Source organism: Amblyomma mixtum, chromosome 3 (assembly GCF_055824585.1).
Source record: "Amblyomma mixtum isolate Tamu chromosome 3, ASM5582458v1, whole genome shotgun sequence".
NCBI lineage: Eukaryota > Metazoa > Arthropoda > Arachnida > Ixodida > Ixodidae > Amblyomma > Amblyomma mixtum.
In genome coordinates this window covers 382314436-382386524 of record NC_143014.1, presented here as the reverse complement: position 1 = coordinate 382386524, position 72089 = coordinate 382314436, and positions in this window count along the sequence as shown.

Genomic DNA, 72089 nt, shown 5'->3' with positions numbered 1-72089 from the left:
TTGCCTTACTGAGTCTTATCTTATCTTATCTTATCTTATCTTATCTTATCTTTATCTTTATCTTATCTTATCTTTCTTATCTTATCTTATCTTTCAAGCACATGCGCAGTGACGCAGCACTGAGCATGTGCTTGAAAGAAAAGACTTCAGTTCAACTGTTTTGTTTCGTATTTTTGTTCCTTTTGAAAAAATTAAACTTCTCTTTCCACGGTACGGTAGCGGTACAGGCTGCGTGAAATTGAGCCTTCCGATACAGAAGTCATCACATGGTACAAGGCCGGCCGACAGCGTGAAAACGAGGCGAGAAAGGCTAAGCGGGTGGCACAGACGCCCGAAGAACGAGAGGAACGTCTCGCGAAGAGACGCCACCAAGCGGCTGAACGACAACGACGACGTGTCACTACCGAAATGTCAGTAGACGAAACTGCTTTCGCTACGTGTATCCTGGCCTAGCTGAGCGAAGCCGCTGCCAGAGATTTAGATCTCATTCTTTGCAGGTTCAGGTGAACATCACCTGGGAACCACGGCGAACGTGATGGCGAACATGACGCCAAATTGAGGTCGAAATTCTTGTCGAGCATTCCGAAACTACCCGTCCTCATGGGTTATGGGTTTCGATTCTTGAAAATATCTTGAAAATTTCGGTGCCGGATCGAAGCGTGTATCCGTCAAAGCGCGTTTGCGTCAGAAAAATTGTTTTCTTGCGTTGGAATTATAACGCCCATTTGCGTAAAATCCGTCCCCCGTAGTCCATGTGAAGCCTCATAAGCTGGTAGTGGCATTGGAAAACTCACCATGCTTAGAGTTAGAGGCGGGAGTTTTAGGCACTAAAAAGCACGTTTTAGGCGCCATAAATAGGCGGCTAAAATTGCATATTAGGCACCTAACGCAGAAAAATAGGCACTGTAAACTTTATCAAAAGTGCAGATAGTTCCGAACTTCAGCGCGCAATATCTGCCGTAAAATAAAACAAAAACACAGTAGGAATGATTTGGGACCTTAAGCAAGATGCGAACGTTAGAAGCCGTTTTTTTTTTAAGGCTGTCGCGCAACTTTTCATACAATACACATGCTTCAGCAGAGCAAAAGGGACGGTTACCAACCCTTTTAAAACACTTTGGTATACCTCGAAATAAACAATTCGCTTGTCGTGTAGAAAAGTAGAAACAATGAACACCTTAACAAGAGGCCATGTATTTAGAAATTGATAGAAACGTTGTCAATTCAAAGCCTCTGACAAATGAGTTCAGTCTTCTCTCACACAGGAATTGAACTTATTATTGAAGGCATACACGATGTTTCAACATTAATAAATATGTTGTCATTTGTACGAACAGTGTTTTCTAGTTTGTGGCTTCACGTGTCTGGAGCCACGCGACTATCAAACGGTGCTTGCCATTAGAAGGGTCTGGAAACCATAAATACGAGATGCTAGAAAATGTTACACACAGTGCTGCTTGATGCGGAATATGCCGAAAAGAATCATAGTTCTGCACGGGCCTACGTACATCCACGAGGATCCATGGTAAAATAAACATCATCCATCTAGAAATCACTGTCAAAGCTATGGAAGCAGTAGCAGACAAGCACTATCTGGGGCACAAGGAACGAAAATAAGACAGATTACTCAGGTGGAAATTTTAATCAGTGAAACTGTTCAGCAGGTTTCTGGAACATTTGACAGTTGGTTTCAAATGGAACCAACTGCAATTATTCAGACGAACCTACAACTTACTCCGTATACTTTCCGAAATGTGGTGCTGTCTGGTCAACTACCACTTTAACAGCCAAAGTCATCAACAAGCTGCCAAGATAAAATGGCAGAAAATAGGAAAAACGTGGATTTGATATTTTCGGCGGACGTGGTTGGTATTGTGTACACAGCCGGCGTAGGTGCAGTGTTCACCACAGATAACTGAGGAGGTCATCTAATGTTGCCACGTGTGTGTTCTACTCAAAGCCGAAATGGATTGGAAAGCAAACAGAATCTGAAAGAAAAACCGCAGCGTATTTCAGGCCCCTTTTCTGTAAAAAAGGGCATTTTTAGGCACTGACGTAGGAAATAGGCATTTACAGGTACTGACACCCGAAATAGGCATTTATAGGCACTATAAAAAGAGTATTAAACATATTGTCAACACCTAATTCGTGCTCATATGTAAAAATGCTGCACCTACGAAGCGTTGAAAAAAATAGGCATTTGCCTAAAATCCGGTCTCTACTTAGAGTCTACAGCGGGATTCGAATCCGCACAGTGCGAACATATCAGCTTCATTTTCCACTGGTTAAACGAGTATAGACACCTAATTTTGGTGGCATGTTTTCTTCTCTACAGTCATACGGAAGACGCTACTATGCACGAATCCGCATGTGGTATATTCCCCTACGACCGCTGATTAATTTATAACCAAATTTTTCTGTCTTGCTGTTTCGGTTTCAACAGCCGAACGATGGCTGCGAGGTTGGAGAGTGGTTTTATGTCATGCAAGGCAAAGATAAACGTCGATATAATCATCGCTTCGTTATTTAATTCTTTACAGTGCTGAAACCAGGCTTCCTCAAGAGCCGTAATGAAAATGAGAGTAGAATCAGAGATTATATTGCAGTTTTTTTCATGCCTAACGTGATCAAAAATCGCTTTTTGACGTCACAAATCAATCGATCGTCTGTTGAAGCCGAAACAGCACGAGAAAGAAATTCGATTATAAATTATTTAGACGTCGTAGGAGAATACCGTGTGGTAATCCATGTATAATAATGACCTATGCATCATTAGAAAGAAGAAAACATGCACCCGAAAAAAGGTCATTCGGCCATCGTCGCAGCTTTTTACCCCGATATTCCGCGCTGTGCTTTGCATATCGTCGTCTTCGACAACTTCCATACGTCCGGCGAGTCAGTAGAAACCCAAGAGCACACGGACACTTGGAGCCAAAAAAATGCGCCCAAAAAGTCGCTCTGAAGCGCCATAGGAGGAGGATTTAGCCAGTCATCCGGAACGGAAGAAAGGAAGTGCCGCTTAACCAACATATGGAGAAAGTCTCAAAAAGCAGTGGGAGATTTATACCACTGCAGCAGAGTAGCAAAGAACATCAATTGTAGTTGCTGTGAACGAACTCAGATTTAACACGATAGCGTAAAAACTGAGTTCATCTCCTTAAAGGACAGCTTTAAGGAGCTCGTGTCTAAGAAAAACCTGCGCCGTCGTCGGCATCTGTTGTCGAAACAGAAGATAAGTGAATTCGGAGTTGCGGACATATGACCGACGTCGGCGTTTATATATTGCGAAGACCTTGCCACCATGTGGACCACTCCAGCTGCTGAGCACACTTCCAAACAACTCATTTAGAAGAATTTTTACAGTGCGTAATGATGTGGGACTCTGCAGGTAACTACGATTGGAAATATTGGCGAGTTTTTCCTTCTGAGCGATGAAAAAAAAAAGCGAGAAAGCAAATTTTTCCCTAATCTTCCAAGGTTTTTTTTTGGCACTTACATGCTTACTGTCGTGACCGTAGCTAATGAGCCGCGTCGCGGCAGCGCGTGAAGTGCCTTCGCCCTGACAAATTCCGCGAGATCCGGCAGCGCCATCTGACGGACGACCGACGATTCCGCGTGGTTAGCACAAATCCTGCTGGTCCCGGTTCTGCTGACTGCCGAGGGTGGAGAGCAAATCTCTGGGCAGCGCGCTCCTAGGCGATAGCGGGCGAATGCCTGCCCGCCGCGGAAGCTCTGTTTTTAAGGTGTTTCTGAGAGAAGGAAAAAAAAAACAGCGATATTCTTATCTACCTAAGTAGGGGCACTGAAGTCACTACTGTCGTCGGCTCACTGCCATCTGTGGCTCTGTTGAAGGCGCGAAACTTGTAGAGGTGCAGCACGAGTACGCTGTCTATGATGAGCCAGAGGAGATAGCGTTGATCTGGTTTCTAATAGCTATCGGTAATCCGCCTACATCAAGACCTGCATCGATGATAGCGAGGAGACACAAGTTCTTCAGTGTCGGTGCTAAGTGCAACACGTGCAGGTCAGTCAGCACCTTTTCCTCTTCAGAAGCGTTGCCTCTGTGCTATCCTCTGTGCTAAGCCTGTTTGATTACGTAACAACAAACCAGCAAGTAATATTTTTATCGGGTCATTTGAATGTTGATACGCGATGTCATTCAGCAGCACAACAAGAATTCATAAGCCTACTAGATGCATATGACTTTTTAAATCTTATCGAAGTACCTACACGCATCACGTGCTCCACATCTTCCTGTATCGATATTGTAATCACGAACACCGAAAAATGCGAAACAAAAGCTGGCACAGTACTATCCGACTTAAGTGACCATCTCCCTGTTTTTGCCTTCGTCCCAGCCGAACGCCCTTATCGAGTTCCCGCAGCACCCTCTCCACATTTTCGACGCGTTGATATCACCACACTTGACCGTTTTCGTTCGATGTTATATGAAACTAGTTGGGACGATGTGCTGTCTTTAAAAGACGTGAATGAGGCGTATGATTCATTTTTGTTCAAAGTTAAAACTGTCTATGATAAATGTTTTCCACTAGTCCGTCCGCGCAAACGCAATCCAAAGAAGCCGTGGGTTACGCAAGAACTGCTGCGCAAAATAAGGACCAAAGAAAAAATGTTTGCGCAATTCATGAAATCACGGGAGCCTTCCAAGCTTGAGAAATATAAGAAATACCGAAACCGGCTGAATAGAGAATTGCAAACTGCTAAGCTAAGCTATTTTAGTAATGCGTTTTCGGTGGGGTCCAACAGAAGTGTTCACAACCAGTGGGACCAACTGAACAAATTACTAAATCACACCTCAAAAACAACTATTACGACAATAATGAAATATGGTATACCAATAGGTGGGAAGGAACTGTGTAATGAATTTAATAATTACTTTGTTAACATAACCAAAAGGTTATGCTGTCCCTCCGACACACCTGTGGGTTACGCGTATAATACACCATGCATTCCGGAATCCCTGTTCATGTATCCCACTGATGAAGGTGAAGTAGTGACAGTGTTTAGGAATCTAAGAAATAGCAGAGCTGAAGATAAAGATGGCTTTCAGATCAAACCCTTCAAATTTGCAGTTGACTTAATAGCTCCAATACTAATGCATATCTATAATCTAGCCATAGAATCTGGCGTGTTTCCAAAAGAAATGCTGGTAGCAAAAGTGGCTGTCATTCACAAAGGTGGTGCTACCTCAGATATGGCTAACTACAGGCCTATTTCCATTCTTCCGATATTATCCAAAGGTCTGGAAAAGATTATTTATGTGAGAATAAATACTTTTCTAGTCAAACATTCAGTTTTATCAGAGAGTCAGTTTGGTTTCAGAAAACGAAGGTCCACGGAAACGGCACTAATTAAGCAAAAAAAAATAATAATAAATGCGTTTGAGGAAAAGCTCCTTGTACTAGGAATATTTGTTGATTTTTCCAAAGCATTTGACCTGCTTAATTTGACTGGTACATAAACTCAATAACTATGGAATTAGAGGTAACAGCTTATCTTTAATTGAATCATATCTGAAATATCGTAAACAAATGGTCTCCCTTAATAACACTATATCAACCTCGAAAGCTATCCTCTCTGGTGTACCACAAGGCAGCATTGGGCCCCCTATTATTTAATATTTACATTAATGATATATTTTCTGCTCCCCTTCCTGTCAACATAATAGCGTATGCAGACGACCTCACAATGCTTTCCTCAGGTAACACAGAAAGAGACCTGCTAGAACACGGCAATAAGTTCTTAGAATTCCTGCGTCAATGGTCCTTTAAGAACCACCTAAGGGTAAACATCAAGAAGACCAAAGCAATAATATTCCGAGCTAAAAACAGAATGGTGCGTGAAAATTTTGACCTTTGGTTAGGAAACAAAAAAATTGATGTCATGCCAGCTGTGAAATGTCTTGGTGTTGTTTGGACCGAATCACTTAATTGGGATAAACATACTGAGTATATCTGCGCTAAAATAAACAAGATTAACGGCATCCTATGCCGCCAGAGGCACACACTTCCGCCTAGAGTTAAATTATTAATTTACAATGCATTTATATTGCCACATATAACTTATTGTCTCATGGTCTGGGGGACAACAACCAAGCAAAACCAAATGAAAATTCTAATGGCGCAAAAACGAGCAATTAGATTTATAGCTAATGTGCCATGGTGTACTCATACGGGTTCCTACTTTGCAAGGTTCAGTATCATGAAAATCTCAGAGTTATTCCCATTCAAGTTAATCTCTATGTATAAAAATGCGGTTTCAACTAAGAATGATCTCCTCTTATCAAGTTTCAACCTCATTCGTTCGATTCCATCTTATAACACACGGAACAAAATGTCATGGTCCGTACCTTTCTGCCGCACTACATACCGGTAAGCAGTCAGTGACATATAGTCTACCACACTACCTCAGTATTCTGCACAAGAACAACATCATACTTGAAAAGACTTCACGACATAAATTAATAACACTTATTCCTTTGTTTGAATGTGTTTGAATGTGTTCCTTTGTTTGAATGTGCATCATTTTCACATCATGATTAGAACATATATATATATAGCTTTGTGTATCTTCTTTCTACTTGATTTGTAGCTCGTTTGATTATAAATGCGTTTCCTGTACATAAAAATTTTGAGCAGTTTCTTTTGTCCAATAATGTCGGGTGATAACAGAGGCATAACGTCATGCAAATGTTAATGTATATATTTTGTGGCTGTATTTTCTTTTGTGCTTGTGAGTGCGCTCTTCCACTGCTGTTGTGATTAGCTGCCAGGCGATACCGCCCGCCGAAGGCGCTGGGTGGCCCTCAAGCTGCACCAACGCAGCTTTTTGCCTTGCGCCCTCTCTCCTCTGTTACTGATGTAACCTTGTGAGAGTTAATAAAGATGTATGTATGATGGTGTGGTGCAGAGCCGAAGCCACCGAAATTTAACACCCTTTCTCCCATCACGCTGCAGCCGGCCGATCGCCTAGCAGATCGGTGTAGCCCAGGTGGTGTCACTTCGATCCAACACGACTTCTACATCATACTTATGCATGTCTGCAAAGCAGGCGCCCAGCTGTCTGTTGCAGCCACCAAAGATGCATAGCTCTTCGTCATACACGAAGGCACAGTGATGTTTGCGGCAGGTTAGGTGCACACCTTCCATTCTTGGGCGCACCCACATCAAGGTGATTGTTTCGAAATAATGCATGGAAGAATCGTACTCTTCGTTGCCTTCTCCGTCGAACACCTGGCTACCCCAAACATACATGCGGGTTCCGACTGCTGACACCGTGTGGTAGTAGCGCATAGCGGGGGGCTCTCCACTGGTAGGAACGCGAAGCCACGTTAGGCTCTCCAAGTCGATAAAATATACACGGTTCGAGTATTCACGGTCGAAGCCATCAAAGATGTACATCCCTTGACCCAGCAAGCAAGCAGAAAAAAAGATACGCAGTGTCGCCACTTGGCCGCACATTTCCGGGCGGCTCCATGTCATAGCGAGGGTATACAACCGGTATGTGCCGCCAATCCGTGACCTTATGTCCGAGGAGCTCCCCCACATGTAAACGCAGGGGCCGTAGGCGACAACGCTGGTCGATAAATTTAATGAGCCAGATTTCGGAGTGCAACTCCGTCAGCAGCACGCCCCATCTTCACGATACGGGGTGGAAAAAGTATACGCCTAAGCGGCTGCCTAAGATTTCATCGCTGTCATCGTGGTAGCTGGAGAGCAGGCCGAACGAGTAGACCTTCCCTTTGGTGGTGACAGCCGTTTTGGTGACGGCTTCTGGAACCCGGTTCAGCCGCACAGTCCCCATCGTGCAGTGATGACCAGCCTTCTCAGAGATGAAACCGGGCGTTAGTTTTTCCTTACTGGTATCGGGAAAGCACTGGGAAAGAACAGATCTGGTAGGCGTTGTTTTTTTTATTCTTCCGAGCTTCTCTTAGTTTTAGTGTGGCAGCTTCTAACTCCCCATCTGGTGTTATAACAATATAGCAACTGTTCCTGGGCTTACGCGGAGAAGAGAGAGGGAAAGCATGTAGAAGGGTTGCGCAGGGAAAGAGGGAGGCGAGGAGAGCAGGAGGGCGCTACGCACTGGGTGGTGCAGGCACGTGTGACACCGATATTTTTCTTCGCTACAGCCTAGTGTATCGTTCGATGTGGTGGTGTGAAGGGCTACGAATAATTAACCTAGTGACTGCAAACGCCTTGTGTGATTGCTTCATAAGCCACGGAACTGTAGGCCCTGCGCACACACAAGATTTGCGGTGCCCATAAGATTGCGAAGGCAAGCGCAGAGTCTGCGAAAACCTGCATAGAGGGGCAGCTGAGGTCAGAAGGAAATGCGAACATCACCATTAGACAGCCGTGGATGCAGCCAGGAGGCAGGTAAGCGCTTGGGACGCTTGACATCAGGAGGAGGCCAACCCGCGAACATGCGGCCGTTGGAAAAGGAGATCAACGCGCTAGGAAAGGTGACATCAAACGCGCTACGCGACAAGATCGTTCACATCCCGAGGTCCAAAATGCTTGTGACCCCAATATCTGGGCAGAATGAGGTAGACGCGAGTCCTCAGCTCTGCGGGAAAGCCATTTTGCCGCTGCAATTCCCGTTACTGGTGGTAACTGCTTCGTTAGTTTTAATGCAGGACGGCAATTTCGACGTGAATAAGGATTCTTACTTGACAAGAAAAAAACTGTGGCAAACTTAAGTCCATGTTAAGAGTATCTAACGATAGTGTTAAAGGGTCTCCACGGTTGCTAGGGGGACCCCTGGCGCACCGTCTCGCAGACACCGACACACTTGTTGCAATCAAAATTGTTTTATTACACATAATCGTTCATATTATTTAGTGACGCTAATTACTGAGCATAATTAATTAAGTGGTCCTGTAATGTAATCGCCTACTGTGCGGTGTGAGGTACTCATACAAGGACGCTGCATATCCCACTCAACGCACGTTCCTGAGTGGTGGTTTCGGTCCCGACTGACCACCTTCTTTTTCATATCAGCAGATTTGCTTTCCTACTCCAGTACCCTCTCGACCAATCAGGATTTTCCAGTCAATATGACGCTGACGCTGGGCTTCCGGCCGGACGGTACCTTTACACTGTCGCGTTAAAAAAAAAATAGAGGGGTGCACTTAAACTGCGCCTTAGGAGTACGACGAGATATCATGATACGTCAATTCCCATATATGCAGAAGACCATTCTCTACTTTACATTGACAGACCCTTGCGAGTCCTCGTACCCCTCCTGTCACAGTGTTGCAGCGGTTAAGCTATGGGCCCCTGCAATGGAAGGCAGGTGCTCCCAGCGGTGGGCCTTGTTGGACCCAGGTTACTCTTCCTGAGCGACCAATACTTTATTTACCTGCCACGGTGGGCAGTTTGCTCACTATCCACTGAGCAGGTTGTGATGGCGCAGCATGGTCACGGGTCCTAAGTGGCCCACCTTCCACCTAGGTTGCTCTCTGGGGACCACCTGCCAGAGCCATGCCCGTGATTTTTCGGTCACAACGCCGACACCGACAATGACAAATCCGAGTTAAAGCGAGACCAACCGGCAGCAACACGCGATATTGCCGATATTAGAAAGCATCTCGAGGCTGTAGAAAACGTAGCGACTGGTTCTGAAAACTTGCAACGGGAGCTTTGCGATACACGTAAAGCACTTGAACTTGCGCAAAAGGAAACACATGCTTTGCGTGCTCGTTTAGATGATAGCGAGGACCGCTCACGGCGTACCAACCTTATCTTTTATGGATTTGATGATAGCTCTACCGAGACTAACGAGCAAGGTGAAGAAAAAGTTCTTAGCCTTATCGCCGAAACATTAGAACTCTCTTTAACCAGTGACTGCATTGCTCGTGTGCACAGAATCGGTATATTCGACGAGAACAAAACCAGGCCCGTGATAGTGATATTCGCCGCGCATAAAACCAAGGTGCAAGTGCACTCAAAGAGATCGCTGCTGAAGGAAAAGGAAGTATCTATGGGATAAGATTTTTCTGCGGCGACACGTAAGGCGAGAAAGCGGCTAATTGACTATGCGAAAGAGTTTGGTTTGAAAGTCAATTTAAGGCAGAACAAACTAATCGCCTATGGCAAATGCTATGGATATAATGCGAAAACTTACCTAGTGTTTGAAATTGGACCTGCTCTAAACAACGAACCCATTGAGTCTCCGCGCTCCCTTCGATCTGGTCGTACTCTACCCGGTACTGGAACGTAGGGGCCCGCCAGGGGTGGTGGTACTGCCATTGAGAACATTGGTCTGAGTGTGGTTTTTGCTAACATACGAAGTCTTTTGCCCAAAAGAGATGACATGAGTGCATTGATAAATGACTTTAGTGCTTATATTATCGCCTTAACAGAGACATGGCTGTCTGATAAAGTGTCGAACAGTGAACTATTTCTTTGTGAAAAAAAATTACAACATATATCGATGTGACAGATATGAAAGGCAAGGTGGTGGTGTTTTACTTGCTTTCAACGACCGAATTGAATGCTTTCATGTTGCCGTAGTAACTAGTTTAGAAATTGTGTGGTGCTGTATAACTCTCCGTTTTAAGAAAATTGTTATTGGTGTGTGCAGTCAACCTCCGTCAAGCCCAATAAGTTTCTGTGAAGATTTGCACGACTGCCTCAATACAATTTCTGTTCGCTTTCTGGGTCTCAGCAGTTTTCTTTTAGGGGATTTTAACTTCCCAGACATTGAGTGGAATCATGATAGTGATAGTATAGTCTTTCCTGCGTATTCCAATTCTAACCACTTCCTTTACATATGTTCCTATTTCGGATTATCGCAACTTATTGAGCTCCCCACACCTGTCACTCCCACTGCCTTATCCCTTCTTGATCTCATCACATCCTCACATCATCTCCAGAAATCGTGTCTTCTATCATTCATTTGCCTGGGTTAAGCGATCACATGATAATCAACTTCAACCTCTCTCTACCCCTAACACGCTCACGTAAGCAGCTCAAATACATCAGAGATTACAGCAAGGCTTACTTCCAGGCTATTAATAACAATCTGTATTTGTTTTTAGATGAATTTTTGAGTGCTTATCTCGACCGTAGTGTCCATCGTAAATCGGAGACCTTCAAATCTAGAGTTTCTGACCTCGTAAATGAATGCATACCCATGAAAAAGGTATATAGCAACAGTGCTGCCCCTTGGTACAAGAGGTATCTTAATAGGTTTTCCAATGAGAAGAAAAAAAAGTCTTTTCAGGACAGCTCGCTTCACGCACTCTGCTGTCAGATGGTCCGCGTATAAAGCCGCTGCAGTCGCTTATTCAAATGCATTAAAATCAACCAAAATCACCTTCTTTACTCAGAATATTCCAGCTATGCTAAGCAAAGACACGAAACAGTTCTGGAACACAGTGAACGGCAAACGAAATATTACCATATAACTATTTACCCTGGAATGGGGTAGAGTTCCTGACCAACTGTGCGCATCGCTTCTCAATAGCACTTTTATCAAAGCCTTCTCTAGCCCCACCGACACTTCCGTCCTACCTTCGCTTCAGAATATCACTTTTTACCAATGGATCCCATCGTCATCTCCACAGAAGGAATTCGTGGCATTATTAAACATCTTAAAATGTCATCCTCTTGTGGTATCGATGGCCTCAGTACTGAATTCTTGAAAAATACCGTAGAATATTATTCCTTTATGCTACAGTCCATCTTTTCGCAGTCTTTAAACTATCACACCCATCCTAATGACTGGCTCAATTTGAAAGTACTCCCAGTGCACAAATCAGGGGAAACGCAAAATACACGTAATTACCGTCCCCTCTCACTTACTTTTGTCCCATGTAAAGTTCTAGAGCACATCATGTTTAGTCATCTTGCTACTTTCATAGAATCAAACCACTTCTTTACTCTCAAAACAGCATGGTTTTCGCAAATTCTTCCCGTGTGAAACGCAGTTAATGATTTTCACTAATCATTTGCATGTTTCTTTAGACTCTGGACTCATTACTGATTGCTTATTCCTAGGCAAACAAGAGAGGGGGTATGAGGGGCTCGTTATAAATATGAGAGAAGCCAACAGCCACAGAAACCAAGGGACACGAGGGATTTTTTTTTTAATTAAATTATTTATTATGCGCTTTTGAACACTATAAAAAGGTTAGGTGATTTGTAAACATAAATACCCCCGAAAGCAGAAGAATTGACAGCCGTCGCCGTAGCTCAGCGGTAGAGCACCGGACGCGTAATTCGGACGTCGTGGGTTCGGATCCCACCGGCGGCATGTGGTTGTTTCTTCATCTGCTTTTCTAATCAATTACCTTTAGGCGATAACATATTCAGTAATATTCTAAATCGAACAACAGCGCAAAATAAATAAATTAATTTAAAAAAAAATCCCTCGTGTCCCTTGGTTTCTGTGGCTGTTGGCTTCGCTCATGCTTATTCTTAGGTTTTTCAAAAGCATTCGATAAAATCAGTCGTTCTCTTTTACTTTTAAAGCTGAGCCAACTTACCATTGACCCTAATCTACTGAATTGGATTCGTGCCTTTGTTAGTAACCGTACCCAGTTCGTCTTCGCCAATAACCACGACTCATCACCAGCGCCAGTACATTCAGGTGTGCCCCATGGGTCGGTCCTTGGCCCGTTATTATTTCTAATATACATAAATGACTTACGTTTAGATATTTCATCTAACATGTGCTTATTTTCTGGCGACTGCGTAATTTACAGAGTAATTAATAACACTGATGATAATTTTCAGCTACAGACAGACTTAAATAAAACCTATGAATGGTGCCAATCGTGGAAAATGGAATTAAGCATAGCTAAATGCAAATGCATGCGCGTAACCCGTAACCAGCAAACAAGCCCAGATAATTTTATTAACGACACTCAGCTGAATCCAGTCCCGTCTTACAAGTACCTTGGCGTTAATGTTTGTTATAGCTTTCTTGGAATGCTCATATCAGGTTCATTATTTCAAAGGCTAACCGCATGCTAGGGTACGTCCGTAGAAATTTTTCATCCTCTCCACCTTCATTGAAAATGCTAATATATACTACACTCATTCGTCCGCAACTAGAGTACGTATGTTCGATTTGGGATCCTGACGCCATCACATCAACAAAAGAACTAGAGGCCGTGCAGAATCGAAGCGTCCGCTTCATCGTTGCAAACTACCGTCGCACTGCCAGTGTAACAGAAATGAAATCTAATCTTAAACTCCCCTTAGTCTCCACTCGCCGTAAGCTTTCATGCATTTGCCTCTTCCATAAAATTTACTACTTGCCTGAAAGCCATCTGTGTAAAGACACCATCTTTCATCTCGCCTCGCCTTCACCACAATCAAAAAGCAGCTGTCCCACACTGCCTCACAGTGACCTGCTCTAATTCCTTCCTCCCTAAAACATGTGACTGGAATAATCTTTCACCCACAGCCACCTTTGTTAGCGACACTGCGCGTTTTAGAAGCAAATTACTCACAGTGTTAGAATCAGACCAATTGTGATATGTTGTTTACCCATATATAGACTCTATAAGGTTTTCTTTTTGTAACCCTATTATTTTTTTACTTCTGTACTTTTGTTCTCAATGTTTTCGTCCTCTGTCTCTAGCATCTTTCAATATTGTTCATATATATAGCGCTCTTTTTGATCTATGTACTGTTTTTTACACTGTAAGGCGACAGCCCTGAGGGTAAAATAAATTAAATGAAATAAATGAAATGAAACGTCAATGCCGACAACGCGGTAACCGGATTTTGCGGGAAACAGAGCCTTTAACGCTCTTGCGTCAGAATAGCGCAGTCTAGTCGATTCAAGGCAGCCGGATGCAGTGTTAGCGTTCTGCTTTCTGCTTCTCAATATCTAAAGAAATTGTGTCTGGTGGTTCAAAGAGAGAGAGAGATGCGAGCGGTGTTTGCAAACGAGGTGTCTACTCCATTTATCAGTTCACACAGCAGGGGCTATTTATCAAACTAGTAGATATCGTTATTGTGAAGGAGATCATTGGATTAATATTGCCGTGACTCTGTTTCGAACCCACGGCGGAGCCAACGGGCCAGCTTCACTGGCCACTGCACGAGGGCGCGATGGTATCGCCGCGACCGATCACGCCTCGTGTCAAACTGCAACACACTCTCGCGATGTGCGTTGCAAATAGTCGCTTCATGAACTTCCGCCTGCGGCGTAGCGTTCGTAACACGTTTCTCACTAGCTGTAAATACCCGCCGCGGTGGCTGAGTGATTAGCATGTTCGGCTACTCAGCCGGAGTACCCGAGCTCGAACCAAATCGCTGTGGCCAGGTTTTGGTGGAGGCGAAACACAAAAGGCGCCCGTGTGCTGTGCGATGTCAGTTCACGTTAAACATCCACAGGTGGTCGAAATTATTCCGGAGCCTTTCACTACGCCACCTCCTTCTTTCTTTCTTCTTTCACTCCTACCTTCCTGCCTTCCCTAGCGGTGCGGTTGGGGTGTCCGTCTAGAAGTGAGACAAAAGAGAGTTTTAGTATAGCGTTAGCGTGATAGCGGACCTAAGGGAAATTACGTTAGCGCGCCGCAAGCAACTTATCCCTAAAGACAGCTTGCTTCAGTATAGCGTCCTGAAAACGTTAAAGGCGATCTCCTTTACATAGAGGCGACAGGACCTTCTAAATGGTCGCCACTACCGCTAACGTGCCAAATTATAATATTTCAGTCTTCTAAGACAATTATTACATTGGCGCTTATTTTCGCCAGGAAAATGTCCCAGAAATTGTAATGAAATGAAATAAAAACATACAAAAGTAGCGCCATCCAGTCAAGGCAATGTTAACTACAAACCGTTCGATCAAGATTATTGTCACGCGTGGTTCAGTACAGTTGGGTACGTCAAAGTAGGCGACTGCAGTGGACGTCAGTGCCAGTCCTAAAGCTCAGCGTTCGCTTGCCCCACACTTCGGCTTCTTTCTTTTCTCAAGGCGAGCTCGCGCGCATTCCGCGCGGTCGTGTTGTCATGAGAGCGATGACGACGAATGGCGGTGTCATTACTCCCCGGCAAAAAAAAGCATCGTCCCGATGCTGGGAGTGAGTGGAGAGGTCGGAAGGAATGAACTGGATTAGTGGGCGAGGCTACCGCTCGTGATAAGGCTTCAGGCGGACCACGTGAACCACTTCAGGGCACGGAGACCGTCGGGATTTCTGAAATGCATCGGGAATGACCTCGTAGTTGAGGTCGCCCAATGACCTGACCACGCGGTATGGTCCGAAGTAGCGATGGAGGAGTTTTTCGCTCAGTCCTCGTCGCCGAATGGGGTACCACACCCATACACGGTCGCCAGGCGCATAATGGACGTCATGACGGCGCCGATTGTAGCGGTCTGCATCTGAAAGTTGTTGGTCCTGAATTCGAACTTTGGCCAGTTGACGAGCAGCTTCGGCGCGTTCGAGGAACGTGTAGGTATCAGTGTGAAGGCTAGAGTCGTCCAGATGTGGTAACATTGTGTCGAGCATCGTCGTCACTGCACGGCCGTAAACGAGGTGGAATGGGGACATCTGCGTTGTTTCTTGCATGGCCGTATTGCAGGCGAAGGTGACATAAGGAAGCACTTCGTCCCACGTTTTGTGTTCAATATCGACGTACATGGAAATCATGTCAGAAAGGGTTCGGTTCAGTCTTTCAGTCAACCCGTTCGTTTTAGGGTGGTACGACGTTGTTCGGCGGTGGTCGGTATGACTGTAAACCAAGATCTCCTGCAGCAGCTCAGCCATGAACGCAGGGCCTCTGTCAGTGATCAGCACTTCAGGTGCCCCATGGCGGAGTACGATCTGATGCACGAAGGACTTGGCGACTTCTAAAGCGGTGCCGCTGGGTAGAGCTGACGGTTCTGCATAGCGGGTAAGGTAGTCCGTCGCGACAATTATCCATTTGTTGCCAGAGTTTGAACGTGGGAACGGACCCAGCATATCCATTCCTATTTGTTGGAAGGGCTTTGTGGGTGGTCTAATGGGCATCAAGAACCCAGCTTGTTTGGTTGACGGTACCTTGCGACGTTGACAGGCTCGGCATGTTCTGACGTAGTGAGTGACATCAGCGCGGAGACGAGGCCAGTAGTAATTCTCTTGGATTCGGGCTAGCGTACGGGCTATGCCCAAATCTCCAGAAGTGGGTTCGTCATGGGAGGCTTGGAGGATTTCATTGCGTAGGCTAGCCGGTACGACGATCAGGTATTGTGTATTGTTTGGAGCGAAATTTTTCTTGACCAGAAGACCATTGCGGTGCGTAAAGATGGCAACACGCGCCTGAAAGCGCGCGGGGCGGTCGTGTTGCTGCCGTTGAGAAATTCCATTACATCTCCAAGTTCGAGGTCGGCGCATTGTTGGTCAGTGAGGCAGGAGGCGCTGAGAGCACTCAGTAAGATGTCGTCGTCATTACAGGCGTCGGTAGAAGGATCTACTGGGGCGCGGGACAGACAATTGGCGTCAGAGTGCTTGCGCCCGGATTTGTAGACGACAGTCATGTCGTATTCCTGGAGCCGCAGACTCCATCGGACGAGGCGAGCGGACGGGTCTTTGAGGCTTGCGAGCCAGCATAACGCATGATGATCGGTCACCACCTTAAAATTTTTGCCGTAAAGGTACGGTCGGAATTTCGAAGTGGCCAATACAATGGCAAGGCATTCTTTCTCGGTAGCGGAATAGTTTGATTCGGCTGGTGACAAACACCGACTTGCGTAAGCGATGACCCGTTCTTGACCTGCTTGGATCTGGACGAGGACAGCACCTAAGCCGATGTTGCTAGCATCAGTATGGAGCTCCGTGTCGGCGTTAACGTCGAAGTGAGCCAGAACGGGAGGCGCCTGCAGGAGGCTTTGAAGGCTGCGGAATGCATTTTCTTGCGCTGCTTCCCATTTGAAAGGTGTGTCCGACCTTGTTAGGCGCGTCAGCGGCTCGGCAATTCGAGCAAAATCTTTCACGAAGCGACGGTAATACGCGCACAATCCAAGAAAACGGCGGACAGCTTTCAGGTCTTGCGGCGGCGGAAAATGGGCAATAGCTGTTGTTTTTTCTGGATCAGGGTGAACACCGGCTTGATTCACAACGTGCCCTAAGAACTTCAGCTCTGTATACGCAAAGTGGCATTTCTCATTTTTGAGCGTGAGTCCAGAAGACCTTATTGATTGTAGGACCAATTCGAGGCGTGAAGATGCTCCTGGAAAGTCGGGGCGAAGACGACAACATCGTCAAGATAGACGAGACACGTCTGCCATTTTAAATCGGCAAGGACGGTATCCATGAGGCGTTGGAAAGTTGCCGGTGCAGAGCACAGTCCAAAGGGCATGGCCGTAATTTCATACAGGCCATCTGGACTAATAAAAGCTGTCTTTTCACGGTCCCGCTCATCAACCTCAATTTGCCAGTAACCTGACTTGAGGTCCATCGAAGAAAAGTATTTCGCGCTACAGAGGCGATCCAGAGCGTCGTCAATCCGGGGGAGAGGATAGACATCCTTTTTGGTGATTTTGTTTAAGCGACGGTAGTCTACACAGAACCGAAATGTTCCGTCTTTCTTCTTCACAAGGACGACTGGCGCTGCCCAGGGACTCCGGGAAGGACGAATTACGTCGTCGCGGAGCATTTCCTTCACTTGGCGGCCAATAGCGTCGCGTTCAGCGGGAGACACTCGGTAGGGCGACTGTCGGAGAGGGTGCACGTTATCGTCCGTAATAATGCGATGCTTCGCTAGGTGAGTTCGTCCAACACGCGATGATACCGAGAAGGTGTCGCCGTAGCGCAGAAGAAGATCTTTAACTTGTTGTTGCTGCGTCGGGGAGAGTGCTGGATTGACGTCGAACGTGAAACCAGTGACTGGGCTCTGCTGTTGCGACAACGACAGTGTGGAAATACTGGGTGTGCTGCTGACATGGGCGATGGCATCAACGTGAGCCACAACGGTCCCTACATTCAGATGTTGGTGTCCACCACCGAAATTGGTTATCAGCACTTCTGTTTCTCCGTCGACGATATTAACGACTCCTCTGGCGACAGCAATGCTCCTGGCAAAAAGCAAGATCTGGTTGCCTTCCGCGACGCCTTCGAAATTACGCACAGTCTTGGCGCCGACAGAAACCATGATACTCGAACGAGGTGGGATGGTGACGTGGTCATCCAGGATGCAAAGTGCGGTCGGATGGTTTGGATCTATGTGTATTGCGTTCTCTGTGGAGAAACACACGGCCTTTGACTGGAGGTCGATCACCGCTCCATTCTCGGTCAAGAAATCCATCCCGAGAATGACGTCACGTGAACAATGTTCGAGTATAACGAATGTTGCCAGGTAGGTTGCGCCTTGAACTGCTACTCTTGATGTGCAAGTCCCGGTCGGTGCAACTAAGTGACCCCCGGCTGTACGAATCTGTGGACCCATCCATGGAGTGGTGACCTTTTTCAGAGTTGCGGCGAAATTTCCACTGAGGATAGAGTAATCCGCCCCTGTGTCGATGAGTGCAGTGACGTCTGTTCCGTGGAGGGAAATGCTCAGGTTTACTGTCATAGACGTCGTGTGAGAGGTACGGCGCGGTGTTCGGTCACGGCTGCGGTGCGGCGCGGGTTCACTTCGATTCGTCAGGTGGCATTCGCGGCGAGTCGGCGTATCACGGTGTTGGACGGCAGTCTGTCGTGGCATCGGGTGGCCACCTAGTTGCGGCGTAGGAGGGTCTGTTACATTTCGTCGGTGAGCAACCTCCCCCTCAAAGGTTGCTGCTTTTAGTTTTCCTGGCGGGGGCTTGGCGACCTTCCCCACGGAAAGTCACCGTAAGACCGACGAGGAGAAGAGAACCGACGAGGGGATGGCGACCTGCGTGTCCCGCCGGTAGATTCGGCCAGACAGTCGTTTCCTATCCGGGGTTTCCTATCCGGGGCCGGGGTTTCCTGAAGGCGACTCGGCGACGGCGGTGGTGCGCGAAGAGCAACAGCGGCGTACGTCATTAGCGGTGGGGCTGTAGACGGCTGAAAGGGAGCTGGAGTTGTAAGCGCCTGTTTCACCTCTTCCCGAATAACCTCGGAGAGGGTATAAACCGTTGGCGCAGGCGGCGTAGCCGGGAACAGCTTCTGGAGCTCCTCGCGAACGACAGCGCGCACGGTTTCGCGGAGCACGTCAGTAGTATTCATTTCAGTGGCTGCAGCAGCATGGCGGCGAAAGGCTGACGCTCGTATTGCCGAAACCGCATATCGAGTGTCTTTTCCATGGTGGTGGCCTCCGACAGAAATTCTGCTACAGTGCTCGGTGGATTGCGCACCAGTCCGGCGAAGATTTGCTCTTTTACACCTCGCATAAGGTACCGAAGTTTCTTCTGCTCGGTCATATCCGGGTCAGATCGGCGAAATAACTTCGCCATCTCCTCGAAGTACACAAGCGCGCCTTCATTTGGGAGCTGAATTCGAGACTGAAGGAGCAGATCGGCCCGTTCTCTTCGAAGCACCGTGGTGAAATCTTTCAGAAACTGCTCTTTAAATACATTCCACGTTGTTATGGACGACTCCCGGTTCTCAAACCACGTACGAGCTGCGCCCTCCAGCGAAAAGAATACGTTTTGAAGCTTGGAGTCATCTGCCCACCTGTTGTATCGGGCCACGCGTTCAAATTTTTCCAGCCAGTCTTCCGGGTATTCGGCTGGAGAGCCTTGGAAGCTCGGTGGCTCCCGAGGCTGGTGCAGCACAACGGAAGGTGCACTAATCGTCGTCTGCATGCCTATTTCGGGCTGGACGGTCGTCGACGATGGCGCTGGACGAACCGATTGAGTCGAACGAGACTCCAGGAGCCCAAACTCGGGTTGAAGGCCTTGGAGCCGGCGGCTGCCGTGGTGTACAGGCGTCACCTCGATGGCAGATGACCCTCGAGGACTTGAATCCCTGCTTGCTAGAGGAGTCCGAGGCATGGAATGCGTTACCCAGCACCTCCACCAGATGTCAGGCGTGGTTCAGTACGGTTGGGTACGTCAAAGTAGGCGACTGCAGTGGACGTCGGTACCAGCCCTAACGCTGAGCGTTCGCTTGCCCCACACTTAGGCTTCTTTCTTTTCTCAAGGCGAGCTCGCGCGCATTCCGCGCTGTCGTGTTGTCATGAGAGCGATGACGACGAATGGCGGTGTCAATATTTTCTATCACATGGCGTCTAATGTTCAAAAAACTTTTGTAAATTTAATATAAATTGTTGTGTTATGTAATTTAAGTACATAAAACACCGCGGCAAAGCTCTAAATCAATTTTTGTATCGTTCGGCACGTCTGTGTTACATTTCGGGCAGTTGCAGACGGTAGCAGTGCAGCTTAAGGTCCCATAAGGCTATTGTACCGCAGAATCGTGAGCGTATCTAAAAACACTAGGCGGTATTGCAGCTTAAAGGGGTAGAGACATCAAATTCGAAGGTTGTACAAAAGACTGCCATACGTTTCCTTTGTATGTGAGGACCATAAGAGGGAAGTATTAAATTTAAGGGAGGTCTAGAACATATTTTAATTTAATTTTAAAATTTGTGAAAATGCTCACTCTTGAAGTCTGAGCCATCGCTAGTGCATCAATGTGACGTAGGAACAGAGAAGAAAACAGAAGCAAGTATTTCCTACGTCATTGCACAGTTTTCTGACGTACGGGACCAAGTTTTGCGGTTTCGCGGCCTAGCAACGCTGGTTACGAGTGCTCATGAGTCTTTTTTCTGCACGCTCGCGAGTGCGACGGTGCTTTACGCCCGGCGTTGCCGCAGGCGATGTCGTTGCCGAAAGCTCCACTTTTGCACAGGCATATTGCCGGTGCCCTAATCTAGGAAGCATTCTCTGGTATCATGGATTTTATGTATTTTCTTGTGCGAACGTGAAGTACGGCGATCATGCCGGCCGGCCAGCCTGGATCCCGTCTGCCGGCGTCACAGAAACGAGCTAAAGTGTGTTCTTGACGTAAATAATAAACCCTGGGATAAGAAATGTGAAAAATGCGTCATTTTTGAGGATCGCTGACCGATACTGAGCTGCTGGCAAAGGTAACGACTGTGATACGAGCAAACTTCTTGCCACAACCGCCTCGCAGCTGCCGCTGGCCCGACGTTGGGGTCCGGCTCGCCTGGCGCCCGCTCGCTTCGCTGGTGAAGGCGTCGCGGAGATTTACCATACTATTATTTTATTGTGAGATGATGCTGTTGACAGTAAAGCGATGTGTAGGGTAGGCCGTTTATTATAGCGCAGGCGACTTCCGAAGCGCCGGCCGCTGCGGCTTCGATGCGGAAGAGGCTATAGGCCTAGCGACGACCACGGCTACCTTGCAGCAGCAGAGCTCGTCGCCCGGAGCGCCCGCGAGCGATGTTTTTGCCGAAAGCTCGAAACATAAGCAGGCATGCTTTGTCGCTGCTCGAGCAGTCATTCTGATAACAAGGCGATCTTGTCTTTTCTTACGAGATTTGTACACCATCCCAAGCAGCGCTCACGCACTGCTGCACGGCGGCGAAGTGCGACACCGGTTGTGGGCGGAGCTTGGGTAGTGCGGCGCAGCGATGCTCACCGCTCCGTGTCCCTGCTTGCAGTGGGGCGGCAGTTCGCAAGCGACGATCGGTGCGGCGAGTCGGCCAAGTGGCCATATGGCTGGATGAATGTTGGTGCGCGTGCATTATTTGTCTAAATAATGATTGCACTTCGCGCTCTGAGCTCGCTACTTGCTTTTGGTCGGCGAATGTTCTCGCTCGGCCACCGATCTGCCCAAGACACGTCGGCCGACGGGTCTCGTCGGCATCTTTGGTTGGCGGCGTTGTCACACTAGGACGACGCTTGGTCGTTCGGGCATCGTCGTCGTCGGTGCAGTGTGACTGGCTAGTCGGGGAACGACCAGGTTAGCCGACGCGACCGTCGGCGTCGCTGTCGCGTCGGCATCGGGGTCCCGTCGGCCTATTGTAGTTCCTCGTCTGCGTCATCCCGCGATTCCTCATAATCGGTGTCTTCGCCGAAATAAAACTCTTCTTTCCGACTCGGAGCTGTTCGGCATTGCGACTTGCCCTCCGCCCTCCGTTTACGCGCACCACGTGTGTGTCAAGCAGACGACATGCCTACAACGACGTCACGGCTTTCCGGACCCACGTGACAACGCATTGTCTGGTTTTTGACGTCATGTAAAAGCCTGGCAAAACCTGGCAACTACGAACCGAAACCGATACTGCTGGGTACAAATAATACGATTATTAATTATATAATGCGAGTTCATGCTTCTAAGATGGTGTTCCATGCTCACTGAATCGATACGCATTATTTACAACCCAAAGGTACAACACAAAATTGTGGTGTCTCTACCCCTTTAAACTTTATCGTCGAACCAAGGTAAGTCATAGCGAAAAGCAAAAACGTCAGTGGTTGCAGGTAAACATGCCGACCGGAATCGCAAGGACTGCGAACCGGCTAAAGCGGGCGGCTCTCGCTTGGAAGGACGCCGACATGTTTTTGAGCCAAGGGCGCAAAAGCCGCAACTGCCGCAACGCTAACTTCTGAAAATTGCGTGCGTACGCTAACCCTATTTCTCCGTTAGCGTTCTGCGCATGCGCACTCTGGAACCGCTATTACGCTATGCATGAAATTGCACGCTATGCACGAAAAGCGCTTTTAATCTTGGTGAGGGCAACAGTACATGTTCTTTTTCGAACATTCATTCGTGTGAGTGTCATAAAATGATCAACGTTCCAAAATCAAACAGAAATAGTCACCCGTCGACGCACTACGTCCCCTGACGCCGCGAATACCGGTCGCCATATCGCTGCTTCAGAAAAAAGCCGCTTGACACCGCCACCATCGCTGGAATAACCGGGCCTTCTTTCTTACAGAAGCAGGTGTCTCTGCAGGATGTGGACGGTGCGGCTAAACGGTGTTCCAGAGCATGTCACCCACAAGGCTGTACACATCAATGGCAAGGTTTACTCGTTCGACAGTAGCTACACGGCATGGAACTTGGTCCGCGTATTCATCTTCGACCACGCGTCGCGCCGGTGGGATATGGTGCAGACGCAACTTCCCTACGGCGGGCCTATTAACATTTCCCGCCACACAGTTGTAGCGTACGGCCACTGTGCGTATCTGTGGGGCGGCCCAAACAGGTGGCCATGTGTACTTCGCTTCGACTCAAACACGATGACATGCAGCCGTCTGGAGGTGTCTGGTGAGGTGCCCTCATCGCTTTTCGGCAGCGGAGCTTGTGTTGTGGGTCACCACAAGTATGTCTTCAGTGACTGTGATTCTTTTCCATATATGCGGGTCCTTGACTTGGATACCGGAGTGTGGCATCGTGTCCCCACCACCGGAGAGGCTCCGTTTCAACGTGCCAGCCAGACTGCGTCTGCCATCGGGACCCGCACATATTTGTTCGGCGGCAGCGCAACAGACCGTTCTCTAATCCTATACTATTTTGAAACGACCACCTCCTCTTGGGTGCGCCCAGAGGTTCAAGGCGTTCCCCCTGTGTATCGGCGAGGACATTCCGCCTTCGTGTTCAACGAAGAGCTGTACATTTTCGGAGGGTACAGCGATGTGCTGAAGACCTTCTTAGCAGGTATGCACAAGTACGACCCCGTGACGTCGTGTTGGACCGAAGTGAAGCCATGTGGCTCTCCACCATCTCCCAGGTACTGGCATGGCTGCTCAGTGATGGGTGAAAGAGTGTTTATCTTCGGCGGCTTTGGGCCGGCACCCAACCAGGATGAGTGGCAGGTTGCTGAGGAGCGAAGGGCGCTCACCGATCTCCACGTGTTGCACTTGGCACCGACACTGCAGAACCTGTGCTTACTTGCAGTAATTGATGCACGGCTGGATCTACGCCCCTTACCACCTTTCATTAGAGAAATGGTCTACGCTGTAACTTCTCACCCATCGTAGTCGGTAGTAGGTGCCTCATCTCAAGCAAACTGAGTGCCTGCGGCGAAGCCATCTTGCTGGCACGGTGAGACGAAACTTCGGCGCAGCTGCTTGACACAGAAATAAGCACTTCTTTTATACGCAAACAACGCCTTCCTTCAGTGCTCTATTTTCGCGCAAGCAAGAAAGTCGCTAGTGTTTTGTTTATATTCACGTCGCTCGGGGCCTCCTCGTTTTCGTAAATAATAAAGGGAACAAATTTTTTGAACGAGGAATTATTCACTGAAATCGATTCACCTCCAGCCCGGTGGTTTCTTCAAGCAAGTCGCATTAACTCCACTTGGGCATGACGCTCGTGATCAATTGTAGTTTGCCGCGCAGCCACTGCTGGTCATCCTTTTCAAAGCAGATGGTAGATAGAGATATGTGGCGGTAGGCGTCGATTTCAGCTCTTGTCCGGAAACAACTTGCTTCTTTTGCGACGACTTCAGGAAGCCAGTTATAACTTATTTCCGCATGTCTGTCCTCACTTTGACGCTGCATTAAATGTTCACTGATTTCATAGCCTGCTAGTCATGGTCCTCTTTTCCCGATATGCATTCTAAATACAACCTGCAAGCACCCGATCAGTACCTGTCTTGTGTAACTGATTGTAGCAGGAGCAGATCGTATTAAAGGCAATCGACAGCATGCTGGCCAGTATTTGAAGCTTCTCGAAAGCCTATTTACACTGGTGTGATGGCGCTCTAGCGCACCGTGCACGTCAGATACATTCTCACCCTATTGAAAGAACTCTTCGTGAGTTTGCACGAGAACAGTGATTTTTGTACGATCACGTTCATTTTGCACACGAACGCGCAGAAATTGGGCGTTACCTGTACGCATTCTGTGCGTCCTGTGTGTACATATGCGCGTACTGTGAGCTGATAGACGTCCACGCACACTCTTTGCGTGTAAAAAATCGTGGACGCTCGTGGACAACTGTCTGTACGTGGACATCTGCGTGCTGAGAGGGGGCGTGCCGAAGCTGTGCGTGCTTATGTGCATACTGAGCAAGCTCAGTGAGGCTGCGTGTGGCCATGTGTGCGTTTGCTTGCTTAGTAGCAACTTGTCGAGACTGTAAAGGCCCATTTAGGGTGAAAGCAAACAAAGTTCGAGCATTCAGTTAATGATTACTTCTCAATAATCAGCAATAAGCTCACGTTTTGCGGTTTTATAATTTTCGTCTTGGCGTAAGTACCCATTAATCATTTTCAACTTCAGCAAACAAATAACCAAAAAATTATCTTTTAGTGCAAAATGGTTCCCTTCGATACTGCAGGGACCTGTACATGACAACATGCACACTGAGCAAGAACTTGTCAACATTGCAAGTTCATTGTAAAATAATGTAAAAAACAAGCTGCTAATGACTTTTACAGCATCCTTCAGTTCTTCCTTTAACCAATTCTGAAAGTTACAGATATCATATAGATGCATGATGAAAGCCATCCAGAGCGCTTATGTTGTTGCCCGTCATGCAGACAGCCATATTTCGAAATCAGAAGCAACACAACCATTTGTTGCTTGCACTCGAACGGAGTAAATCAATGGAATAACTCTGAAAGGGAAACAGTGTTTGTTAGGTGCAACAAACAAGCTTGGGGATATAATCAGGTTCAATCAAACATGACGTGCAGAAAGCGAATTGTGAGCTGTAACAGGAATGTTACGAGGCAATTTCCAAAACTTAGTCATTAGCATAAATTTACATACACGTAAAAAGGCCATGTAAGCCTACATGAAAAGACAGTTTTGAATTCACAGTTGGTGTCAAAAGTTCAGAAATTAGTGCCCTTTCTCAATTTCAGTGACAAATCACAGATCGATTAATTAATTCCCAGTATGGCTCCAGAACAAATCCAATGAGTCTCAAATGTGCAAAGTATATATACCACACATGTTGCCTGATTAGCACCAGCATTGCATGATGCATGACAAGGTATCACACTCTTCATTCTTCTTCAATCTGTTTTGAAATTTGCACTACCACAAAGACCATCTGGATGGACTATGATTCGATCATATTGCTGAGAGTCACATTCGGAGACCAAGAGCAACACAACAGTGTGCTGCACATGAGTGGATATAATGCACTGGGACAACTGTGCACAGTAAGGAACGATTGTAAGGCGTCAGGTATTTGCTTGGGGAATGTAATCAAGTTCAGTCATGTTTCATGTGTAGAAAGGAAGATAAAAGTTGTAGCACAACTATGAAATCCAACATCCAATACTGAACTTCCCCAGGTGATCTACACACACATAAAAAGCACGAAAGGATAAGCTCAGCGGTACTGTTAAGTTTGATGCCCTTTGAGGTTTGACTTGCGCGTCTGTATGCAACCATCAGATACCAACTTGAAGTTACTAGAACGCCCAAAACAACTTTGTTGATCTGTTCTACTCTAATCTGAAATACTTTTCCTTAAAACACTTTTTTTTGCAACATGCTGTGTAGCTAATTATAAAAGAAATAAAAGAAGCTGATAAAATTTTCTCATCTCAAACTTACTGATAAGTACACAAATCTGAGTGCTTTCAAGAGAGGTGAGGCACCCGGTATTCAGTGTCCAGAAGCATGCATAATGCTGCAGAATCCTATAGCAAGAAAATTTCTTTTAGTTGACAGATGTCTATGTCTGGTCACAAAGTCAATACCAAGTAAGGCGCATATCCTAACCTGCAATTACATGAAGCTGCACGTGCTTCATAGGCTGTAACTCTGCCAATAACTGCTACATATTTCCCACCTCTAGCACGAGTGCGGAATCAATATACAGCATGGAAACAGCAGTTTTGTTGCTTTAGCTTCTTTACTATGCTGTTTAGGCAAGAGACGAGTTGAAATATTTGCATGGGCAGTTCTCGATTGAAGTAACGTAAAAAACATCCGCACTCCTTTCTGCTGAAGCGACTGGTGGACCACTTTTGCATGTCGCATCTCGTATGACTTGCTAAGGGTCCAGACTGACACACGCACTTCGTCAAACCTTCACACAAAACACTCTTCGCTTTTGCTATAAGCTCCGGCCACAGGCAGTAATTGTCCCGTCACCGTTCACATCGCAAAAGAAGGCAGCGCTCGCAGGCGGTCAGTTTGAGCTGACAGCGACAGGCGTTGCAGGCACACCGCCGACTAAGTTTCCAAGGAAGCCACACTGTAGAAGGGCGCCGTCTTGTAATCGAAACACACCACAGAAACAATGGCCACTTTCGCTGCTTATGAGCCAGGCATTTTTGCAACGAAGTTAGCAGTGCAATAGGCCGAAAGGTTCGACTCATCAAACGACGGCACCGCACTGCTGACCTCATTATCGTTGTCGACCAGACATCCATAGCACATATGCCCCGACGGATCGCTTAATTGGGAGCTGCTACTACTCTTGGATGAGAGCGCGCCCACCGGCAGCACACACCGGTAATCCTTTTTTTGCGATTCCAGCACAGTAACAGCGGCGCGCAAGACAGCCCAGCAGCAGCACGAGAAAACAAGCGAAGCTCACGACGGTGATCTCAGAAACCATGCAGCATGTCGGATAAGCTTTGGATTTGACGCGCTAGACACTGCCCACTCACGCACGCACGCACGCACGCTTGTACCGACACGCATATTGGTGGTGTCCAATCTGAACGAGCCGCAAGGCATGCAGGGTACTCCGACTTCCGGGTCTTTCGGCGATATGCGCGTGTACGGCGCTCTGCTTGAAATGCGGATTTGCCAAGCTTAAATTCGCTCCTAATAAGTTAATACGCGCGAATGAAGTAGTAAAAAAGGTCAGCATGCTCTACGTGCATTATTGTGCCCACGCTCGACGTTCCGTATTGGAATTAAGGGCGGAAAAGCGTTGTAAGTGCGAACGTTTCGGCATGCGTCGTCTGTTCGCGCTGAAGTTTAGGACGCTTCATTCACTCGCTGAAAAGTCCGCTTCTTGTTACGGGTATGATATGGCTGCTACATAGTTCTCTAATATATATTAGAGTACACATTTCCTAGAGGTTTCGCGCTTCCAGGCGCTGAATATATGGACTACCAGCAACCGCAGCCTAGCATTACGTACGAGCGCACATTGTAGCAGGGTGGCTACGACGGGAAGGAGCTTGAACCGTGCAAATCCGCGGAGGACTTTCGGTACTTTTTCTATACACGCCGCGGTGGCCTAGCGGTTCGGGCGCTCGGCTACTAAGTCGGAGGACCCGATCCGGGACTCGGCGGCCGCGTTTCCGATGGAGGCGAAGCGCGAAAGGCGCCCGTGCACTGCGCGATGTCAGCGCACGTTAAAGAACTCCCGGTGGTTCCAATTATTATAGAGGCCTCTACTACGGCGTCCGTGATTGCCCACGTGTCGCTCCTCCTCTCGAAAATCTGTGAACTTATCAATGTTTTACAACCTTAGCAAGGGGCACAATCTGTTTTATTGTCGGTTCCTGTACTTGTCAGCTTAATTGCTTTCGTTGCATATTTGCTATGCTTTATGGAATAATTACTGCAGAAGCTGGCATTCTTAACAACTCTGTCATGTGATTTAATTTTAGTTGAGCTGTAATGCAAGAATGCAACTGCATTACAAATGTGTTGAATTTTCAGCACTACAGTAGTCTTTCTGCCTGTACGAATTATGCCCCGACAAGCATGCACCGAGACTTTGTGACTGAAAACCTGCACTTATGTGCGCCAAGAGCCCAGATGGGAAGTTACATGGCAGCTATTCCAGCAGTGAGAGGCGTCCACTTACTGCAGCTTTGGTGGATGCACAAGAACTTTTCTCACAAACAAAATTGACTATGCATAGCTATGCACTGCAACTGCATTGCAATGCATTTCACACCCTGCATGGTGGTGTGGGACATTACAAGCCAATTACATTTAACTTGCACCTCTGAATGTTAAGAATTTCTGTACTCGATTTCCCGATGCTGGTTGCTGCATTAGGTAGATGAAAAAAATGCACAAAAATAAATGCTTTGTTTTGTGTCATCTCTTGAACATTCACTAGCTTCAAGGATGTAAAATCAATGTTGCTTCCCATGAAAGCAGAGGAGAGCCTGTAGCCATTTTGCTGTCGTGTACTCCGTGCTCTGAGCCTAGTTGAAGGAGAACCACCAGCCTGTGTACAGACAGATGTCGCCAATGATTGGCACCTCAGCTGTTGATGCCTAGCTATGTATAGAAATGTGGAGATGTATAACTTACGCACTGTATGCATAATGTTCAAGGTAAGGTAGGTAAGTAACAACACTAGCAGCTAGGCAAAAGATGAGCTTGCCTTCTGTTTTTCCTAATAAAAACCTAAAGCCAAAACAAGGCATCAAAGCCTGCTACAGAGCTTCACTACAGGCACCACAACACGCACTACAGCGCGTGTCTCTTCTCCTTTCTTTGTTTGTGTTTGCATGCTTTGGTGCTGCTCCTTTTCTTAGATTCAAAATGCACCAACTAGCCCCAAAAGAAGTTTTATTGATCGTAAACAAAGTCAGGCACAAAGATAAAACAGTAAGCAACAGGAGCCAAAAGCAGAACAAGCTCCTGACGAGGGCAGCTTTACTGTTGAACTGCAAGAGGAGCAAGTTTCTCAGCTATTAACGAGAAACTCTTCTTGTCCTGTAGGTATAACATCATATCTTTGTCTTGCAAAACCTTTCGCAGCGCATTTTCTACAACATGTAATAAATGAGTTTAATGCAGGAGATCTTTGTGACAAATAGTAAATTATAATAAACAGTATGGTCGAGCGTAAAAAAAATATCATGCTTCAGCTTTTACAGCACACACAGAAGCTTGATACGAGTTGTTTTCAGAATCTTGTACAAGTCCCTGTTACAAAGTCTTGTGCAATGTTGAACAAAAGGCATGTGCATCCAGTTTTAGCTTTGGCGTTAACAATGCGGCACAGCTTGCACATTAATAAACCATCCCTAAGACACTAGTGATACCAAAAAGTCTGGAATGACTGAACACAATGCGTTCCTTGGCTTTTTAATAAACAAACGTAATTTTATAGCATGATTATTACTCTTGATCGTTATGAACCCAACGACCACTAGACCAGCCTCTGCCTTCCTTGTAGCATCTTCCACTTCTTGAAATCACCATGTACCTCTCAATTAGTCAATCATTAAGTGCAATATTACTACATGCAAACATTCAATGCATCACATATGCAGGCTACAGACGTAGACATTTATCTACTTCATATGCATGTTCAGCACATAAAGAGTGTGCGAATGACACTTTGCTGCACAGTGAGAGTTCAGTATTACAGCATTTGTCTCAGATGTCAATTCTACTATGTTCTGTACAATGACAGGTGAAAAACAGCTAGGCTATGTTGGGTGCCATTTATTTTTAATTGTATTAACCTGAAGTGAAGCTTTTCCCAACTTACTGACTCAGAGTATGAAAAGAAAGGCGGTTAATAATTCTTATCACTTTCTAATGCGATCACCTCGTCTGTCAGCCTCCTTCTCCGCACACAGGAAACGAAGAAACATTACTGCAACATGCGGGTTCACACAAACAGGGAACTTATGTGTAACAGGTTGCTTAATTATAATTTTCGACACTTGCTGCGTGCTCATGTCGACTAGTGTTCTGCTGAAAACGTGTTTCAGTTTGAGCATGAAATTAGCGAAAATGGCCTCATAGAACAATTTATAACACTTACAAGTGCTCGTAAACATGCCTTAACACTGCGACCAGAGCAGTGCCAGCGAACGAGATGCCGCCGTACGTGGCCGCGGTGTCGCCGTTTCGACAGCTGACGGCAGTAACAACACACGCCTTAAGTATTAGCTATGAATTCGAGCTACTCGCATTCAGCGCAAATCTCTAGGAATAATCGTCCTGTCCTTTAACATCTTAAGTTGTCACGTTGTACTAACGGAGGCCGAACAGCATATATTTGCAAACATAGCCCGCGCGGTGCTGCCGCCGTCATGTGAGAACGGTTGTGGCACGTAGCCGAAGTCTTCCGAGCGAGAATTGGTGCTCCTCAAGGAGATAAACAACCTACTTTACCGAATTCTTCAACTTCCACAACGCTTTCAAACTCTGCCGCCAACAAAATGCTCGAAGCACAGCATAGGGTTGATCGTCGCAGGCAGTCTGCCAGCGGATCACAACGGCGCACTGTTCTTGCCGTTCCCTGTACTTGATGGCACTCGGAACATGTTGCATTCCGTTGCAATGAAGTTTCTGCAGGTTGCGGCAGCGCACAACATCCTTTTTCCGGCAATGTGAGCGCCAGTATTAAGAAAAGAAAGACCGAAACCGCACGTCTGCAAGCAATGCCTACGCAAACCAAACGACAGAAAAGATCCGGAAGTTCAAATTCACGTGACAAAGCTGCGCCGTGACGCAATGTCCGCCGTCAGTCCACGCGTCACAAATTTCTCAAGTTTTTAATGCTAATATGTGCACAATAACTTAATTATTTTTGTAATGAAAGTTTCATTTGGTTTTAGTCCTTTGCTATCGCACTGCCCAAAAGCATAGAGCCCGAAAGAGACGACCTGGAGGAATGCCTGGAGGCGATGCCTTTCTAAAAGGGCCGAAAGAAGCCGGAACTGGCCGAAGCGCTAGCCAACGAACGCAGCGTCTGGGGAGGGACATCATGGCGGTCAGCGTTATTACGTTTGTCGTGGTCCTCCTTTGTGGTGCCGAGGGCATGAACCATCGCTGGCATGAGCATTTGTCACTCTTCCGATATGTGATGTGCCGACAGCAGTGAAATTCGCTGGTGCGATGTACGAAAACGTGGTAAGGTGCTAAGTAAACCTGTGTTTATAGCGTGCGTCAGCGGGCTCGACGGATAGCGCGTCGTCCTTCGCGCGCCTTCACTGGAAACGCTATGCTGACGGCGGGGCTCATTTCCTCCATGGCGGAGCAGCTGGTGGGAGACCACTACCCGGGTGACATCTCGCATCTTGAGGGTAAGTTAATTTTCTTCGAACCTGTTCATTATTTCAAAGCCTTTGCGCACAACTGGCCACGTCAACACAGCTAGTACAGAGACGCGAAGACGCGCGAAGACGCGCCTATCGCGGCAGCACGCAGCGCTGAAAGGTTGTTTGCTGGCGGCACACGGGCATGAATGCGCGTGTAGTGTCATTGGTCACACGGTCATGGTCAGTATGCCATGCAAATATGCACAGCTGATCCGATCGCGGGGTGCACGATATCGTCGCCGTACTGCCGCCGTACTGCCATTCATCTCTCGCCGAGAATGGAATATGTGCCCGCCAATAGATCTTCGGCCCGGGCTTTACATTCTCGCCGCATGTTACGTTGTAATTGAAGTAACAGCGCTCGAGCAGTTTAACTACGTAGACTGCGATTTAGCTGTATGCGTTAGGATTGAGCTTCCTCCTCTTTCACTGGTATTTCACTTGTACTTTTATGCCGCTGCGGTGGCTCAGCGGTTATGGTGCTCGGTTGCTGACCCGAAAGACGCGGGTTCGATCCCGGCCGCGGCGGCTGGAATTTCTTTGGAGGAGAAATTCTAGAGGCCCGTGTACTGTGCGATGTCAGTGCACGTTAAAGAACCCCAGGTGGTCGAAATTTCCGGAGCCCTTCACTACGGCGTCTCTCATAGCCTCAGTCGCTTTGGGACGTTAAACCCCATAAACTAAACTGAACTAAACTAAACTTGTACTTTTATAAATTGTGTATTTAAGGTACGAAGCTCCGTATGATCCAGCTGCGTTCGTACTTATAGCCGAGCCAGTGTAGTCGAGCCTTGAATAGCAGAACGGTGAGATAAAAACAAATTGCTCTGAAGTTTTTCGCCTCTATTTTGGCATTCGCTTTTTCATACTTTGGCTCGGAGCTGAAATGGTACAAACAACTGCAAAATGCACACAGGTGCCCTAGCTCCATTTGCCCTAAATCCCGAAGTTTCAGTGAAACTTAAGGGTAATTGAGCCTTCAATATGTACGAAGAATAAACTTGATTGTTTCATGATTATAACCAATGGCGCAAATAAGTCTGACTTTGTCTTAAATATGCTGAGGTACCTCTCCAATACCTTATTTGATGTTAAAGGAAAAAGTGTGGTTTTTCTGCAATTGGCACTATTAATTCATCATACCTGTGAGAATGTGAAATCAGTGCTAATCATGCCAGATTGAGGGACGCATGCAGAATTTGAAGCAAACCAGCCTTCTACTGAAAATATCGTTCTGATGTGGTCTGTTCTTTTGAATGGTGGCATGTATTGTAGAAACAATGCTGGATATCGATATGCAAGTGATGTCTCGTCTGAGGCTAGCTTGTGAATGACTGCCGTGGTTATGAATTTCTTGTTGCCTGGCCCACTTCGAAATGTGGTTAAACAGTCGTGTTCCATTCTGCGACCGGCTCCTTTTTGTGCCATGCATTTTGCCTTACATGCTTGATTCTAGTCCATTTTTTGCACTGTGCTGCTGTTAAATGTCTCTTTTTACCTTGCAGCAAGCTCCACATAGCTTTACCAGCAATGCCTCTTCCAAGCTCTCCAGTATAGCTGTGCCAGCCTTTCACTTGGTGCTAGGATGCCCAGCAAGCAAGCAGGCTTTTGAGGTAAGCACTGAAGACATCTTCCGACACATGTAGCTTTTATTTTCCTAGTCCACTGCTACTTGTGTGACCCCTCGTTATGTTAATTTTGGCAAGTTAGGTTGCCTATTAAGGGCTCTCTTTTGTTTTTCACCTGCTGCTGTGGCCTACTGCATTGGTGTTCGGCTACTGAGCCCAAAGACGCGGGATTGAATTGTGGTGGCTTCGTTTCGACAAGGCGAAATGCATATTTGCTCGTGTGTTATGCAATGTCAGTGCATGTTAAAGAATCTTTGGTGGTCGAAATTTATGCACAGCCCTCCTCTATGAATGGAGCTATTCAACTTTGAGGCATTAAAGGACACTGATGGCAAGCTGAAGTTTACCTGTGATGATGAAGTTCCGCATCCTAACCACAAAGACGACACTTTTTCTGAAAGTGGAGCTGTATAAGCCAGAGAAAGCAAAACATACAATTGTCATCAGCACCGGCTGATTTCGGAAGTAAATTGCGATGCGCTGACTCCGTTTTTTTTTTGCACAGATTCCAGAGGCTAGGCTGAACTGCCATTCACCTCAGAACGGTTATCATGGAGTCCTTTGTGTAGACTTCATGAGTTCAAACCGAGTGGCGGGAAAATTTTTAAATGTAATTTTTGTGCCATTCATTGTGTTGATGGCCTTTGCGCTGCTGTTAAAAACCGGGATAGCAGTATGGTATCCCATAAAACTAGGTTCAGGACTTGCAGGAAGTGGTCTATCACATTCCGCTAGCTTGTGCAAGAAACTACTTCAGGGATATGTGCAGGTGTCTTTAATGTGTTCCTGAGTGAGCACTAACTCGTTAGGGTGAAGGCAGCTTCTAATCTGGCACTACAGTGCCAATGTCGTGAGTGTAAATCATAAGATGGCCCATCAGTGTGTACGCCTGATTTCTGTGACACTTCAGTGGTGTATAGAAGTGGTAAACAAATCTGTAAGGCATTTGATGCATATCTCCAAGGCAACGGCTGTATGAGTAGCGAAGCCATTAGTCAATCTTCAACGGAAAGAATTTTCTCTTTTAGATGACGTGCTTGTATATCAGTGATAGTTATTTGTTGTCCTGCCTTTCGCTGGTGTGGGTCATGTGTGGCGCATCTTCATGCGAGCCTTCTTTTCCTTCACAAAAAATTCAGTTGATTGTCCAACCTGTTTTCTTCTCTTTTCCTGTGTTGTATCTTTTGGCTGGTTTTAAATCTGTAACTGAGCTCAGACCGTGATAATTACAGCCGGAAAACAGCTGAATGTGAGCTTGGCATACATACATACTGTATGTGTGAAAGTGCAGTTTACAATATTCAGAAATGCTTGATAGCCTTACAAGAATCTAAAATTTTGTTGGAATTCCTATTTGTTCTCTGTTCAAGTGTCGAGAGTTTTTCCGCTTCATCGTGTGATTAGAGCCACTTTGGTACTTAAGCTGAAATCTTTTCTTTAGCCTGCATGTTTCTCACTTTTGGGACAGAAACGTGGAGGCTAATTAAAAGAGTTCAGCTTTAAAGAGTATAGACACCTAATCTTGGTGGCATGTTTTCTTCTCTATAATGATGCGGAAGACACTACTATGCATGAATCACCATCTGGTGTTCGCGTGAGACCGCTAAATAATTTATAATAGACTTTTTCTGCCATCCTGTTTCGGTGAACAATTTGACTATGGCTATGACATCAAAGAGAGGTTATAGGTCACGTGAGGCGTGGAAAAACTGCACTTATAATCGCTGCACCATCATTTTAATTCGCTACAGCGCTGACGCCAGCATTCCTTAAGAGCCAGAAGTACCAATTGTATTGCAGTTTTTCATGCCTCACGTGACCAATAACCTCGCTTTGACATCACAGCCATCATTCAGCTGTCGAAATCGAAACAAATATAGCAGGAGAAAGAATTTTGATTGTAAATTATTTAGCGGTCATAAGAGAATGCCATGTGGTAATCCGTGTATAATACTTTGTGCCTTATTACAAAGAAAAAAACACGTGCCAAACGATAAGGGCAGCAAAGTGAGCTATGGAAAGAAAAATGATAAGTCTAACATTAAGAGACCAAAAGGGGGCGGAGTGGGTGAGGGAACAAACGCGGGTTAATGACATGCTACTTGAAATTAAGAGGAAGAAATGGGCCTGGGCGGGGCTTGTAATGGGAAGACAACATAACAGCTGGTCCTTAAGGGTAATGGAGTGGATTCCAAAGGAATGCAAGCATAGCAGGGGGCGGTAGAAAGTTAGATGGGCGGATGAGATTAAGTTTGCGGGGATATGGTGGGCACACCTAGCAAAGGACAGGGTTAATGTGGAGACATGGGTGAGTCCTTTGCCCTGCAGTGGGCCTAGTCAGGCTGATGATGATGGTATGTGTCGCACCTGCTGCTTTGTGCTATCAGCTGGCCCATGCTTGGCCGACCAGACTAGCCAAATTTGTGATGTGGGTTTTCTATTGCACCTGCATTTGTGTACAAAGAGGACTTGAATGGTATCAGGTGATCCAGTGCATGTGTTCACGCCACAGCACACATGACCCACACTGAAAGCTTCTCTGCCTTTAGTAAGACGGCTGCATCAGTCTGGGGCATAACGTATCCCAGTGCTAGAGTGTGAGTAAATTGCTCTGCAATTTTAATCTGGTATCAGGTAGCATAGCGCAAAAGAAGGCTAACGCGGCTGCCTAATATTCTGTTGGGCAGCTGTGTTGGATTTTCAGTGCCTGTTAGTGTAATCCGTGAAAGTTCACTGTAACCCATTCGTTTCGATGTAAATTAGGAAGTCCTTAGAGCCCTGCACTTTTTAATGATAATAACAAGGTAATGCAGTAATTCAATTGTACCTGTTCTCTTTCAACACAGTAAAGTGCTGCTGGGTCGAGCTCAGTTTGACTTTGTAGGTGTGTTCAGGCTGTCATCATCATCATCAGCAGCAGCAGCAGCAGCAGCAGCAGCAGCCTGACTACACCCACTGCAGGGCAAAGACTCTCCCATGTCTCGAATTAACCCTGTCCTTTGCCACTTGCGGCCACTGTATCCCCACAAACTTCTTAATCTCATCCACCCACCATTTTTTCCTGTGTGTGTGTCTTTTTCGCCATTCTGAAATTCAATCATACAAATGGATTGATGCACATAGTGTCAGGTGCGTAATGTGATACCACCAGCTCACCCCAAGCTATGCTCAGATTTGCCTCATTGCTGCAGGAGCAATAAGGCAGGCTTGAGGCTGAGTGGTGTAAAAACATGATTTTTCAAGAATTTATTTTTGGAAATTGCAATTAATCATGTGAATTTGCTTTCATTTTAGGAGCTGCACACAAGCTGTGCGCCTTGCCATGCTGATCATGCTGGCCAGGTACGCTTATGGTTATATTACTAGGTTGTTTCCATAATGGCAGTTGTGGATTTCTCTGTGGTAAGTATTTGGCCTGCCACAAAAGTATAGTGGTGCATTGAAGGCCAGTGTTACAAAGGGATGTTTGATTGGTGCAAGAACTTGAAGGCCCCTGTGTGGTCACTGTGGAAGGCCCCCTCCCTACTTAGGAATTGCTATTTGGGTTACTCAGTCATTTGGCAGAGGAATAGTGTATAGAGATAAGGGATGGAAGAATGCTTCCAACTAAATAAAAAAAATCCAGCAAGCAGTCATAGAAGCAGAAGTACAAAAATGGCAAGGCTTTCTCTAATTTACACCGAATCTTTTTCACTTAGACTTCTTATTGCATACAACGGCTGATGCTTGGCTTACACACATATATTCTTTAGGTATGCAGTAGGTCTCACATTCTTGTATGATATGGTCACGGTGCCAAAAAATGATGGTGGTGTTAGAAAACTCGGAATATAGAGGAATGTCTTACAATCAGCAGCGAGACGTGAGGCCAGTGTTCCTCGAACTAAGTTCGTACACCTTTCATGTCTGGCTGATGCAGCAGCTGTTCTGGTTATACAACTTCAAGTAGAAGTTAGGTACAGAGCACCAATAGCACTATCTGTACAAGTCGCAGCGTGCTCGACATTGCACCCGTTTCGCTTACATGCTCCCATCTTTCATTTGTTAAAAAGTGGCCAAATGTGCTCAATAAGCTGAGTAGGCAACAGAAAGGCACTTCGACCTCGTATATAGCAGTAGAGTTCTTACAGAATAATATAACTTGTGTAAGTATAGAATGACCACAATTGAAAGACCACATTTCTTTTCAACTAAAGTGGCTGTTTGGACTTGTTGGTCAGTGATCATGATTAAAGAATGCAGTGTGAAAAAACAAGGACAAATGAAAAAGTGGACAGGACTGGCGGGTGTCCATTTCTTCGTTTGTTTTTGTCTTTTCGCACTGCATTTTTTAACCATGATCACATTTCTTTGTCCTTTACATTTTTTTACAAAGCTCGTGCTTGCAAATGTTAGAACATACGAAAAAAAATGAGGCCTGGCTGATAACCGCCAGAAATTTTGACCCGCCAAATATACTCACGAATGCAACAGTGAGACAGGTGGGCAAAAAACAGCAGTACAACTTTTTTAGATTTTTGACAGTAGTGGTGCTTGTACTGCAGCTACTGCTAGGATAACATGTCTTGCCTCTGCAGCTCTGTTACCTTCATGCACATATTTTGTAAATGAAAGGTTTTTTTTACTTGTAGCCGGCCTTCAAGGTGCTGGTGTTTTGGCATCTGTTTTAACCTCTGTATGCAAAAGCCTTGCCAAAAATAGCTATCAGGAAATGCGTCCATTGGAAGAGAAGTGACATAGGATTGTGATCATTCTGTACATACACCAGTTATCTCATTCTTTGAAGAATGCTGGAGCCAGGTGCAAGGTTGTGAGGGCCTTTTGGCCCCTAATAAGCTTGAGCACCTTTGCCCACTCATTGACTAATGGAAGACAGGCATTAGTAAGTGAAAACAGCACAATGTCAAGCACAGCTTAACAAATGTAAACTGTGCTCGGTTGTGTTTTTTCTCATTTCTTTGCTACATGATTGAAGATAACGGTGCTATCAAAGTAAATGAATGTAAATGGAAGGCAGTATTAGTGAAAATTTTTGATTTCATAGCCTAATTTAGATTGTCCAAATTATATAGTGCACCAATAATTTTCGCACATTACGGTTTGAAGGCAGGTGTACTTTGTCCAGGCCGGCTGTTGCATCAACCCAATATTAAGGGAGTAGAACTTGCATACCTAGCTGCCTCATCTCCACAATCTTGTGGGTCATTGTAACTTGTCCATCTGGACAGGGGAATGTTTCCAATGCTGCCTTTGTTTTTCGGCACCATGTCTAGCAGATGCAAGGAACTGCCAAGCTCCCGACCGCTCAGCTAAAAACAGTGTCATGCGCAATGCAAGCATCAACCTTCCTACATGATTACAATTGCGATTACGATTGCAATGAGGTTTCTGGCAGTAAATTCAGTTGTGAGTCATTGCTCATGCTGTGTACTTCCTTTGCCCCTCATCTCTGGGTCCTATTCCTTCTTGATAGTCTTCCTGGTCTGAGCTTCTGTGATAGCCTGTTGACGTACACGAGAGATGGCATCTATGAATTTAGAGTGTTATTGGCTCTGACTGAAAAACATGCACTTTCCAGGACTACTACCTGCAGATGTGCCATATCTGTTTTCATAGCCACTGTTGTGCTGTAGTTTTGCTATCCACTTCCCTATTTTGTAATGGAAGATTTCTAGGCTGTAGCAGGCCAGACACATATAACTGTAATGCAAGAGTGCTGTATACATTAGTTAAAATTCATCGTCATCAGCCTGACTACACCCACTGCAGGGCAAAGGCCTCTCCCATGTCTCTCCAATTAACCCTGTCCTCTGCCAATTGTGGCCACCGTATCCCCGCAAACTTCTTAATCTCATCCGAACACCTAATTTTCTGCCGCCCCCTGCTACATTTACCTTTTCATGGAATCCACTCTGTTACCCTCAAGGACCAGCGGTTGTCTTGCCTTCGCCTTACATTCCCTGCCCGAGCCCATTTCTTCCTCTTGATTTCAAATAGGATTTCATTAACCCGCGTTTTTTCCCTCACCCACTCCACCCGCTTCCGGTCTCTTAACGTTACGCCTATCATTTTTCTTTCCATAGCTCGCTGCGTAGTCCTCCTGAATTAAGCTGAACGCTCATTGTTAGCCTCCACATTTCTGCCCCATAGGTGAGTACCAGTAAGATACAGCTGTGTTAGACTTTTCTCTTGGGGGATATTGGCAAACTGGCTTCCACGATCTGAGAGAACCTGCCATATGCGCTCCACCCCGTTCTTATTTTTCTAGTTATTTCCCTCTCATGATCCGGATCAGCGGTCACTACCTGCCCTAAGTATACATATCCTCTTACTACTTCTAGCACCTCGCTACCAATTGTGAACTGCTGTTCCCTTGCTAGACTGTTGAGCATTACTTTGGTTTTCTGCATGTTCATTTCTAGCCCCACAATTCTGCTCTGCCTGTCTAACTCATTCATCATGCTTTGCAGTTCATATCCTGAGTGGCTTAGCCAGGCAATGCCATCAGGGAATCTCAAATTACTTAGGTATTCTCCAGTAACTCTTCTCCCCAACTGTTCCCATTTCAGGCCCCGGAACACCTCGTGTAAAGAGGCGGTGAATAGCATTGGTGAAATCGCGTCTCCCTGCCTGACACCTTGCCTTATTGGAATTTTATTGCTGACCTTATGAAGAACTATGGTAGCTGTGCAGTCATTATAAATATCTTCCAATATTTTCACATAACACTCTTCTACACCCTGATTCCACAATGCCTGCATGACAGCTGTGGTTCCACCGAGTCAATTGCTGTCTGGTAGTCAATGAAGGCTATATATTGGGGTTGGTTGTATTCTGCCCATTTCTCTATCACCTAATTGATTGCATGAATGTGGTCTCTTGTTGAGTATCCTTTATGAAAGCCTGCCTGATCATTTGATTGATAGAATTCGAAGGTTGTCCTGAGTCTATTAGTGATTACCTTAGTAAATACCTTGTAGACAATGGATAGTAAGCCGATCGGTCTGTAAATCTTCAAGTCCTTGACATCTTCTTTCTTATGAATTAAAATAATGTTCGCATTCTTTCAAGCTCCTGATACGCTCGTGGTCACGAGGCAAGCGTATGCAAGGTGGCTAGTTTCTCTAGCATAATCTCTCCTCCATCCTTCAACAAATCTGCTGTTACCTGATCCTCACCAGCTGCTTTACCCCTTTGCATTGCACCTGAGGCTTTCTTTACTTCCTCCCTCGTTACTGGCGGGATGTCCCATTGCTGTGCTCTACTGCCTCTCTCTGTAACGTTCTCGTTACATTCACTACTGTAGAGATTTGTGTCGAACTCTTCGGCTACTTTAACTATCTTATCCATATTGCTTATGACATTGCCCTCTTTGTCTTTTAGCGCATACATCTGGTTTTTACCAGTGATTAGTATTCTCTTCACTGATTTTAGGCTACCTCCATGCTTTAGAGCATGCTAGGTTTTCTCGATGTAAAATTTTCTTATGTTGGATACCTTGCACTTATAGATAACTTCGATAGCTCTCCTAGTCCTATTCTATCTCTGAAGTTAAACGTCCTCATGCTTCGGCGTTTCTTCATCAGATCTTTCGTCTCCTGAGATAGCTTGCAGGTATCCTCTCGAATGATCTGACCACCTACTTCTGCAGCACGCTGCAATGAATTTAAATATGTATTTAAAGATAACAGTTAAGGTGGGAGATTGAGCTTTGATATTTGCACTTCAACTCGGCAGTTATGCCGCTGCTACACAGAATACTTGATCGCCGCAGAGATATTTCATCATCTCGCACCAAGCTGCTGTGGCACCACTGTAACAGTTGATAATTTTGCTGGGAAGCTGTTGTAGCACTCACGCAGTTTTGAAAAGGTGGTATGCATTGTTTTTGTGGTATTGGCAACAGTGATAATACGCTTGCTGCAGTGTTTTGTGGCCAGCCTTCTTTTTTTTCAGTGAAATAAGTTGTACATTTCATGTTCAGTATTCTTTCAGCGATTAAATTGCTTTGATTTTATTCCTTAGTGTAAGTTGCGAGTGCTCCATGTCTGAGTGCAAATTTCTACCACTGAAAAGCCATCAAAATCTTGATAGATGTCCACACTGTTCTAGGGACTCTGTGGCTATTGGAAATGCCCATTTAGCTGAATTCAAGTGCCACTGAGCTGATAGCCATTTGAAAGCCTTCAAAATGCCTGTGTGACACGGTTATTAGATTTTGTGCAGGTTTGATGCTGAGCAGCCTGCGTGCTTGAGTCGGGTTTTCCAATGTCTCTATTTCAAACCTGAAACTTTTCGAAATCATCATTAGTTCATTAATGGAAGAACTACTTGTGCCCTTTTCTGGATTTTCCAGAAAACAGATGAACTTAATTTTTTTATATGTACTGCTACCTTTTTGCAGGTGCTGCATAGTGAGAACCTGTATCACGACGCCAACCTGCTGGATTTGGAGAAACTGAAGAAATTGTTTAGCCACTGTGTGGCACCCATCATGAGGGATGTGGCATTAATAAAGCCAGTTAAGGTGACCTTATCTATGTCCTTTTGCAAGCATGCTACACACATGAGAGCCATCCCACGAAGCACCGTTTCTGCAAAGCTTGTTATCTCACAACATGCATGCTGAATGAGGCAGTGACAGACAGATGAGGAGGCCTTAAGGTAGGGCATTGGCGTAACGTGTTGAGCAGTGATGTAGGAGCCTTGCAGCCATGCAAGGTATTATCGCTATCATGATGGTAACTCCATTTGACACTGTCTAGTGCTCTGTGAGCCAGACTCGGCTCTTGAACATTCTGGGAGTCGCCCTTGGCTCTCGGACATTCTGGAAGCCTCACCCGGCTTGCGCATATTACGCGAGGATGTCTCCTGTTGTACGAGCCTTACGCGGCTTGCGCACTTTATGTGAGAGATGTCTCGCGTTTGCGAGCTTGCTCGGCTTGCGCAAATTATGTGAAATATGTCTCGTGTTCTGCGACCTCGCTCAATCCTCACATTTTGCGTGGCAATAAACACGCAAAGATAGGCACGCAGAATTCACGCTCAATATTTTCAATAGGGCAACGAGCCATCCCACGATGGTTTGGGTGGATGGTTGGGGAAATGTGTCTGTAGGTGACACCATCTTGAATATACAAAGTCGTTTTGTGCCATGACGCGCTTTAGCCACACATTACCTTGCGCCGTGAAAATTCATCACCATCAACAGCAAAGGGAAGATGAGAGGATAAAACGTGATAGCCTCAGTGGATGGCCGAATGGGAAACAACGACCAACCGGAGTAAAGAGGCGGTGATGGAGGATTGAAACATTATATGATACGTGATAATAAAAGCAAGCATGATGGAAAGGTAACAGCACAAAGCATTTGCATGGGCGAAAGGTAACAGCATAAAGCGTTTGCATGGGCGAAACGTAAAACCAGAATAGAAAACGAAAACATGGCCAGCAACGCCCTGGAAAAATTCTTTTGAGCATAAAAAAGAAAAAAAATACAATCAGCTACTGCAGCGCTTCTGTTGCGCTACCAAGCAGAAAGAGACTGCGAATTAAGAAGCGGTGTATCTTATGCCCTACATTCATCGCGTTTAAAGTAACATAAAAAAAGTGGCGAGCTTTCAAGCGGTGAAGATTGTTTTCTCTCTCCTCTGTAAACTTCGCAGTATGTGCCCGTTTGACGATTAATGTAAAGAAGAATAGACCACAGTGTTCCAAGAAGCACGTAAGAATTTCACGAGTGTGTTTCAAGAGTTGTGCAGAAATTTACCCTATATTCCGACAGCTCTACATTGAACAGAGTGGTATATGTTTTAGTGAAGGGGCATGGGAACACGGGCTGCAAATACAGAATAATCCAGGAGGCCATCTATGACACCGTTGTAAGCGATTTAAAGGTAAGGGTGAGGGTAAGAAAAGGTTCCTTGCATACCTGTATTTGAAAACATGACCTTTTCTTAACTAAACACAATAGAAAAAAGGTGGTCGCAAAAGCGTTTGACAGTACTAAACCCAGTGACAAGTGTCTCGGCACGCCGTCTCTTTCGCTCCTGCCGAAAGAAATCGCTTTTCTGGCAAGCCGATTGTAAAAGTTTTCGCTACTTTTCAGGCGCTGTCTTCGCCTTGCTTGTCTGTAACCATTTCAGGCCATGTTTTTATTCCTTTACCGTGTTTCTTCTTTTCGCCGATCCACGTGCTTTTTGTTGTTACCCTCTCGTCATGCTTGTTCCCATTTTCACATCCCGTATATCATGCTTTATTCTTTCCCAATCGCCTGCACTCCGGTTGCTTCTTGTTTTCATTTCCTCTATCTACTTTGGCATGTTATGTTTGATTCCCACACCTTTGCGTGTACTCTTATTAGCTGTTGTTTTCCATTCTGGCAACTTTGTTGTCATAGCATGTCTTGTTCCCTCGCCGGTCACCTTTACGCTGGTTGTCTTTTAGTTACTACATCTTCATACCATTGTTCATGTCATTTACGCAGAGCGCTCAGGGGCGTAATAGTATCTCATTACCGTGATGATACCGCTGCCTGATTCTCAAATAGCGCGCTTTGCTTCTATGATAATGGTGCTTCTTGAAAATGTGTGCACGACAATAAGTGGTTCTTTAACCTTGGGTGAAGTAGATGGTGAATTTGGTCGATTGCCGCTTTCTAAAACCCCGGGGCCTGCAAGTCTCCCAGCAAAATTTTACAAGACATTTGAATCTGTTTTATCACTTGTCCTATTCGAAATTTTGAGGCCAGTATTGATGTTCGATTTTTGCTGCATTCATTTGATAGAAGTCATAATCTCTTAATACCAGACACTCATGAACAGGAAAAACTGCGATTCGCAGATGGCTACGAAGCTCTCACGTTTTCTCACCTTGTTTGTAAGATTTTCGCTTCCGCTCTCTCAAATTGGCTACAGCTTGCAATGCCTGCTTTGATTGGACCTCTTCAAACATGTTGCGTAATTTAAAACGAATGCGTAAGGTGTTGAAGTATTGCAGTGGCGCTCACGAACAACTACACTGGCACAAATCGGCCTGGCAAGGGCATTTGATCGCGTGAGTTATCCTTTCCTTTATTCTCTTGTAAACTTTGCTCACACCGCGCTAAAATAAGAGCGCTTTCGAAAAGCCCGCAGGCAAAGCAACAGATCCATTACAAGTAACCCGCCGAAATAGCCAAAATTTGTTACGCCACTGCGCTGACGGTAAATTTGTGTTCGAAGTTCTAAATATTGATAGGATATTACTCGCGGTGAGCTAAACACCTCTCAACACAGATGGAGGCTAACAGTAATAGTTGAAAAGTCGTTGACCTCTATGTTTTGAAAGAATGTCGTACGCCAAATAAAGACGAAACAGGAAGGAAACATAGAACAGGAAACAGGCGGAACCTCCAACTTTAATAACAGGAAAAGGTAACCAGGCGCTCTTTTATAGCCGCTGAGCTGCATGAGGGTGCGTGAACATAGCCAAAAAACTAAAAACAAATGCGGTGATGGACGAGTGATAACAGCACAGCAATCATAGGGGGGTCGCTATTACCAAAAACAGGGTTGATAACACTTGGCAGTGTGAATGACAGCACAGGTTGAAAGATTATGAATAAGGATAAGAAGCAACGCTAAGATCTTAACAACAATAACACTGATTGAATGAAGCAAGCGGACTTTCCAAAGGGCATCTAAACGAAAGCGTCCAAAAAAGCTAGTTCGTTTCTGGTGAGGAGAACAGAAGGTGTGCTAACGCAGTTGTCTTTTCTTTGATGAATATAAAAAGCCTCAATTACTTCTTTTTCTATTTTTTCTTTTGCCCTGGCTAGAAACCTGGTCTCGTGAAATTTCGGACAACAATCTTTACACCTGCTACAATGTATAGCTAGGTTGCTTCAGGTCTTACTTATTAAGGTCAAATTGTGCTGTCGGGCACGCTCATTGAAACACTGTCCCATTTGCCCCACATACACTCTGCCATACGTCAAAAGGATCTCGTATACCTGATTAGTGGTGCACTTTGTGAACACTGTTTGATGTTTGACAGTACAGGCCTTTTTGACCCGCTTTCCTGATACCATCGGACATAAACTCGCCAGTTTGCAGGGGGTTGAAAAAATCAGCTGCACTCCGTGCCTGGAAGCCACTTTTTTCAAATTGTGCGAAAACCCATGCAGGTAAGGTATGACCTGCACAGGTTTGTTTCCAATGTCACGCTTGTAGCCCGGTTTCTTCATTTTTTGAAGGAGGCTTTCAGACACGCTGGTGACCAGTTGCGATGGGTAACCTGCTTACATAACTCTTCCGATCTGATACTGGAAGCTTTCACTTATCTTGTGTGGACAAGGTTTTTCTAGAGCCGACCTAATGCAAAGAGAAACTATTCCTCGTTTTACTAATTTGGAGTAGGCTAACAGAGACTTCTTTGAGCGAGGCGTCCAACCTCTGTGTCCAACGCCTGGCCACCCCAAACATACATTCGTGTTCCGACTGCGGACGCCGTGTGAAAGCCGCGGCTAGCCGGGGCATCTGCACTGGTCGGAGCGCTATGCCACGTCAGGTTCTCAAGGTCAAGATAATATACACGGTGTGAGGATTCCGGGTCCAAGAAATCAAAGATGTTCATCCGTTGACACAGCACACAGGCAGAGGAGATGCTCAGTGTCTGCATTTGGCCGCACATTTCCGGGCGGCCCAGTGTCATAGCGAGGGTATACAACCGGTATGAGCCGCTAATTCGTGACCTTATTTCCGAGGCGCTCCTTCACATGTAGACGCAGTGGCCGTAGGCGGCAATTCTGCGGTCGATGCAGCTAATGGGCCCGCCTTGGGAGTGCAACTCCGTCAGCAGCACACCCCACATGCACGTTGCGGGGTGAGAAATGCATATGCCGAATCGGCTGCCTAAGATTTCATCGCTGTCATCGCGGCAGTTGTAGAAGAGGTCGAACTAGTAGACCTTCCCTTTGGTGGAGACAGTCATGTCGTTTTACGAGTTCTGAAACCCGGTCCAGCCGCACAGTCCACATTATGCAGTGGTAACCAATCTTCTCAGAAATGAAAGCGGGCGTTAGTTTTTCCTCCCTGCTGTCGGGCAAGCAATAGGTAAGAAGAGGTTTGGTAAGCGCTTTTCTCTCTTTTTTCGGCAAGGCTGTGTTGATTTCAGTGAGAAAGCTTTTAACGCACCCTTTGCTGTTATGACGATATAGCATCTGTTCCTGGGCTTACGCTATGAAGAGAGAGGGAAACCGAGTAAGAAGGGTTGCGGGGAAAGGGGAACACGAGGTGGGCAGGAAGGGCACCATGTACTGGGTGGCGCAGGCGTGTTTGTCTTCGAGACATATTTCTTCGCTACAGACTAGTACATCGTTCGATGTGATATCCTGAAGCGCTAGGAATAATTAGCCTCTTTACTGCAAACGCCTTGTGGAATTGCTTCATAAGGCACAGAACTGTAGGCCCTGCGTACACACAAGATTTAAGGTGTTCGTAAGATTGCGAAGGAAAGCGCAAAGTCGGCGAAGACCTCTATAGACGTGCAGCTGATATCACAAAGAAATGCGAACACCCCCATTAGACAGCCGTAGATGCAGCCAGGAGGCAGGTACGGGCTTGGGACGCTTGACATCAGGAGGCCAAAGCCCGCGAACGTGCGGCCGTTGGAAACGGAGATCAACGCGCGAGGAAAGGCGACATCAAACGCGCTACACGACAAGATCGCTCACGTCCCGAGGTACAAAAATGCTTGCGCCCCCAACATCTGTGCAGAGTGACGTAGACGCGAGTCCTCAGCTCTGCGGGCAAGCCAATCTGACGCTGCAATTCCCGTTACTCGTGGTAATTGCTTCATTAGTTTTAATACAGGATAGCGATTTCGACGTGATTAAAGATTCTTACTCTACAAGAAAAAAGTGGGAAGCTTCAGTTCCCTGTAAGAGTACGATGTGATAGCGTTAAAGGGTCCATATGGTCGCTAGGGGGTCCCCTGGCGCACCGTTTTGCAGACGTCGACACACTTGTTCAAATCATAAACTTCTTTATTGCACATCATCGTCCACATTATTTAGTGACGATATTTAGTGACCCTCATTACCTGTGTGTTCCTCTAATGTAATTTGCCTGCTGGGGGGTTGGTGGTACTCGTACAATGCGTCTATATATCCCACTTAACGCATGTTCCTCAGTGGCGGTTTCGATTTCGACTGACCACATTTTCTTTTTCATATAAGCAAAATTGCTTTCCTACTGCACTACCTTCTCGACCAATCAGGATTTTCCATTGTGTCAACGATCCTGACGATGGGTTGCCGGCCGAACGGGACCTTTAATGCTGCCGCGTAAAATAAAATAAAATTAGAGGGGACACTTAAGCTCCCCCGTAAGAGTACCACGCTATATCATAATGGGTTAATTCCCGATTATGGAGGCCATTGACTATTTTACACTGATAAATCCTTGGGAGTCCTAATACCCCTCCTCTCGCACTGGTGCAGTGGTTAAGCGATGGGCCTTGCGGGCCCAGGTTGCTATTTCCGAGCTGCCAAATATCTATTTAACTGCCACAGTGTGCAGTTTCCTCACTATCTGGTGGGTAGGTTGGGATGACGCAACAAGGACACGTGACCTAGGTGGCCCATCCGCCTCCTAGGTTTCTCTCTGGGAACCACCTGCCAGAGCCATGCCCACGATTTCTCGCTCACAACGCCGACGAGGACACCGGGGCCTTCAACGCTGTCGCGTTAAACAAGCGCCATCAAGCCGATAGAAGGCAGTCAGATGCATTGTTAACGTTCTTCTTCCTGCTGGTCAAGAACTAAAGAAATTATTCCCGGTAGTTCAAAAAAGAGAGGCGAGCGGTGTTTGCAAATAAAGCGTCTATTACACTGCCAGTTCCCACAGTACGGGAAGCGTAAAACCAACGTAATTTATCAGACACCGTTACTGCGTATGAGTTCAGTAGATTAATATTGCCACGAGGGCGTTTCAAACCCGCGGTGGAGCAAACAGGTCAGCTTCGCCGGCCACTGCACGAGGGCGCGATGCTATCGCCGCAACCGACGATCGCGTCTCGTGTCTGCAACACACTTTCGCGCTGTCCGTTGCAAATCGCCTCTTTAACAACTTCCACCCGCCGCGCTCCGCTCGCAACACGTTTCCCATAACCGATAGATACCCGCCGCGGTGGCTCAGAGGTTAGCATGCTCGGCTACTCAGCAGGAGTAACCGGGTTCGAACCCAGCCGCGGTGGTGGTAGTGAAAAGAGAGTTTGAGGGTCAAGAAACCCTGCTACATGGTCGGTATCCTTAGTCCGGGACACCGCACGACGAGGCCCCGTCTCGCGCCCGCTTTACTAGAGCCCTTTGAAACTCCAGCGTGGAGCAGTTGAGGAGGGCAGTCTCCCATGCCTCTCGGGTGGGGGTGGGGGAAGGGGGAAGGTGAGGATTCCGAGAACATGCCCACACCATGTGAAAGATATCGCAGATCTCTCCACAGTGCGGGCAGCGCCCATCTGTGTTCGGATCGAAGTGTTTTGCTATGGCAGGACAGAGAAGAGTTCCTGTCTGCAGGCGCCGCAGAGTTCGCTCCTCCGCCTTACTCAGCCCCTTGGCAGGTACTGGGTAGAGACGGTGGCTGTCGCAATAATGAATTAGGATTTCGCGGAACCGCAGAAGCGGTTTATGAATTTCTGAGCCAGGAGAGCTAGGATGAGGAGCCGGGTGTGTGAGCGCTCGGGCGGCCGCATCAGCGGCCTCATTGCCTCGTAGACCCTGGTGGCCAAGAGCCCAGATCACTTTTGTGCGAGTTGGATCGGCGGGAGCGCGTCTTAGAATTTGGGAGGCAAGAGGGGATATTTCGCCTGCAAGATAATGTTCACAGGCCCGGCAAGAGTCCATGATAACTGTTCTCGATTTTGGATCGGCGGCAGCGAGAGCTATTGCGACTTCCTCCGCTCGCGTTGAATTTGGGGCCCGAAAAGATAGGCCATCGACATTCATTCCCCGGTGGACTACGGCAGCCGTGAAGAGTCCCGTGGGCGACGGCCCTGTGATGTCCACGTAGTAGACGCCCTCTTTATATCCATACTGCCTCTCAAGCGTGCGAACCCGCGCTTGTCGTCTGCCTTCATGTGAAGCCATGTCCATGTTACGAGGGAGCGGAGCGACCAAGAGCATGTGGCGCCACAGCACCGGGATGTTCTCCGTCCCCTCTGGTAGGCATGTCTGTTGGATGTGTAAGCGGTTTAGCAGGCGGCGCCCAGGAACCGTCTGCGATAGCCGCGTATATTGGTTCACGAGGTGGGCCTCCCGCGACTCCTGATAGGAGTTTACCCCTCCCTACGCCTTCAGTTTGGCGTTGGAGGTAGCCACCGGGAGGTCCAATGCTCGCTTTGTTGCCTTCCTGATGATGGCGTCAATGCGCTCGTCTTGTTGTTTGGTGGTGCGTAGGTACGGCACGGCGTAGAGGATCCGGCTGGTCGCGAAGGCATGGGCGAGCCGTAGCGCGTCCCTGCCCCGCAGACCACCCCCCTTGTTGGAAACACGGTGGATCATGCGCCCTACCTGTTCACCTATGCTCTTGAGTTTTGCTATAGTAGAGTCCGGCTTAAGTTTGTTATTGATGAAAAGACCCAGGATCCGGAGCTCTGCAACTTCTCTGATGGGACCGCCCGACAGAGATATGTGTAGAGACGTGTTGTCCTTGTGGTTTGTCCTGACGTGTAGAAGCTCTGATTTGGCGGGAGCACATTGGAGACCACAGTCGGCAGCATATGCATCGACTATGGAGGCGGCCTGCTGAAGGCGGTCCTCCATCTCCCCAAGGCTCCCCTCGGTGGTCAAGATTGTAATATCGTCTGCGTAGAGTGCGTGTTTTATGCCCTCCACCTGAGCCAGTCGGCCGGGCAGGTGCATCATGGCGATGTTGAAAAGGAGCAGCTATAACACCGCCCCCTGTGGTGTACCTCGTGTAATCATAGAGTACGGGCCGTATTCCTCGTCCTCGATCCGGAGGAGTGCCTGACGCGCAGAGAGGAAGTCTCTGACCTAGGCGAAGGCCTTCGCCCCGCAGTTAGTGGTGTTCAAGTTAGAGAGTATGGTGGCATGTTTAACATTGTCAAACGCCCCCTTAAGATCGAGGGCGAGAATTGGCTTGTCGTTTTGTTGCATGGCTGGGGGTCGTATTATGTCGCTGTGTAGTTCGAGTAGGACATCCTGTGCAGACATGTGCGGGCGGAACCCGAACATAGTGTTTGCAAAGAGGCCCTTACCCTCCATGTATGGAGAGAGGCGATCCCGAACCATCGTCTGCATGAGTTTTCCCACACACGAGGTCAATGAGATGGGTCTCAAGTTGTCCGTAGTCACTTCTTTACCTGCTTTGGGGATGAACGTTACAAGCGATGTTTTCCATTCGAGTGGGAGTGGACACCCATCCCAGATGTGATTTATGTATTGTAGCAAGTGGAGGTATGCAGAGTCGGAGAGGTTAGCCAACAGTTTCACTGTTATGCGATCCCGACCCGGTGCCCCACCTCGACGCATTTTAGCCAGGGCCGCCTTAAGGTCATGCAACTCAAAAGGGGCGTCTAAATCCTGATTTGGCTTGCCGGAGTACGTGTACTCGGGCCCAACCGGGTCATTTGTGCGGCAGAGATACCTGTCGCGCAAAGTGTCCGCAAGGTGCGCCGTCGTACCTTGGTCTCCGTGCAGAGCCCGCCGGAGCTGTTTTTGCGTCTCCCCTTTCGTTTGAGAAGGGTCGATGAGGCTGCGTAAGAGACGCCAAGTCCCCTTCGAGCTCATCTGACGCGCTGCCGAGTTGCAGCGTTCTATCCAATTCGTGTCTGTGAGCTGGGCGGCATATGCCGCAGCCTGCTCCGTAAGTTGTGCAATGCGAGCTGCGGCCTGCGCTTCGATGAGGGGAAAAAACAAATGGAGCCCGTGTGCTGTGCGATGTAAATGCACGTTAAAGATCCTCGGGTGGTCGAAATTAATCCGGAGGCCTCCATTACGGCCCCTCGTTCTCTCTTTCATCTTTCACTCCCGCCTTCCTTCATTTCCTCACGGTGCGGTTGGGGCTTCCACCGAGATATGTGAGACAGATACTGCGCCACTTCCTTTCCTCAAATGCACGTCTATAGAGGTATATATAGAAGGCACAGTGACCAAATCACAAGTTTATATTTCACAAGAAACAGCTGCAGGTATTCAGGCCCCTTAGGCATTTCTTACCACAACAGGAAATGAAAAGGCGAAATGCCAACGATTCACACCACATTTCCACCATCGCGGCAAGGTTGAACAAAGTGGTTGTTGCTCGCGATATGAATAGACCAGATCTGCATGACACCTATACCAAGCACCTGCTAGACGACAAGGCGGCAATAAAACATGCGCGCAACGAAAGAAAAAAGTAGCGCAGCATTTAAGCATTAAGCAATATATATTTCACGTTTTTTTTTAAATCCGCCAGATATTAAATCCCTATCAATGCGACTGGCAAGACCGATCAACTAAACAAAATTCTCGATTGGAAAGCGTTAAGCACATATCATGTGACGTCAAAAAAGCAATTCGCTCTGAAACAAACCCGTAATGGCAGAAGAGCCCTCCTGACCACTTATGCGCACTTTATAACAGCTTTTAGCGTTTTAATCTTGGTAACTGCAAGAGTAGATGCTCTTTTTCGAACATTCATTCGTGTGAGTGACATAAAATGACAAACATATTCAAAACTCCAACGGAAATAGTCACCCGTCGACGCACAAAGTCTGCACGCGCCACGATTACAGATCACCATATCGCTGCTTCAGAAAAAAGCCGCATGATGCCACCGCCATCGCTGGAATGACCGGGCCTTGTTTCTTACAGAAGCAGGTGTCTCTGCAGGATGTGGACGGTGCGGCTAAACGGCGTTCCAGAGCATGTCACCCGCATGGCTGTACGCATCAACGGCAAGGTTTACTCGTTCGACAGTTGCCAGATGGCATGGAACTTGGTCCACGTGTTCATCTTCGACCGCGCATCGTAGCGGTGGGATGTGGCCTCTGTGGCCTCCTCGGCGGCCCGGGCTCTTGTCACCAGGGCTCGTTGGTTCTGGAGTGCTGAGCCGCTGAATTAAAATATCGTAATGTTTTTTTCTGGCAGTATATTTTATGGAGCAATCGTTGCCGCAGAATTTGGTTACGTAACTACAATAGAGGAAGGCACAAATTAGTGTTCATATTAGGGGTGCTGGTGGTACGATGACAGCAGTTGAGAATGTAACGAGCAGGCCGATTCTTATTAGGTTCGTAGCTCACCAGAAAATCAACCAGGGTGCCGTACTGAGGCCGCATTCTCAGGTTTAGAACGAACAAGTGATTTGTAACGTTGTAGGTAAGGGAATATAGAGACAAGAAATTTTGTTCCAGGTAACATAGGGAGTCCGGCTGGACGTGGCGTGGATCGGACGCTCGCGCGAACGCTCCTCGCTTGACCCATGCCCACCGCTGAATTCAGCGACGGTCAACACCGCTCTCGCCTGGATTTCATCTTTGAAGCTCGGATAACGCCGTCGGACGCATCGGCTAGTCCCTTTTTGACAGAACGGGAGAAAGGCAGAAATCACACACATAGAACAATGGGCGGAGGAACTCCGCAGGGATGCTAAGGATGCGACTAAAACGCTCGACGACAACGCGGAACTTGAAGTACTAGACAGCCGCCTTCTTCATATGTGGGAGGCCAAAGCTAGTATGAAAAAGTGATTAAAGAGACAAAAGTGGAATCGCAATCTCAGAAAACGCCTAGCGCGCCACAACAAATAGATTGAGGCATATGCACTTAGACTCTGCGATCAGAACTGGGAAACAATGTGTGACCAGCTTGAGGGCAATATCGGCCTTGCCAAAACATGGAACCTCCTTCGGCACCTCCTCGATCCAGAAGGTAGTCAATTAACACAGCGACAAAATTTACACAAATTAGGTTATAAATTTTAAGGTTCGGAGCAGGAACTCCTCGATGCAATTCGTTGTCCATATATAGGCTCCGCCACCAAAACTTCCTTACCGCGCTATGAGGGTAAATCCAACAGCGAACTAGACGCCCCTATTCACGAATTCGAGGTTCGAGCAGAAATACTAAAACTGAAAACCAAATCAGCCACCGGACTCGATGGTGTAACCAACAAAATGCTTAGAAACCTAGATGATATATCTATAACAGCGCTGACTAATTTCATGCAATAATGCTGGGAGAAGGGTGAGATTCTCAATCAGTGGAAAACCGCTAAGGTAATTTTCATACCTAAGCCAGGGAAACCGCTCAATCTAGAAAATCTAAGGCCTATATCCCTCACATCTTGCGTTGGAAAACTGATGGAACATGCCATACAAGCGCGACTAAACAATTTCATGAAAGAACACGGCTTATACCCCAATTCGATGATAGGTTTTAGGTCGAATTTGTCCACGCAAGATGTCATGATACCGCTCAAACATGACATATTAGACACTAACTCGCTCGATGCGAAAGTAATAGTGGGACTTGACTTCACTAAAGCTTTTGATAATGTAAAAGACGAGGCCATACTGGAAAACCTGGCTCTTTTAAACGTCGGGGAGCGAGCATACAACAACATTGCCAATTTCCTTTCGGGTAGGGTAGCGCGGATCCATTTTGGTGAAAGTCAGTCTCAAAACATTCAATTGGGCAGCATAGGCACCCCTCAGGGTTCGGTACTTTCCCCTCCTCTCTTCAACGTGGCCATGATACGCCTCCCGAAGAGGCTGGAGGGGATAGATGGCTTGAATTTCTGCATGTATGCGGACGACATCACCATGTGGATGACCCGTAGACACAACGCGCACATCGAAAGTACGCTTCAGAAGGCCATAAATGAGGTAGAAAACTATGTAAGCCGTAGGGGCTTGCAATGCTCGCCGCATAAGTCTGAACTTCTTTTTTATCGACCTTTGCATCAAAGACAAACTAGAACATCCCTAACATCAAATTACAAACTCAAGGGGCGGAGATTCCTCATGTTGAAAAAATCAGAATTTTAGGAATGATTATACTAAGCAACGGGTATAACGGTGATGCCATAACTAAGATGGAAAACTGCGCGCCACAAACGATGCCACTCATTCAGCGGATTGCCAACAGGAGACATGGCATGAAAGAGCAGAATCTCCTACGGCTGGTACAGGCGCTCGTAGTCAGCCGTATCTCGTATGCTGCCCCCTTCCTTGATCTTGAAGTTTCGGAAAAGGAAAAGATAAATGGACTTATCAGACGGTGCACGAAACAAGCTCTGGGATTGCTCATCCGTACATCCAATCACCGCCTCCTAGAGCTAGGCATGCATAATACCCTGGAGGAAATTACGGAAGCAGTGAGAACGGGCCAACTCGAACGCTTAGCCGGGACCACAACCGGTATGGCCATTTTAGAAAAACTCAATCTGAGCCGAGATAACAGAACAACCGCCAAAGTTGACATGCTCGAAGAAATTCGGGACAAAAAATTACGAGGAACTTTAGCGGCTAAAGTTGTGAAAGGTGAAAGCCTGAGTGCTGCATTCTGCTACGCGATTGTTCATTTCACATTCTGTTGGTGCATTAATTAACTGCCAATTAATGACGCTTAAGCTTCGCCTTTAGGAGTGGAACGCAACAGCGTGTTGTAGTGCTGCCATGGAGTCCAAGGAACGCCACCACCCGTTCGGCGCGATGCGTTGCCCTTTGAACGCAACGCTTTTTGAGGAAAGGAAATGGGGCTGTAATTCTCTGTCATCTCGGTGGACACCTGATCCGCACCGCACTGGAAGGGAGGAAGTGTGAGCGAAAGAAGAAAGAGGGGCCGTTATGAAGAAAATGAAAATTGTATTTGAGGAAAGGAAATTACGCATAACTGTCTCACATATCTCAGTAGACACTAGTCGAAAATTGTATTTCAGGAAAGGTTTGGTTTGGTTTATGGGGTTTAACGTCCCAAAGCGACTGAGGCTATGAGAGACGCTGTAGTGAAGGGCTCCGGAAATTTCGACCACCTGGGGTTCTTTAACGTGCACTGACATCGCACAGTACACGGGCCTCTAGAATTTCTCCTCCATAGAAATTCCAGCCGCCGCGGCCGGGATCGAACCCGCGTCTTTTGGGACAGCAGCCGAGCACCATAGCCACTGAGCCACCGCGGCGGCTATTTTGAGGAAAGGAAGTTGCGCAGTAATTGTGTCACATATTTCGGTGAACACCCGTCAAAATTCGTGCGCGGTGACGTCACGACAATTTGGACCAATCTGAAACGCGGACAAATACGCGTTGCTCGTCGCTAAATTGGTTTTTGAGGAAAAGAAATGTATCTGTCTCTCATATCTCGGTGGACACCTAAACCTCGCCGTTACGGGAAGGGAGGAAGATGGGAGTGAACGAAGACACCGTATTCACTAGACACACCTTTGTTCATTCCAATCCATCGAGCTGGCATGGCGGAGTGGTAGCGTGCTCGACTCGCACTCCGGAGACCGGGGTTCGATTCCCAAGCTCGGCGAATTTCTTACTCGGTTTTATTTATTTATCTGGTCTGACTAGAAGGGTTAATTAGACTAACTGGTTAAGTAAGCAATTAACTAAACTCAGTGCAACTTACTTGGAGCATGACTATACGATCCCTTTAATTGGTTCCATGGTTAGTAGCCAAAGTACAATTGGCCCCTTTTGAAATTCGCGTCTGTGACGTCACGACCGTTTCGACCAATTGAAAAGCGTGACATTTCTGTCGACAGCTCCTGCTTACAACGATGAGGCATTAAAGGCTTCCGCCTTAATATAGTTGTACCCCCATTACCCAGAAATATGCATCCTATTCATCACTCAGTGCGCCGGGCCAAGCGGGCAGAGGCGCTAGACAAACGCTTCCGCTCCTACAAAGACGAGGACGTGGTCTACGTGGATGGCGCTGAGTATGGTAAGAACACAATGACCGTCGCGGTCGTCAATAATAAACAACTCCACAAAATAAGTGCCTCCATACTCTCGGGTAACCCAGAGACTGCAGAGGAAGGTCCCATAGCACTGGCCTGTGTAGGCACAAAAGCGAGGTACATAATCAGTGACTCCAAAGTTGCCATTCTAAATTTCAGCACGGGCCGGGTCTCCCCTCTAACGAATGCAATTCTAAGCCGTCATGTAATAGACAGGAAAATTGCACTAGTCTGGACACCAGCGCATGCATCCCTGCCTCGTAATCAGACGGCCCAGGAGTTCGCCCGAGGCTTTTCCTTCCGGGCGGACCCGAGTAAGGTGGTCTTTACAGACAGGGATCGCATGGTGACCTACAGAGAAATTACACAGCACTATCGTTTGCAACGAGCTAGACTTCCTCCGGCGGATAGATCCTTGTCCAGATACCAAACCATCAACTGGCGCCGGTTACGAACTTACACCTTTCCAAACCCAGACCTTTGGAGTCTTATGTACCCAGGGCAATTTTCAGACAAATGCGCAAACTGTGAACTTAGGGCCACGTTGGACCACATACTATGGGAATGTCCCCATGCCCCCCGGGAGGGACAAGGTATAAACACAAAAGATCAATGGGAGACCTTGCTACTGAGCTCCGACCCGGCGACTCAGTTACAACTCGTCCGACTGGCCGAAGCCGCCGCCGAGAGTCAAGACCTTTCGGCCGTCGTCTAGGCGGGTAGCCCTCTGGCTACCCTCTGTCTGTTGGACATTAAAAGTTTTCTATCCTATCCCTTTTTGCCTGTTTGTGCGGACTTTTCTGCGTTTCGGCTCTCGCCGGTAACTCATTCGCCGCATTAGTAACCGCCACTCAGGCTAGAGTGAAAGCAATACTCTCCGTTTAGTACAAGCCTTTGTGATCAGCCGCATCACTTACGTATGCCCTTACCTACATCTCAAGTCAGCTGAAAAAGAGGAAGTGGAGGCCATAATCAGAAAATGCGTCAAAGAGGCAGTTGGGCTACCCATGCTCACAGCGACACAGAAAGTGTTAGGTCTCGGTCTTCATAACACCCTAAGTGAGATTATTGAAGCGGTAACCGTCTCGCAGTACGAACGACTGACGGCCACACCAACTAGCAGAAACATTCTGTCCACACTAGGCACAACGTACAAACGACAAGGCGAACCAACAACTGACCTTCCCAAACATATACGCGAGCTTCTGGTCATTCCTCCGCTACCTCGGAAGATGCACCCAGATTTCCACGCTGAACGTCGTGCAGAGAGAGCCCAATGATTAGGCAAACGCTTCCTTAAAGGTACCTCTGTGGTATATGTTGGTGCAGCAGATTCTTCGGCTGACAAGATGGTAGCTATGGTCACCATGGAATTTGGTACACTCATAACTGGGGCACTAGACGCACTCAGCACACACATGTTGGAGAAGAAACAGCCATTGCTCAAGCCATTGCGGGATCCTCGGCAGAAACCATTGTCAGCGACTCAAAATTGGCGATACGTAACTACACGTTTGGAAGAATCTCTCCACAAGCAGCACGAATTCTGCTAAATTATCAGCCCACGCGGCGCATTCGCCTAATCTGCACGCCTGCTCATGCCTCGCTTGCTGGTAATGAGGCGGCTCATAACCTAGCTCGAGAACTGTCCCGCAGAGCTGGGTCGTGCAGTCCGCCCGCCCTATACTCAGGCAAGGACAGGTTGTTTTCTTACAGAAAAATCCTGCAGCACTACAGGCTTGCAAGACTCAGATTCCCCCCCCCCCCCCCCAGCAGATAAAACGCTCTCGAAGCAACAAGCCAAAGCCTGGTGTAAACTTCAAACTAACACCTATCCAAATCCCCAATTATGTAGCTTCTATTCGGTTGGACTCTACTCAGACAAATGCAGAAATTGTGATGCGAAAGCCCATCTAAATCATATGATCTGGAACTGCCCGCAGTCCCTACCCGCGAGTCGATTCATTTCCGACTCTGATCATTGGGAGGCTCTATTGCTCAGTCCCGACCGGGGGACACAGATCAATCTCCTCCAGGTCGCTGAAGACGCCGCCGCTGCCCAAGGGATAGCGGCCGCCGTTTAAGCGGGGGGCGACTTCGGGTCGCACCTCTATATCCGCTGGAAATAAAGTTCCACCACCACCACCACCAAGTAACCTAGAGAACGGTTATCATTACTGGTCACACAGATAATGTGGCGATCCGAAGAAAGGTTAGAAAACATACAGAAGCCTACGCATTTATACGATGTTAATATAGTGGCCCGTGTACTGTGCGATGTCAGTGGTAGTTAAAGAACCCCAGGTGGTCGAAATTTCCCGAGCCCTTCTCTACGGCGTCCCTCATAGTCTGAGCTGCTTTGGAGCGTTTAACCCCCCCAATCCAAATCTTTCACTCCCACCTTCCTCCCCTCCCTCACGGCGCAGTTGGGGTGTCCACCTTGAAGTGAGGCAATAGTGCAAAATTTCCTTTCCTCCAAAATCACTTATTTAGAGGTATATATGGAAGGCACAGTGACTAAAGTCGCATGTTTCCAGTTCATCAGCAACAGCTGTAAGAATTGACCGACTTTAGGCAATTCTTGCTAGGAGATGAAATGCAAAGGTGAAATCCCGACCATCCGCGCCACATTTTCATCATCGCGGCCAGATTGGTGGTTTGTTGGTTTATTGGGGTTTAACGTGCCAAAGCAACTCAGACTATGAGGGACGCCGTAGTGAAGTGCGCGACAAATTTCGACCACCTGGGGTCTTTAACGTGCGCTGACATCGCACAGTACACAGGCCTCTAGAATTTAGCCTCCATCGAAATTCGGCCACCGCGGGCCGGGATCGAACCCGCGTCTTTCGTGTCAGCAGCGCGAAAGACGCGGGTTCGATCCCTAGAACGCCTTCCGGGCTGCTGATCCGAAAGACGCGGGTTCAACAGAAGGGTTTTTGCTCACGATGTGAATGCATGACACCGATACTATACACCTGCTAGACGATAAGGCGGCAACCAAACACGTGCGAAACGAAGGAAAAAAGCTCCACAGGATTTAAGCAATATATATTTCACGTTTCTTTTTAGGACCGGCAGATATTCAGTCCCTATCAATGCGACTGGCATGACCGATCAACTAAACGAAATTCTCGATTGGAAAGCGTTAACCACGTATCTCGCGGCGTCAAGAAGATAATTCGCTCTGAAACAAGCCCGTAATGGCAGAACAGCACCTTGACCACTTACGCGCACTTTATAACGGCTTTTAGCGCTTTTAATCTTGGTGACAGCAACAGTACATGTTTTTTTTGTCGAACATTCATTCGTGTGAGTGTCATAAAATGACAAAAGTATTCCAAAATGTAACGGAAATAGTCACCCGTCGACGCACTATGTCCGCTCACGCCGCGAATACAGATCACCATATCGCTGCTTCAAAAAATAGCCGTATGACGCCGCCACCATCGCTGGAATAACCGGGCCTTGTTTCTTACAGAAGCAGGTGTATCTGCAGGATGTAGACGGTGCAGCTAAACGGCGTTCCAGAGCATCTCACCCACAGGGCTGTACTCATCAACGGCAAAGTCTACTCGTTCGACAGTTACCACGGGGCATGGAACTTGCTCCACGTCTTCATATTTGACCCCGCGTCGCGCCAGTGGGATATGGTGCAGACGCAGCTTCTCTACGGCGGGCTGATTAACATTTCCTTCCAGACAGTTGTAGCGTACGGGCACTGCGCGTATCTTTGGGGCGGCCCGCCCAGCTGGCTAGCACCGAGTGTCCTTTGCCGCTTCGACACAAGCACCATGACATGCAGCCGCCCTGAGGTGGCCGGTGAGGTGCCGTCATCGATTTATGGTAGTACAGCTTGTGTTGTGGGTCACCGCAGTTATATCTTAAGTGACTGGGCTCCTTCGCCATATATGCGGGTCCTTGACTTGGATACCCTAGAGTGGCATCGTGTCCCCACCAGCGGAGAGGCTCCGGTTCTACCTGCCTGCCACACTGCGTCTGCTTTCGGGACCCGCATGTATGTGTTCGGCGGCAGCCCAGCAGACCCTTCCCTCATCCTATACTATTTTGAAACGATCACCTCTTCATGGGTATGCCCATAGGTACAAGGAGTTCCCCCTGTGTGCCGGCGAGGTCATTCAGCCTTCGTGTACAACGAAGAACTGTATACTTTCGGAGGGTACTGCGATTTGATGCAGACCTATTTGGCAGATATACACAAGTACGACCCCGTGACGTCGCGTTGGACCGAAGTGAAGCCATGTGGCTCACCACCATCTCCCAGGTACTGGCATGGCTGCTCAGTGTTGGGTGAAATAGTGTTTATCTTCGGCGGCTTTGGGCCGGCACCCAGCCAGGATGAGGGACATGTTGCTGAGGAGCGAAGGGCGCTGACGGATCTCCACGTGTTGCACTTGGCACCGACACTGCAGAACCTGTGCTTACTTGCAGTAATTGATGCACGGCTGGATCTACGCCTCTTGCCAAGCTTTATTAAACAAATGGTCTGCGCTATCACTTCTTCGTCGAGGCTGCATCTCAAGCAAACTGAGTGCCTTAGGCGAAGCCAGTCCTGTGGTGCGGTGATGATTGAACTTCGGCGCCACTACTTCTCGCAGTAATAAACTCTTCTTTTATACGCAAAGAACTCCTTCCTTGTGTGCTCGATTTTGGCGCAAGCAAGAAAGTCGCTAGTTGTCACAAAATTCGGCGCATTTTAGAAACAAACAAAGAAAAACCGCCGCGCGCACGACGTCTCGCCGGCGCGAGCCCAACTGGAGAGAGGGAAAGCCCCCGCCGAGCGCGTGCCTCTCTTTGCACCGCCACGGCGTGCGCCGAAGGAATGAGTCATCCACGCCGATTACTCTCGAACATGCGAGTCGGTTCTTCTGCTGACCGGAGGAAAAGGGCGTAGCCTTGCGTGCACTAAGTCACGTCCCCCTCCTCTGCACTCGGACGTCGGCTACGCCGCCACGACGGCGCCACGCTAGAACACGCTGGAACCTTCGCGAAACGACTCCTGACTCTGACCAATGGGGACGCGCGGCCAGTGAGAAGAGAGAAGGGAGACAGCACTGCAAATGCTGCGTGTATGTGCGCGCCTACTTTGGCGCATGCAACAAACAGACGTGAGCGAGCCTATAAAAGAAGGACGCTGAAAGCTATCAGTCAGTCCGGACCGCCGTTTAAGCTTCGGAGAAGCGCGCCCGTTCGACTCCCGGGGAAAACACCACTCGGCCAGCTACGGACCAACGAGGCAACGTTCGCCAGTCTGCGGGACGGCATCGTCATGGAACTCTGGTCGTCGGACTGCCGCAGTGCCCGGTGAACAAATTGTGTTTTGTTTGTTTACCTCTCTCTCTTGTGTGAGTGCACTTTAGGTGCAATTTTGCCATTGTATTGTACTCTCTCTCGAGTTTAACTTTGCACGTGTTGCATTGTTCAATTAATCACTTTGTATGTGTTTGTACTAGTGATTGTGAAATCCTCTGTATCGTCTCTTTGCTATATAAACCTTGTTTTGTTTTGTAAACCTTTGGCTCCGACCCATTCTCTGGCTTGCGACCAGCGAAAGCTGGGCACCGAACGCCCAAAAACCTCTTGTCACTTGGTGGCTGGTCTCCGCTGAGTTTGCCACGCTGAGTCGAGGGCATCTCCTTAGAGTCCGAGACCGCTACCCCCACACGCTCTAAGGGTGTCTGGGACCTTCCCACGTAAAAGTGCGCGAAGTCTGGGTGACAATATATTCTGGCGTCCGCGACAGGACGTTTGGTGTTTGCAAGCACAGAGAACGGAGAAAGAGCCGGAAGGAGTTTACGAAGAGGTCGTAAACGAGTGAAGCAGCAGAACGATATTGTGAGGTGCCGCGCGGAAGCGGTTAGTGAGGTTCACCGTGGAGGGGTACTCGTTGCCTTGAATGTAGAGTTCGGTCTCCAAATATGAGCTTTAAGGAGCTAAATGAGCTAGTAGAGGCCGGTCTCCAGGTGGGGATGACCGGAGCCGAACTGCGAGAATGGGTGGACCAGGAAAGAGACAGAGCTGAGAAAGAAAGAGAGAGGGCTCGAGAAGAAAGAGAGAGAGAGAGACAGCGCGCTAGAGAAGCCGCTGAGAAAGAGAGGCAAAGGAAACGTGAAGAAGAGGAGAGAGAACGGAAAAGAAGAGAAGAAGCGGCTGAAAGGGCTTTTGAAAGAGAAATGGCAATCATTCAGAGGAAGATTGCTGAAATTCGGCGTTTGAACGACGTCGGAGCTTAACCCCGTAGAGGCCGGGTGGAAGACTAACGAGTATAATTTATTGACAACCACGGAAGAGGTTGTAACTGGCTCCACTAGTGAGAATGAGGTTGTGGAACAGCCTGTTCCTGCAACTGAAACCACCAAGATTGAAGAACCGACCGGAGTGTCGCTTCCTCAGGAAATCGATTGTGTAGCTACTACAGAGGTAGTTAGCACTGAGAAGGCCAAACTGATACTTCAGTCAGAGGGCACCATAGGGCAGTCGCCTGAAGATGAGGAAGAAAAGAGTTGTAGCTCCAGCGACAAATCACTGTGCTGCACGCCTGAGGGTTGCAGTAGGGACCATGAGGAAGAGCGGTCAAATGTCAAAGAGAATGAATGCTCCGACGCCATCATATCTCAGGAGAGCTCACTCAGTGATGACCCGGAAGCCGTTCCGAGTGAACCCTCGAGCAGCGAGGGGGGCTTTCACGATGTGGAAGGCGAGGAAATCGGTGCCTATGACGAAGGAGAGGAAATTAGTGCCTTGGAGGAAGGAGACAGTGCAGTACAAGGAATGGAGCAGCACTGCACTGAAACTAACGAGCTCAAGAAAGTATCAGAGAAAGCTGTGGAAGCAACACTGAGCGAAAGTGAGGAGAATGAGTTATCAGCGGCTAATGAGCCATGCTCAAAATGCCCCTCACAAGCAAGGCTCCAAAAGAAGAAAAAGGATTCGGAAGAAGAAAGCTCAGCCCTCGAAGAACAAAAGAGAGCTGAACCAGTGGTTTCATCGCGAGAGGCCGTCTCGGATGATGCAAGTGAAAACGAACCGGGCGTGCTCCGTAGAAAAGATTGGAAGAAGGAAAAAAGAAAGAGGAATGAGACGGACACCACCAAAGCACGTGAAGCAGAAAAGCAGAAGCCCTGGAGAAAATTCAGGAAGAAAATGGGAAGGGACAGAACCAAGCTGAAGACAGCCGCGCCGAATGCAAGCGAGCTGCCCGAACATCGCAGCAAAGTCAGAAAGAAGCTCAGAGGAACGAGCCCAGCCTACAGCAAGGACTCAGTGTGGAGGCGCAAACGGAAACAGAAGAGCGCACACGGAAAAGAGAGCAAACACCTGAAGCGCAGCCGTCGTAAGCGAACTGGCGTTAAATTTGCTCGCAACAGACGCGCTGGCCAGAGGAAAAGAAGAAGGGCTCGAAGACTGGCCGCAGAACCAGACAGGAGTACGAGTTGGAAGCGGAGCCAAAACCGCGTTCGCAAGAGAAGCCTCAGCATGAGGCGGAAGAAGACTAGAACGCGCGACAGGAAGAAAAGTCAGAGTCGCGTGCGTAAGAGAACTAAAAGCGTGACTGAAACCTTGAGCGAAACAATCCTGTTCCGAGCCCGCTCGGTAAGCCAAACCTGGAAGTATAGGCGAAAGCATGCCTCATACTTGTGTGCTTCCTGTTTGTAATGTTGAGATATTGTACTGCCGAATTCCGGCGTGTTTTGAAGTGTATTGTGAACATGGCATTGAGTTGCGTATGTGGAAACATCATTGTATTCATGTATGTATTTTGACATTCGCCACTGACTTTGTGAGCGCATGCATGTGCGCGCGAATTTTGTGATTTGTGAATATTGTTACACAATATTCTTAAAGGAAGGGGCAGTGTCACAAAATTCGGCGCATCTTAGAAACAAACAAAGAAAAACCGCCGCGCGCACGACGTCTCGCCGGCGCGAGCCCAACTGGAGAGAGGGAAAGCCCCCGCCGAGCGCGTGCCTCTCTTTGCACCGCCACGGCGTGCGCCGAAGGAATGAGTCACCCACGCCGATTACTCTCGAACATGCGAGTCGGTTCTTCTGCTGACCGGAGGAAAGGGGCGTAGCCTTGCGTGCACTAAGTCACGTCCCCCTCCTCTGCACTCGGACGTCGGCTACGCCGCCACGACGGCGCCACGCTAGAACACGCTGGAACCTTCGCGAAACGACTCCTGACTCTGACCAATGGGGACGCGCGGCCAGTGAGAAGAGAGAAGGGAGACAGCACTGCAAATGCTTCGTGTATGTGCGCGCCTAATTTGGCGCATACAACAAACAGACGTGAGCGAGCCTATAAAAGAAGGACGCTGAAAGCTATCAGTCAGTCCGGACCGCCGTTTAAGCTTCGGAGAAGCGCGCCCGTTCGACTCCCGGGGAAAACACCACTCGGCCAGCCACGGACCAACGAGGCAACGTTCGCCAGTCTGCGGGACGGCATCGTCATGGAACTCTGGTCGTCGGACTGCCGCAGTGCCCGGTGAACAAATTGTGTTTTGTTTGTTTACCTCTCTCTCTTGTGTGAGTGCACTTTAGGAGCAATATTGCCATTGTATTGTACTCTCTCTCGAGTTTAACTTTGCACGTGTTGCATTGTTCAATTAATCACTTTGTATGTGTTTGTACTAGTGATTGTGAAATCCTCTGTATCGTCTCTTTGCTATATAAACCTTGTTTTGTTTTGTAAACCTTTGGCTCCGACCCATTCTCTGGCTTGCGACCAGCGAAAGCTGGGCACCGAACGCCCAAAAACCTCTTGTCACTTGGTGGCTGGTCTCCGCTGAGTTTGCCACGCTGAGTCGAGGGCATCTCCTTAGAGTCCGAGACCGCTACCCCCACACGCTCTAAGGGTGTCTGGGACCCTCCCGCTTAAAAGTGCGCGAAGTGTGGGTGACACTAGTATTTTTTTTCTATTCATGTCGCCCGGGGCCGCCACTTTTTCTTAAATAACAGAACATATTTTCTGATCGAAGAATTATTCACTGAAATTGATTCAACTCCAGTCTGGTGGTCTCTTCAAGCGAGTCGCATTTACGTCACTTCGGCATGAAGCTTTGTGACCAATTTTAGTTTTCTGCGCAGCCCCTGCTGGTCATACTTTTAAAAGCAGATGGTAGATAGAGATATGTGGTGGTAGGCGCCGATTTCAGCTCTTATCCGGAAACAACTTGCGTCTTTTGCGACGACTTCAGAAAGCCAAACAGTTATCACTCATTTCCGCATGTCTGACCTGACTTTGACGCTGCTTTAAAGGTTCACTGATTTTATAGCCTGCTAGTTATGGTCCTGTTTTCGCTATGTACATTCTAGTTTCAATCTGGAAGCATCCGATTGGCATCTACGTCGTGAACGTGAGCCGAGAGAATTCGTCAAAGCTTGTATAAGTGACTGAATCAGGTTCAGATCATATCAAAGGCAATCTACAGCATGCTGGACTGTATTTGAAGCTTCCCGACAGCTTATTTACCCTGATGCGAGAGCGCTCTGGTGCACTGCGCACGCCTTATACATTCTCGACAAGCCATCCACGATGGCTGGTGTGAAATGTTCGGAAAATGTGTATGTGACACCAACTTGAATTGACAAAGCAACTTTGTGCCATGGCGCTCTTTAGCCACAGCTGATCTAGAGCCATAAAAATTCATCAGAATCGACAGGGAGGAGGAGGAGAGAGACTTTAATGGATAATGGAGAGGTCTGCCTGGTTATAGGCCTGGCATGCTACTCCAGATGAGGATGAAAGAAGAGGGTGAAAGAGAGAGAAAGAGAGAGAAAAAAGAGGTGACATCAAACATACTCAACACTCACGCACTCTCACACACACAATGATTATCGAAGTATGTCCACTAAAACAGTCTCCCTTAGATGACTATCAAAGTATGTCCACTAAACCCGTCTCCCTTAGAAAAACTAAGGCGACAAGGCGTGTGCCACTGACTGAGTTGCACCTCGACGACCATCCCCTTAACTTTTTCGTCCACTACGTTGACGCCTATGGCTACTGCGTCTACATGGGGGGTAGCTTTTCGGACATAAGGTCGCAGATGGGCGGCTTATACTGGTTCGGTACCCGCGCTATGACATGGAGCCGCTCGGAAATGTGCGGCCAAGTTGCGATACTGAGCATCTTCTCTGCTTGTGTGCTGGGTCAACAGATGTACGACTTTGGTTTTTTGCACCCGGAGTCCTGACACCGTATACATTATTTTGACCATGAGAGTGGAGACGAACCGACTAGCCGCTGCTTCCACACGGCGTCCGGAATCGGAACCCGCCTGTATGCTTGTGGTGGCCAGGCGTTGAACATAGAGGTCAACGACCGGTAAGATAATTCCTTGTATTATCTGGAAAGGACCATATTGATGTGGGTGCGCCGAAGAGTGGAAGGTGCGCGCACGAAAGGCCGCAAACTTCACTTTTCTTTCGCGTACAACGAACAGCTGTACTATCGCGCTCAATATGAGTTGCAACGCGCGGTCATCGACCGGGGCTCGTTCGGTGGTGTGCCTCCTCCAAACAGTCGCTCGGAATTCTGGGAGAAACTGCTGTTCCAGGAAACAACAGCACCCCAGCTCAGGAAAAAGTTTCTCCCAGAATTCCGAGCGACTGTTTGGAGGAGGCACACCACGGAACGAGCCCCGGTCGATGACTGCGCGTTGCAACTCATATTGAGCGCGATAGTACATCTTCAGTGGCCGCACAAGACAGCTGGGCGGTTAATTTTCAGACATGCATAAGTATCATATAGAGAAGTCGTGTTGGATCGAAGTGACAACACATGGGTTACGCCCGTCTGCTAAGCGCTCGGCCGGTTGCAGCGTGATGGTAGTAAAGGGTGTTTGTTTTTGGTGGCTTGGGGTACACCCCAGACAATGAGAAAAGAGAGCCCATGGATGTTTCTGAAGAGGAAAAGGCGATAACTGACCTGCAAGTGTTGCACTCAGCACCTACACTGCAGAACTTGCGTCTTCTTGCTGTCATCGACGCAGCTCTTCACGGAGGTGGATTACCGGTAGCTATTAGAAACGAGATCAACGCTACCTCTTATGGCTCATCACAGATAGCGGACTCGTCCTGCACTTCAAACGAATGGTGCGCCTTCAACGGAGCCACAGATGGTGGTAAGGTGGTGGCCACAATAGTGGCCACCACCAGATGGTGTTCACTATTGTGGCCACTATTGTGGCCACCAGACGGTGGCCACAATAGCGATATCAGTGTATTTACTTAGGTAGGTAATAATGCCTTGTTTATTCTGAAAAACACCTTAGAAACTGCGCTTCTGCGGTGGACAGTTTTTGGCCCCCTATCACCTAGGAGCGCCGTGCTCTGCGATTAGCACTCCGCCCTCGGCAGCCTGTATAACCGAAACCGTGGTCCGCAGCTTTTGTGCGTATACAGTGAGACCATCGAAAGCTTTGCAGAACACGGATGTGTCATTCGCGTGCAGTTGTTGGCGGGTCAGCGCGGCGCCGAGGAAAACCAACTGTATGACAAACTCGGCACCGCGCTCACCAGCTGTCTCATAACGACACCCTGTACGAGTTTGGGGACCAACGTGCGGTGATTCGCGATCAACTCTTAACTGCCAGATCCTCGCTTCGGACATTGAGAGCGCGGTTTCATCGCCAGCACACGCATTTAGAGTTGGAGCCCGCATCTTTCGAGTGTGACCCGTGGAAAGGCAGCTGCCCCACGGACTTCCTATGAGCTACGCGGGTCTCGATTAGGGTTAGGTTGTGTGATTGAAGCCCTTGTTCCTTCGCTGTGCCGCTTTTGTGCAGCCGCGTCGCTGGGTGCTGGAGACCTATAGAGCGCTGGAATTCATGGCGGAAATGCTGACGACGCTTGTGTGGCTGTGAGGCTTCGTGCACGCCCGCGATTGAACAATTGTGAGCATCTGTGCATCGAGCGGACTCTGTGCTCTGTGCATCGAGCGGACAGGCCTGACGTCCCGTTTGGGCTTCGCCAGGTAGCCTCGCAGTATTAGGACGCTCAGCTTATGCTATCTATGGAGGCGGGCAGCCGAGCCCCGACCCCAGTCTATTGGTGGAAAGTGTGCCTCGTGTGCGACACCCCGTGAGAAGATACTGCGCACGCGTCTTCTATTTACATTATGAACACCCATGACTTTAAAATGCATGGAAAAAATGTGGTAGAGTTCTAACGTGTCTCAACCGAGTAGACGTGCGAAATCATTTGTTTAGCCTGGTTGACTCGTGCTTTTGTTGTGCTGGGTGGTAGGCACGCCTGGTTACAATAAACTTAGGTTAAGTGATTATCGATGTGAAGCTGATGTATCTGCTCGCGCAGCAGGTGAAAATTGAAGACGACAATGTGCAATGCACAGCGCGAAATTGTGTAGCAGTTTAACACGAGGCGTGATCGCCTACGGCGATAGCATATAGTGACCTCGTGCAGTGCCAGTGAAGCTGCTCTGTTCGCGCCACCGCGGGTTCGAAACCCAGTCGCGGCAATATTTATTGTATTTCTGCAGGGGCTGAGCTATGCTGCGTTTTTCCGAGGTCACCTTCAAGGTCAAGCTTAGCACACACTCGGTGAGCTAGTTATAACTCGTTAAGCAATGGTTTCACAATAAATGCTGAAGCAAAGAAAAGATGAGACAACGCATTTTTGCGGTAATATTGTAGTCATGTAAAAGCAACTAGCCCAACTTCATGCGCTGATGAAACGGAAGTCTTCGGGTCGCATTTTGTCGGGAGTGGTGGTGATACAACTGTAATCCGTTTAACTCGTGCTGCCAAATCTTGCAGGTTTAATGTGAGTTCACAGTAATCTTTTTTTTTTCTCGAAAATTCTGTACTCGTCGCCATCGCTGTGTTTTTTGCTGCTAAAACTTTTTTACGGCTTAACTCAGTGACGCGCTATATTTGTGCTTCGCTTCCTGCAATGTGGGATTTCGATCTGGCTTTTCCTTGTAGTGAGATATTTCCTGAAATAGGACCATTTTGTCGTTGTCAATACGCCAATACGTCAATATTAAAATTTTGGCCTAGAGAGCGGCAGGTTCCAAAAGAGAAACATATTGAAGGACATTACTCACGTATTTAATGAATTTCTTGGTGTTATCAGAGGAGGAACGATAAGCTAACGCAATAAGTGTCCCGTCGCATTTGACAGTTGATCCATAATGGTAGCAAGAACGATGATGAGTAAAATCTTTGCTAGCCACCAGGGCAATGCCTGTGCTTTCAGTTACAAAAAGCTTCTCAGACATCAAAGATCCTGTGAATTTCCCAACTAAAGCTACAGGGTGTGAAGACTTTTAGTTTGAGGGACCTGGATTTGGAATAAAAGCGTACGTTGTTGGGCTAGTCGGTCAATCATGGTGAATACAAGGGGGGTACTGCGCACAAAAAGACAAGGACAAGAAGATAACACAACAAGCGCAGACTCGCGACTAACTTTATTTGAAAACACGACACTCCTTTTATAGTTTCAAAACTGTCACATCACACACATGATGAAACCAAAAACCTGTCTTCATTGTGATACAGTTTGATAGAAGGGTCACTTACGCAATCTTTATCCTTCTGTTTGATGCAAAACGCCTCCGCCAACTCACGCGCCACCTTGTCACGGCTCCTCCTCAAAACTTTTGTATCTGTCAGCAAAGGCAGGCAAGGGTTATTGCGCGTAGCATCCGGGCATGCGCCACAATGCAGGGGTAAATTCGACCCTGTCCCTGATTTCATGGAAAGCTGGTGTTCTCTTAAGCGCTCATTCAGACATCGGCCTGTCTGACCGATGTATACCCTGCCACAGGTGAGGGGAATCTGGTAAACGACACCCGTCTGGCACCTGACAAAACGAGTGGCATGACGCTTCTCGCAGTCCGCTCTCCTCTTCCCTCCGGACATGACCTGAGGGCACAATGAGGCCAACTTGCATGGGGCGGTAAAAACTACCGGCACGCCGTACCGTTTCGCCACGTTCTTCAAGTTGTATCACAATGAAGACTGTATCACAATGAATCACTGTATCACAATGAAGACAGGTTTTTGGTTTCATCATGTGTGTGATGTGACAGTTTTGAAACTATAAAAGGAGTGTCGTGTTTTCAAATAAAGTTAGTCGCGAGTCTGCGCTTGTTGTGTTATCTTCTTGTCCTTGTCTTTTTGTGCGCAGTACCCCCCTTGTATTCACCCTGGATTTGGAATCTTGTCTTACAACCCAAGTACGCTTGAGTTCGTGTCATATCACTTTCCTAACTTAAATATGCTTGCCAATAGTCAGAGGAGTGTGATATTTCAGAGAATTTTCACGAGTATGACTTTTTTTTTCATTTCATTATTGTGGATGCTGAATTCGTGTTGAGAATCCCTTGCGATTGGGCCCGTTGGAATGTATTATTCATCTGTTGCGCCACTCAGAAGTAGAAAACTCGGGCAAGGGTAAGGGGAAACTGACAGGTAGAATAGCGAGCACCTGATCATAGGTCTCCTGTAGGTATCTAACAAATGCATTCTTAATTTCGCGAGCAAACGATAAAAGCCTCTAAACGGTCGCTGGGTTGGAAGACAAAAGGCGGTTCATCTGCTCCGACTACGATGGTACCGTAGACGTTGATTGCTACTCAATCTGAGTAGGGCGAAAGGCTGGGAAGACAACGATCACGCAGCTCTCGAAGTTGCAGTAGCTGATGCCTTCTTCGACGCAGCGGAGGTGACAACGAAGGTGAAGGTAAGTTCTCCTAAAATGGAGGATCGGCATGAGCAGGAGAAAACCTTTTTGCATGGTCCGCTTTAGAAATTCTCAGCTTGATCTGAGTGGGGCGCTGAACAATTGTTTTCGTGCGCAGAAAGATTGTCAAGCGACCCGTGACACCGAATAGGCTTTTGGTAGAATGAGGTTATTGAAAACCTTCCTGAGATGACGAAAAAATTTGTTTTGAAATACAAGCGTCCGACCCCACTGTACCTGGCCTTTCCGTCCATGGCGTGGAAGAGGTTTTGAGCACACATTTCTTTTACGGGAACAACTGCCGTGGGCGCCTGAGGACCCCCACCCTCAGCGTACACTCTCAAGAAAGGGAGCTGTCTTATATCGGCAGCTACAGACAGACATTTTTCCGACATCACAGAACCGACGAGCCAGCCTCTTCGCTGACACAGCTCCAACTTGTAGCTTATGCGCGGGCTCCCAGACTCCTTCGACATGGTCTGGGAATGTGTGAGCACCCCCTAACTAACGACCCATCCACTGAGCCGCGTGAGACCACTGGTAGCCCCCTCCCCGCCCAGCCACCAAGTTCTACTGGCCCGCAGCGCGCGGGAAATTATAGTCCGCGCTGGACTTTCGACATAAAAGTTCTACCTTCCAACTTTTTGTCTCTCCCCGGTAGAAGTAAAGTTCGAATTCCGTCTAATGAAAGGCCACAGAGGCATCTTCAGTTCATTGTTTTTTCTTTGCATCTCTATTTTGATGTTTTATTTTGTAGCCTCGACCCGCTGTGATGTGTTCCTCCCTTCTAGTCTTCTTTCATTAGATTAATTTCTCGCTTCTACTACTTCTTCTTCTTCTCCACATGAAAATGGAACATACCCACGCGGGGGGATTGGCCAAGGTACGGTGGTGAATGCTAAGGAGGTATATGCGCGGGTAAAAAAAAAGCTAAGTAGAAAAGTA